This window comes from Sturnira hondurensis, unplaced genomic scaffold (assembly GCF_014824575.4).
Source record: "Sturnira hondurensis isolate 20B ecotype Veracruz unplaced genomic scaffold, ASM1482457v3 Scaffold0015793, whole genome shotgun sequence".
Classification (NCBI taxonomy): Eukaryota; Metazoa; Chordata; class Mammalia; order Chiroptera; family Phyllostomidae; genus Sturnira; species Sturnira hondurensis.
The window spans coordinates 1,517,108-1,576,821 of record NW_028088424.1 but is presented as its reverse complement, the minus strand read 5'-3'; the positions used below and the strand labels follow the sequence as shown (position 1 = coordinate 1,576,821).

The following is a 59,714-nucleotide window of genomic DNA, read 5'->3' as shown; positions in this document are numbered from 1 at the left end:
TTTTAGGTCTGACATCACTGTTCTGACAGACACCTGTCTTATCCAAACTTACCTCTCAAGTAAGCTGCATATCTGAGGGGTATAGTTCATTTACTATCTTCTTTCTTGACAAACTCCTGCCCTTCTACATTCATGATGGAGCTGCCTGTGGGCAAAATCACATACTGCTTTGGAGACAGACATCTCCAAAAAGGACTCCAGACAGGTCTGATATTCCTGAATTGCCACATTTACAATGACTACAAAGGAGGTGTATCTTCAATCCCTAATGCAACTGAGAGATAAACCTACCATATGTGTATTCATAATAACATGCACAACCAACATACATGCCTGTGACTTTAAAAATTATTTGAGACCCCAAATTAAACTGCAGACCATATTTTTCCAGGCCATAGAATTTAACATACAAAACAGATCTTGTTTATAATCACAATGCCCTAATAAAAAAAAACAAAAGATAAAGAGTGTGATCCCTAATGCACCGAAGAATAAACTAATCTGCCAAGGAAATAAAAGATTTCCATGGAAGCTAAGGAGGTGAAATATTTTGCCCGAAGATCACAAACTAGTCCCGGGTAGTGCCAGAACTCCTGGCCCTTAGTCAATCCAGTGCTCTTTCCAGCATGCCATAGGTTTTCTCATAAACCACGACACTATTTATTGAACCTCCGTAGGCCCCGAAGAGAGAATAAAAATGAAGTTCAAAATAAAGAGACTAATTGAGACCTGTGTAGGAGCACTCAAGCCAATACGCACTGAGCATGTCTGAGAGACAGCGGGCAAGATTCCTGCCCTCCGACAGCAGGTAGGAGACAGTTAAGTCAGAGAGTCAGTCACTTGGCAGATACTATTAAGCATCAACGACGTGTCAGGCATTGTATTATGTGCTTAGCATAGAAAGATGAATCAGACACAGTACCTGCTTTTAAGAAATTTGACTGCCAATAAGAAACTAAAACAAATATATCTGAAAAATGTTAAAAGCAAACAGACAAAAATGATGCTGTACACTGGATATCAAACCACAACCATCTGCCCGGTTAGTAAATTTACCTTTTAAAACTGCTTTGTTTGTGGTATTTTTTTAAATTAGCCAGGCAGGTTATTTGGCATCTTGCATTTGAAGAAAGGCAATTGCTTATTTTTTTTACATTTATTAATAATCCTAATAACTATTGCAATTACTCATGACCTTACAGAATTTTAATTATTTATACTGACAATAAGCGTCAGAGCCATAGTATACCAAACACAAAAATGTTTATGTAATAACATAAATACAAATAAATAACAAATAAACATGGTAATAACAGGGGAGTCAAGTCATGTCAGGTTAATCAGGGAACTCTTCCTAGAAAAAGTGACTTTAAATCAGACTTAAGGTAAGAAAATTGTTTTGGTAGAGAAAAAAAGGAAAAAATTACTACATACTGCCAACTTCTCAAAAGTGGCACAATGTGTTTTGTTTGTTTTACAGTAAAAAAAAGAAGACAGTAGAGGAAATTTTGTGTTTGGTGGAAACCTCCAGTGTCTTTTTTAATGGAAGCATAATTGGTAAATATCATATTCATTTCAGGGATAAAACACAGTAATTTGATATTTGTATATTTGCAAAATGATCACCACAATAAGTCTAGTTAATATCACATAGCTACAGAATTTTTTTCTTGTGGTGAGAACTTTTAAGATCTACTCTCTTAGCAACTTTCAAATATAAAATGCAATATTTTAACTATAGTTATCTCTGCTGTACATTACATCCCCATGACTTATTTTATAACTGGAAGTTTATACCTTTTGACCATCTTTACCCATTCCCCTCACTCCTTACCTCTGTCAACCACTAATCTGTTATCTGTGTCCTTGAGGTTGGGTTTGTTTGTTTGTTTAATTCCACATACAGGTAAAGTCATACGGTATTTGTATTTGTCTGACTTATTTCACTTCACACAATGCCCTCCAAGTTCCATCCAACTGTCACAAACAACAAAATTTCATCCCTTTTTATGGCTCAATTTATTGCATTGTATATGCATAATGCATTTCCGTTATCCATTCATCCATTGATGGACCTACAGAGACTTCTCCAGTTATCTGATTCCAAACCTATGATAACTATTTTACCACTCTTTAAGCCACACATAACTGCTAGCAATACAAAATAATTCTTGCCTATAGACATGCAAGTTCTGTCTTGTCCAGAAAAGCAACTGACTTCCCTCCTCCCTTCTGGAGAGCCAGTTTTGTTGCCATTTGTACACTTATTTTAATAATCAGAGCACCATTTATCACACACAGTCCATCCTATATTCACCTGACAAATGGGGTGACTATCTGTGTCAGTTAACTGGGTTTTACATAAAGAAAAAAGTGAACTTCTGTCTTCAAGGCAGGAGGTAGTTTTGCAGCTAGGAACCAGGGGCCTACAGAAGCGAGGCTCCTCCCACCCATCCAAGCTGGGAGATGCCAGCATTGTCTTCCTCTGATGTTTATGTTTCAAAGGGATGACCCCCAGGTCCTTGAGAAAGACACTCCTGAGACCTACAGCGGAAAAAATGGTTATTCAACTTTTAAAAGTTATTTGCATATATTTCAAAGACACTGGGAAAAAACTCACAAGTTTTATAAAGTAAATGCTCTAAGAAAAGGGGGAACATCTCTTCCCTTCTATTTCACAGAAAGAATTAAGGCTCTTATTTTAAATGTTTATTTGCCCTTATATGTGTAAATCATTACTTGTGTAACTATAGTATCCAATCCTAGTTGGAGGCATGAACAGTTCCCTTCTCCCAAAATGTAATGCTCAGCCCCAGAAGTGCAAGTCCAGTGCAGTCTCCTCAGGGTCCTCTGCACACCTCAGGGGTGTGCAGAAAGCCTGTGTGAGCATAGCTTCCAGAGAGGGAGAAGGAGAGGCCCCAGGCTGCTTGATATTTACAGCTGAAGGATGCCCCGTCTCCACCGTATGAGTTGTCCCTGGAAGTGTCCACTCTGGGCACTAGTGTCCCAATCCATTTCCATTTGCTATGTCTAAACTGAAAAGTGCCCTGAGAGAGGATGAGCTCACAATTCACTGTGAATTTCATTTAGGGGTTCTCAAGATGACGCAGCTGCTCCCTCAGGATGTGAGTCTGTCCCAAGAAAGCTGGGTGAAGCCAGGTTCCAGCACTGGCCACCTCACAGATCCAGAGCTGGGCCTTTGTCCTCCTCATCTCACTAGTACAGAAGCCAGTTCACTGGTCCCATCTCCAGCCATCACAGTTATTTTACAGCAAGGAACTGGGACTGCTGGCCTTCCCTGACTTCGGCCACGCAGTTTCCATTCCACTAGGCTCCCTACCCTTGAATGGTGAGACAGGGGGATTGGATCTTAGAGCCTATCCTTTCAAGAGGTTCCTGAGTCCCTTACATAAATTTTCCACCTCTTTCTCAGAGCCATGCACATCAAAGAAATTGAAAGAGGGTAGGGAGGATTCACTTACACTGTCTTCCGTGGGCAATGGAAAATAAGTCACAACTGCAGAGTCAGGAGAGGTCAATCAAGTGATTTATTTGCGTAATTTCTGCTGTGACTTGCTGTCTCTATTTAAAAGTCAAGAGGCAGCATAATCTTGCAGTCTGCCTTACCAGGTGTCCAGCTAAACTGGGAATCAATTAGCCTAGAACTTGAGAAATAGCCTTTCTGTGTTCTGAGTGCAAAAATCCAGGTTTGAAATTAAAGTTTACTTTTCCTTTGCAATGGGAAAATAAAACAGGTAACTTTTATAAATAGTCTTTAAAACCTTGAGATAGAACGTCAGCCTACTGACTAGTCTCACTGATCTTCAGAAGCAGTCACACTGACTGCTTCTGGTGGGACTGCTTTCCCATCCATGAACCTTCTTTTAAAATTAAATTTATTGGGGTAATATTGGTTAAGAAGATCATGTAACTTTCAAGCACACATTTCTATACACATGATCAGTATTGGTTTTTTGAAAACGCCTAAGTGCTTCATTCCCAAACACCAGAATTAGAATTAAAGCAGCAGTTTGTTTTTGCTGTGGTTCTGAGTACTTTCCTTAATCACCTTAACTTTTCATTGGACATTACAGTATTTATAATAACCCATACTTTTTTAAAAAGTACATAAAGAAAAAGTTCAAATTAAAGTACATTAACTACTGTGATTATTCAAATAGCTACAGCTCTCACTACAGAATTGCCAGGGTACTATTGCCTCAGCTCATACTGGCAGCTGCCAAATTGAGCAAGAGTTGTGGGGATTTCCACCCAGTTTCAAGGGAAATGGTCTGAAGAGAAAGTTATATTCGGATTAAGCAGCTCCACTACTCATGTGACTAATCTGGGTTCATAAATTTCATGGGCTCTGCTGACTTACTTCTCTATTTAAGATGTTTACTGCCCAGGAAATAACACTTACACCATCAGAATTCGTTTCCGCTATGAATGATGCCAAAGTTACAGAGAAGCATGGGAAAATGCTCGATACCCCCTGTGTGAGTTACATCATGAACATCAGCAAAGGAAAAAGTGCTGCCCATTACAGGACTCCTTCGTTTATCAGGCACTATTGACCAATGTGGAGAAGAGGGGACAGCTGACAGATCAGATTGGGCTCCCCTGTTTGTCTGAGCCTTGGTGGGTTCACCAGCATCATGGATAGGGCTTCACGTTCAAGAATCAGATCCTTACATTTGTTCAGATACCAGTCAAGATTTAGTGCTGACCCTGCTCTTTAAGAGACTAATTTATAAGCCAAAATAACAACTCATTCAGATTTTATTTCATTTTGTTTTTTATTGATTGATCTTTTTAGAGGGGGAGAGAGAGAAAGAGAAAGAAAGAGAGATTAGTTTTTTCATTAATTTTCACATTCATTGGCTGCTTCTTATATGTCCCCTGACTGGGGATCGAACCCAAAACCGTGGTGTATCAGGACAATGCTCTAACCAACTGAGCTACCCAGCATGCAAAGAACTACCAAAGAGAAAAAAGTCCAGTGTCTATAGTCAATATATTCACTTCCCAGTTTTAAAAAAATTCAGTTAGAAACCAAACCATTATCAGAAATTTACTTTTGTTTATAGTATCCTGTCTATTGTCTCATGTGCCTCCCCACTGAGCCTATGGGCTCCTGCAAATTAGGATCTGTGTCTTTTTCATTTTTATATTCCCAGGTCCCAGCACAGTGCCTAGTCCATAGAAGACACATAAATATTTTTAATAGCATTTTTTCTTAAAGATACAGACTTTAAAAAAAAGATTCTATTCATTTATTTATTCAGAGAGGGGAAGGGAGAGAGAAAAAGAGGGAGGGAAACATCAATGTGTGACTGCCTCTCATGTACCCCCTACTGGGCACCTGGCCTGCAACCCAGGCATGTGCCCTAGACTGGGAATTGAACCAGCGACCCCCTGATTTGTGGGCCAACACTCAACCACTGAGCCACAGCAGCCAGGGCTTAAATATTTTTTTAAGGGAATGAATAATAATGATGTATGTGAAATCTCTGCAAATTCTAAAGTACTATGTAAATAAAAAACTATGATTATGAATAAGGAATAATGCCATTAAGCCATGACAGACTAATGTACTCACCTCCATAGTAGAAACAATGGAAGTATAAAAGCAAATACTTGGGAGCAAATGAAGATGTAAATGTATAAAATCAAGATTAATTTCTTAATGTCAATTAATGTTATTAGATTACATTATAAGAAATATAAGGTACAGAAAGTAGGCTTTTTTAAAAATATTTTTTATTTAATTCTTGTTCAATTACAGCTTTCTGTCTTATATTCCCAACCCTGTCCGCTCCCCACCCCATGCTCCCCACCTCCCTCCCATTTCCACCCCCCACCCTTAGTTATTGTCCATGTGGCCTTTATACTTGTTCAAGTGAGTCCATCCCCTTTTCCCCTATGATTCTCTCCCCTCTCCCCTCTGGACCCTGTCAGCCTGTTCCCTATTTCAGTGTCTTTGGTCATATTTTGCTTGCTTGTTTGTTTTGTTTAGATCCCTGTTAACGGTGATATCATATGGTATTTGTCTTTCACCGCCTGGCTTATTTCACTCAGCATAATGCTTTCCAGTTCCATCCATGATGTTGCAAAGGGTAGGAGCTCCTTCTTCCTTTCTGCAGCATAGAATTCCATTGTGTAAATGTACCATAGTTTTTTGATCCAGTCATTTACCGATGGGCATCTAGGTTGCTTCCAACTCTTGGCTATCGTGAATTGTGCTGCTATGAACATCGGGGTGCATAGGTTCTTTTGGATTGGTGTTTCAGGGTTCTTAGGATATACTCCTAACAGTGGAATTGCTGGGTCAAAAGGCACGTTCATTTTTAGTTTTCTTAGAAAATTCCATACTGTTTTCCATAGTGGTTGTACCAGTCTGCAATCCCACCAACAGTGAACTAGGGTCCCCTTTTCCCCACAACCTCTCCAGCACTTGTTGTTTGTTTCTTTGTTTATGATAGCCATTCTGACTGGTGTTAAGTGGTATCTCATTGTGGTTTTAATTTGCATCTCTCTGATAGCTAGCGATATCGAGCATCTTTTCATGTGTCTCTGGATCCTCTGTATGTCCTCCTTGGAGAAATGTCTGTTCAAGTCCTCTGCCCATTTTTTAATTGGGTTGCTTGTCTTCTTTGAGTGGAGTCGAGTGAGTTCTTTGTATATTTTGGAGATTAAACCTTTGTCTGAGGTATCATTGGCAAATATGTTTTCCCAAACAGTTGCTTCTCTTTGTATCTTGATACTGTTTTCCTTAGCCATGCAGAAGCTTTTAATTTTGATGAGATCCCATTTGTTTATTCTTTCCTTTATGTCCCTTGCTCTAGGGGACGTATCAGTAAAAATATTGCTGCGTGGAATATCTGAGATTTTCTTGCCAATGCTCTCCTCTAGGGCTTTAATGGTTTCACGGCTTATATTTAAGTCTTTTATCCACCTTGAATTTATTTTGGTGTATGGTGTAAGTTGGTGCTCAAGTTTCATTTTTTTGCATGTAGCTGTCCAGTTCTCCCAACACCATTTGTTGAAAAGGCTGTCTTTACTCCATTTTATGTTATTGCCCCCTTTGTCGAATATTAATTGACTGTAGAGAGTTGGGTTTATTTCTGGGCTCTCTGTTCTATTCCATTGGTCTATGTGCCTGTTTTTGTGCCAGTACCAGGCTGTTTTGATTACAGTGGCCTTGTAATACAGTTTGATATCAGGTATTGTGATCCCTCCTACTTTGTTCTTCTTTCTCAAAATTGCAGCAGCTATTCGGGGTCTTTTCTGGTTCCATATAAATTTTTGAAGTGTTTGTTCTATGTCTGTGAAATACGCCATTGGTACTTTAATAGGTATTGCATTGAATCTGTAAATTGCTTTGGGTAGTATGGACATTTTGATGATGTTAATTCTTCCCATCCATAAACACGGTATATGTTACCATTTGTTTCTCCAGTGTTGTGTAGTTTTCTGAATATAGGTCTTTTACCTCCTTAGTTAGGTTTATTCCCAGATATTTTATTTTTGTTGCTGCTATATCAAATGAGATTTTTTTCTTGATTTCTGCTTCTGCTGTTTCATTGTTAGTACACAAATATGCCTTTGATTTCTGGATATCAACTTTGTATCCTGCTGTTTTGCCAAATTCATTTATTAGGTATAGCAGCTTGGGGGTAGAATCTATTAGGATTTTCCATGTACACTGTCATGTCATCTGGAAACAATGACAGTTTAGTTTCCTCCTTTCTGATTTGGATGCCTTTTATTTCCTTTTCTTGTCTGATCACTGTGGCTTAAACTTCCAATACTATATTGAATAGAAGTGGTGAAAGTGGACAGCCTTGTCTTGTTCCTGATCTTAGTGGAAAAGCTTTTAGTTTTTGCCCATTGAGTGTGATGTTGGCTGGAGGTCTCTCATTTATGGCCTTTATTATATTGAGGAATGCTCCCTCTATTCCCACTTTGCTGAGTGTTTTTATCATAAATGGATACTATAACTTATCAAAAGCTTTTTCCAAATGTATTGATATGATTATAAGATTTTTGTCTTTGCTTTTGTTTATGTGATGTATTATATTTACTGATTTGTGAATATTGAACCATCCTTGCATCCCTGGGATGAATCCCACTTGGTCATGGTGTATGATCTTTTTAATGTATTGTTGGATGCAGTTTGCCAATATTTTGTTGAGGATTTTAGCATCTATGTTCATCAGCGATACTGGCCTGAAGTTTTCTTTCTTTGCTGTGTTTTTATCTGGTTTTCAGATTAGGATGATATTACCTTCATAAGAAGAGTTTGGGAGTCTTCCATTATTTTGAATTTTTTGGAATAGTCTGTGAAGAATAAGGGTTAGCTCTTCCTTAAATGCTTTGTACAATTCTCCTGTGAAACCATCTGGTCCAGGGATTTTCTGTGATGGGAGTTTTTTCATTACTGCTTCAATTTCATCTGCTGTTATTGGTCTGTTCAGGCTTTCTGCTTCTTCTTCATTGAGTTTTGAAAGATTATATTTTTCTAGAAATTTTTCCATTTCACTCAGGTTTTCAAATGTCTTGGCATACAGTTCATCATAGTAATTTCTTACAATCCCTTCTATTTCTGTAGTGTCAGTTGTAATCTCTCCTCTTTCATTTGTGATTGTGTTTATTTGGGTCCTCTCTCTTCTTTTCTTGATGAGCCTACTTAATGGCTTGTCGATTTTGCTTATCTTTTTTAAAAAACAGCTCCTGGATTCACTGATCCTTAGAATTGTGTTTTTAGTCTCTATGTCATTTAATTCTTCTCTGATCTTTGTTTTTTCCTTCCTTCTACTAGTTCTGGGCTGTCTTTGTCATTGTTCCTTGAGTTCTTGTAGGAGTAGGGTCAGGTTGTTTGTTTGAAATGTTTTCATCTTTTTAGATAGGCCTGTATTGCTATGAACTTCCCTCTCAGGACTGCCTTCACTGTGTCCCATAAGTTTTGGGTTGTTATGAGTTCATTTTCATTTGTTTCCAGAAACTTTTTTATTTCTTCCCTAATTTCATTCTTGATCCATTCATTGTTTAATAGCATGCCATTCAATATCCATGATTTTGGGGGTTTTGGAGTTTTTTTCCTCGGGGTTGGTTTCCAGTTTCAGTCCCTTGTGATCAGAGAAAATGCTTGGTATGATTTCACTTTTCTTGAATTTGGTGAGGCTCCTTTTGTGTCCTATCATGTGGTCTATCTTTGAAAATGTTCCATGTGCATTTGAAAAGAATGTGTACTTAATTTCTTTGGGATGAAGGGCTCTATAGGTATCAGTTAAGTCCATTTCATCTAAGGCGTTATTCAATGCCACAATATCTTTGTTGATATTTTGTTTGGAAGATCTGTCCATTTCTGACAGTGGGGTGTTAAAATCCCCTACTATAATTGTGTTGCTGTCAATATCTTTCCTGAAGTCCTCTAAGATTTTCTTTATGTATTTGGGTGCTCCTATGTGGGTGCGTATATATTTATGATGTTAATGTCTTCTTGGTGGATTCTTCCCTTGAGTATTATGAAGTGACCATCTGGGTCTCTCTTTATGGAACCTTTTTTGAAGTCTATTTTGTCTGATATGAGTATTGCTACCCTGGCTTTTTTTTTTTTCTTGTCCATTTGCTTGGAAAATTTGTTTCCAGCCGTTCACTTTTAGTCTGTGTAGGTTTTTTGTCCTGAGGTGGGTCTCTTGTAGGCAGCAAATGTGTGGGCCATGCTTTCTTATCCATTCAGCTATTCTATGTTTTTTGATTGGGGCATTTAACCCATTTACATTTAATGTTATTATTGATAGGTACTTATTCATTGCCATTTTTGTACCTATGTTCCTCTGTCTCTCTCTCTTCATTTTTTTCCTTAAAGCAGTCCTTTTAGCATGTCTTGAAGAGCTGGTTTGGTGGAGGCATATTCTTTTAGACTTCTTTTGTCTTGGAAGCTCTTTATTTGGCCTTCTATCTTGATTGAGAGCCTTGCTGGGTAAAGAAGCCTTGGTTGCAAGCCTCTAGTTCTCATTATTTCTTGCCATTCTCTTCTCCTTCTTCTTGTTTCCATTGAGAAGTCAGTAGCTAACCTTATTGGGGCTCCATTGTATGTTACTTTCTTTTATCTCTTGCTGCCTTTATGATTCTCTTTATATCTTGGAATTTTGCCATTGTAATGATGATATGTCTTGAAGTGGGCCTCTTTGGGTTCATCTTGATTTGCTGTGATTTATGGATTTGTGTGACTTTTTCTCTCATCAAATTAGGGAAGTTTCCCCCTCATTACTTTTTCAAATAGATTTTCTATCCCTTGTTCTTCTTCTTCTCCTTCTGATGTCCCTATTATTCAGATATTATTTCATTTCGTCTTATCTTGCATTTCTCTTAATCCCTCTTTCATTCTTTCTGAGCCTCTTTTCCTTTTCTTGCTCTTTCTGAAAGTTTTTTTCTTTTTTCTTATTTTAATGTAGTTTATTGATTTTGTCCTTACACTTTTCCTATTTCCACGCCTTCATTCCCCTCCACCCTGCACATGCCTCCCCCACCATTCCCCCCTTTAGTTTATGTCCACATCTCAAGTTCTATAGATTCTGTATTTCCCATACTATTCTCACCCCCTATCTATTTTCTACCTACCATCTATGCTACTTACTCTCTGTACCTTCTCCCCCCTTCTCCTCCTCCCACTCCCCTGTTGCTAACCCTCCACATGATCTCCATTTCCGTGGTTCCACTCCCAATCTAGCTGTCCTCTTAGTTTTTGTTTTAGGTGTGGTTGTTAATAACTGTGAGTTTGCTGTCCTTTCACTGTTCATATTTTTTATCTTCTTTTTCTTAGATAAGTCCCTTTAACATTTCATATAATAAGGGCTTGGTGATGATGAACTCTTTGAATTTGACTTTATCTGAGAAGCACTTTATCTGTCCCTGCATTCTAAATGAAAGCTTTGCTGGATAGAGCAATCTTGGTTGTAGGTCTTTGGATTTCATGACTTGGAATACTTCTTTCCAGCCCCTTCTTGCCTGTAAGGTCTCTTTTGAGAAATCAGCTGACAGTCTGATGGGAACTTCTTTGTAGGAGACTGTCCCCTTATCTCTTGCTACTCCTAGGATTCTCTCCTTCATTTTAATCTTGGCTAATGTAATGATGATGTGCCTTGGTGTGTTCCTTCTTGGGTCCAACTTCTTTGGGACTCTCTGAGCTTCCTGGATTTCCTGGAAGTCCATTGCCTTTGCCAGACTGGGGAAGTTCTCCTTTATTATTTGTTCAAATAAGTTTTCCACTCGCTGCTCTTCCTCTTCCCCTCCTAGTACCCCTATAATTCAAATGTTGGAATGTTGAAAGATGTCCTGGGGGTTCCTAAGCCTCTCTGCATTGTTTTGAATTCTTGTTTCTTCATACTTTTCTATTTGGTGATGATTTTTTCTTCCTTCTGGTCCACTCCCTTGATTTGAGTCCCAGTTTCCTTTCCATCACATTGGTTTGCTGTGCATTTCCCTTCATTTCAATTAGTTTAGCCTTCATTTGTTCCTCTATTTGTGACTAAAATCAACCACTTCTGTGAGCATCCTTATCACCAGTGTTTGGAACTGTGCATCTGATCGGTTGGCTATCTCTTTGTTCCTTAGAAGAATTGGCTCTGGGGCTTTGATCTGTTTTTCTGTTTGAGCCATAATATTTTGGTCTGTTTGCACCTGTTATGTATGAGGGGTGGAACCTTAGGTGTTCACCAGAGTTGGGCAATCCATGTGGCTGGGTTTTGATGCTGTATGTGGGGGTGGGTCAGAGAGGGAACAATGGTGCTTGTTCTTCTCTCTTTGGATTTTGGTCCCCTCTGCCACTTCCCACAAGCAAATTGAGCCCTTCTGGTGCTGGTTACCAGCTCAGTGGGCTTGTGTATGTTCTAGGACCCTGTGGGGCTCTCCAACGAACTCTCCTGTGAGGTTGGGAGCCTCTGCCAGAACCTCAACCCCCGAAAAATTTTCCAATCGGTGCTTTTAGGCTTTATTTTCTCTTGCTGGGGCCCTCGGTTGTGCAGCCTGTCTCACTGCCCTTTTTTGCCTGGTTTATCTGCACTCGAATGTGTTTCCATGGTGAATCAACTGCCTTGCACATCTCACTGGGTTTGCTAGTATTCTCCCCACATCCAGTTCTGCTAACTACCGCCTCTTCCTGTCAGGACCCCTCTCCGCCAGCCACCAACTCTGCCCCTCTTACCTGTCTGGATGAATGGTTCATTGTTGTCGGGCTTCGGTACAGTTCAATTTTTTTCTGTTCTAGTTGTGCTTTTGTTTCTAAATCTTTGTTGTTCTTAAATTTGGCTGTGTGAGGAGGTACGGTATTTCCACCTATGCCTCCATCTTGGCTGGAAGTCCCTAGATTTTTTAAATGTCTAGTTTGTTTGTTTTTGTGAGAAGCAGGTGATAGTGCCAAAAATATTTATTTACAGTGACACAGTATTGTTGAGTATCTGTTTATTATTCACTAGCTGCACAACATATCAGTTATGTTTATAACTACCTCCTTCCACACAAGCTTGTGCTCCTTCTTTGCTAATAAAAAACAGAGGCTACAGAAGCCACAACTTGTTCACATATTCAACAATTTTCCCTGACTACTCAGCATGTGCTAGACAGTGTGCTGAGTTCAGGAGTGAAAATACATAAGAACTTGAGACATGTTTCCAGCCCCTAAAAATTTCAGAACCCAGCTGGGCAACTAAAACATGATGTGAATTTATCTAATAAGATGAGACAGTTTTTTGATTTTATATCTTTTAAGTTTCTCCTAGAGATCTGTCATAGTCATAATACTGATAATAAGTCCAATTGGTACAATTGCTTATTTATTTTTCCAGAAGAAAAAATGTTTTTAAATGATTAGTAGGTATTATGATATTAAAAGTAGGTATTTTCTGCCCTGGCTGGTGTAGCTCAGTGGATTGAGCATGGGCCTGCAAACCAAAGGACCAAGGTTCGATTCCCAGTCAGGGAACATGCCTGGGTTGCAGGCCAGTTCCCAGCAAGGAATGCACGAGAGGCAACCATACATTGACATTTCTCTCCCTCTCTCCTTCCCTTCCCCTCTAAAGATAAATAAATAAAATCTTTTTAAGTACATATTTTCTGTGAGTAAGTAAAAGAAAACTATACAAGATTCAAAGAGTCAAATCTCAAAACTTGGGGAGACTGGTCTGTTTTGTTACTGTTGATTGGGAATTATGACAGTGCTGTTTCACTTGGCTTCTATGCATAGTTGTGAGGTTTTTTTTTTAAGTAGGCAGCATAGCTGAAAAACCAAAGGAAAAATACAAAACACATACCCCCATTTCTGTCAGATTATATGACAGTAACTAAACTTTTACCCATTAAGGGAGTATATAAATACCATGAGATTCATGTAGCAACAACTTCAGTTTTAGAGCTGGATTAACTTCCTGAAAATAATATGAAACTAGATTAAGTCAAAGAGTAATATAAACCTCTCTAGTCAATTAATTAGGTAAGTAAGAAGAAAGGAAGGAAGGTAGGAAGGAAGGTAGGAAGGAAGGAAGGAAGGAAGGAAGGAAGGAAGGAAGGAAGGAGAAAGAAAAGGAAAAGACACTGATGACAACTTTTTACACACACAAACCCAGAGTTCTAGAGGATGACATACATGAATAAAAACAGGAGGAAGAGCTGACAGAAGATGGGAAAGGTCATTCCAGGTGAGGAGATGCAAGAATATGATAATGTTTCTGCATCACATTCTGATTGCTTATACACCTGTGACCAGGCATCACTGCCCAGTTTTCCTCTTGTGCAGCATCTTAACTTTGATTCACTACAGCAAATCCGAAATCCTTCTGGGATTTTTATGGTATATCCCAGAAGCCTCTCTTAACATTCACTACAAGTATTAAAGCATCTTTCAGTGAGCTTGTCTGGGAGCTTTGCTCTTAATCCTTTCCCACACTATAACTTTGAAACACTATGTAGAAAATTAAATTCTGTGTGACTCCCACACCCTCTTCGCTCTCCTCAGACTTATCTTGTGTACTTGTTCCTATTATAGGCCTTTATAATCTGTATCATAAATTTACTCTTGCCAATGTGTGTCCTCTGCCAGACTAGGAGCTCCTAGAGTATAGGAACCTCTTATTTCTGTGAACATTTACATATGTGTTGAACAAAACCATACAGGATGTTGAATAACTTTTTCTCATAGGATCCTTATCAAGCTGGTTTGTCTTCTTCATCTTTTCTGACTGGTTCACTATAAGTTCACCAATTATATTATTAAGGTTTTTCATCTTTGGTAATCATGTGAGTGCCACAGTATCTAATTATGGTTTTCATTATTATAAGTAGAGATATTATACTTTTCCTATATTTAAAAGCCATTTATCTATACTCTTTGTTCATTTTTCTATAGAGTTGTTTGCATATATCACTGACTTCTTTTTTTTAAGAGAGAGAAATAAAGATCAATTTGTTATCCCACTTATTCATGCATTCATCAGTTGTTTCTTATATGTGCCCTGACCAGGAATCGAGCCCACAACCTTAGCACATTGGAATGACACTCTAATCAATAGAGCTACCGGGTCAAGGCCTGATTTATTTTCTAAGACAACAAATAGTTAATCTGTAAGTTCACTAAAATGATATTTAACTCAATAAAAGGATACTTTTGGAGTCAGGTAGATCTGGGTTTAATTTCTGGCTCTGAGTATTTGCCATCATTTCTAAAATGGGTTTGAAAATAATACCTTCTGTCTCATAGAGATATTCGTAGAGATGACATGAGTATTAAATTAGAAAAGTAGCAGTGTACATAGTATACAAGTATAGATAACCACCTAATGTTCACTATCATCATTATTAGAAATAAAAACAATAGAGTAATGAACTTCGTATAATTTTCAAAGATATTTATTTATTTGTGTATATATTTAGAGAGGAGAGGGGAGGGAGAAAGAGAAACAGAGGAACATCAGTGTGTGGTTGCCTCTCACATGGCCCCGACTGGGAACCTAGCCTACAGCCCAGGCATGTGCCACGACTGGGAATCAAACTAGTGACCCTTTGGTTCACCGCCTGCACTCAATCCACTGACCTACACCAGTCAGGGCATGTTTATATTAACAAAGCATTTTTTAATGTTCTAAGTATTTTTACATCTTTTAAGATCCTTGGCCCTGAGCCCACCCACCCAGAATCTGTACGAGAGAGGTGCAATTCTCTTGTGGGTAGTGGGGACAGTGACTGAAAGTGGAGCAAGCCTTGAGCAAGCAGCATTGTTCACTCCCAGATTCCTCCCCCACAGACAGCACCACAACACAACAATGCGGGTTGCCCAGCCCTGGTGAATACCTAAGGCTCTTCCCCTTACAACATAACAGGTGCACTAAGACAAAGAAATATGGCCCAAATGGAAGAACAGATCAAAACTCCAGAAAAAGAACTAAGAGACCGGGAGATAGCCAACCTATCAGATGCAGAGTTCAAAACACTGGTAATCAGGATGCTCACAGAAATGATTGAGTAAGGTCTCAAAATAGAGGAAAAAGTGAATGTTTATACAAAGTGAAATAAAGAAAAATATACTGGGAACACAGAGTTCCAGCCAACATGGAGGCATAGGCAGAAACACTTCACTTCTTCATATAATCAAAAGAAGGATAACAACCAATTTAAACACAAAGAACAACCAGAACTGCCAGAAAACCAAACTGCATGGAAGTCCAACAACCAAAGAGTTAAAGAAACATTCATCTAGACCAGTAGGAGGGGGCAGAGTTGGGGGCAGAGAGGATGCAGCAAGGCAAGGCAGCAGATCACAGGGAAGAACACACATTCGTATGTGGATAAGCCAGGAGGAACAATGGGGAAGCAGGATAGACCATGAAACACAGGGTTTCAGCATGGGAAACTAGATGCAAAACCTCTGGCTGTAAAAATCTGTGGATGTTGTGGCAGCAGGGGAAATTCCCAGTCCTGTCCCAGGCTCACAGGAGAGTCCGTTGCAGAGACCCACAGGGTCCTGAAAAATATACAAACACACACCTGCGAATTAGCACCTGAAAGGGCACAATCTGCTTTTGGGATATGAGGGAAGTGAAGGAAAATGGGGTGAGAGATGAGCAATTCTGACCCGTACCCCACAGACAGCACCAAAATGTAGTAAAGTGGATTGCCTTGCCCTAGAGAATACCTAAGTCTCTCCCCTTACAATGTAACAGGTGTGCTGAGATAAAGAAATATGGTCTGTGGCAGACTCTGACCAACAGAGTACACCTGTTGTGACTGAAGATGAGAATAAATGCACAGGCTACAGCAATCCTGTGGAGAAAAAGAGGACGGCGCAGCCACTGTCTCAAGAGAAGAGCGCCTCTGAGTGCCTCAACCACTCTCTCAAGAGGACAGCACCCCAACCCTTGCCTAGACAAGCTTTTATTGTTTTTCTTGAGTCTTATATCAAAGAAGGATTTATCATTTATTACATAAAATATTATTGTCTACATTTTAAGTACAATCAAGGAAATGAGAATAATACATGCAGAAGTGAAAGGCAGTGAGCTTATTAGCTCCATCCTTGGGAAAGTTCACACAGGCTTTGGAAATTACCTTGAAGATAGACAAATATATATTTACTGTTTCAGACCAGGGTGAGGGAGTTTTAGCAAGAGCAAACCATAACAGTCTGTATGCATTTTCTAGGCCTGATTCCCCCGGGGAAAACTTGGTTTGAAGGTCTGGCTCCTGCCCACCACCTCACTTCTGTAGGTTTTCCATACAGAGCTGAGTCACATTTGCCAGACTAAAACACACTAGTCCCCTACATGGCCCAAATGAAAGAGCAGATCAAAGCTCCAGAAAAAGAACTAAGCAAGAAGGAGATAGACAACTTATCTGATGCAAAGTTCAACAGGATACTCACAGAACTGATTGAGATAGGTTGCAAACTGAAGAAAGAAATGAATGTTACACAAAGTGAAATAAAGCAAAATATATAGGGAAACAACAGTGAAGAAAAGGAAACTGGGACTCAAATCAACAATTTGGGAAAAAAGGAAGAAATAAACATCCAACTGAAAAAGAATGAAGAAACAAGAATTCAAAAAAAATGAAGAGAGGCTTAGGAACCTCTGGGACAACTTTAAACATTCTTTTTTAAAAAATATTTTATTTATCTTTAGAGGGGAATGGAAGGAGAGAAGGAGAGAAATATCAATGTATGGTTGTCTCTCGTGAGTCCCCTGCAGGGAACTGGCTTGCAACCCAGGCATGTGCCCTGACTGGGAATCGAACCACGATCGTGTGGTTCGCAGGCCCGCGCTCAATCTAAACATTCTAATATTGGAATCATAGGGGTGCCACAAGGAGAAGAGGAAGAATGAGAAATTGAAGACTTACTTGAACAAATAATGAAGGAAAACTTGCCCAATCTGGTAAAGGAAATAGACTTCCAGGGAGCCCAGGAAGCCCAGAGTCCCAAAGAAATTGGAACCAAGGAGGAACACATCAAGGTACATACATCATCATTAAGTTACCCAAGATTAAAGATAAAGAGAGGATCTTAAAAGCAGCAAGAGGAAAAGAGAGTTCCTACAAAGTAGGAAAGAGAGTAACCTATAAAGGAGTTCCCATAAGGCTATCAGCTGATTTTTCAAAAGAAACCTTACTAGCAAGAAGGGGCTGGAAAAAGTATTCAAAGTCATGAAAGGCAAGGACCTACATCCAAGATTAGTCTCTCCAGCAAAGCTATCATTTAGAATGGAAGGACAGATAAAGTGCTTCCCAGATAAGGTAAAGTTAAAGGAGTTCATCATCACCAAGCCCTTTTTATATGAACTGTTAAAGGGACTTAGATCAAAACTATGAACAGTAAAATGACAACTCACAACTATCAGCAACTAAACCTAAAAAAAAAAAACTAAGCAAACACCTAGAACAGGAACAGAATCGTAGAAATAGAGATCATATGGAGGGACAGTGGGCAGGGCAAGAGGGGAGAATAGGGGAAAATATACAGGGAATTAGAAGCATAAATGATAGGTACAAAATAGACAGGGGGAGGTTAAGAATAGAATAGGAAATGGGCCTGGCTGGTGTGGCTCAGTGAATTGAGCACAGGCCTGCAAACCAGATGATCGCAGTTTGATCCCAGTCAGGGCACATGCCTGGGTTGTGGGCCAGTTCCCAGCAAGGGACCCATGAGAAGCAACCATACATTGATATTTCTCTCCCTCCCTCCTTCCCTTCCCCTCTAAAGATAAATAAATAAAATCTTTAAAAAAAAACACAAAAACCTTACTGATATTCCACAGAATAAACCACTTTAAAATATATATAGGCTTAAAAATTATATATATATAATGAAATGTATATATGAAATATATATATATATTTCATGAAATGTATAATGAAATGTATATAATGAAATGTATATTTCATGAAATGTATAATGAAATATATATATATATATATATATATATATATATATATATATATATTATATATTTTAAGCTAAAGTCAAGCCCTGAGTGGTATGGCTCAGTTGTTTTGGCACTGCCCTGCAAAGCAAAAGGTCACTGGTTCAACTCTCAGGCAGAGCATATGCCTGGATTGCTGGTTTGGTCCCCAGCCAGGATATGTGTGAGAGGCAATCCATCAATGTTCCTCTCCCTCTCTCCCTCCCTCCCGCTCTCTAAAATAAAATAAATAAAATCTTGAAAGAAAAAGAAATCCTTGGCCCTGGTCTGGTAGGTCAGTTGATTAGAGAGTTGTCCCGATACTCCAAGTTTGCAGGTTTGATCCCTGGTCAAGGTACATACAAGAATCATCTAAAGAATCAAAAAAAATTTTAACCTATGTGGCTGGCTCAACAAGGGATAAAAATTTTATTCACTTTAATTATAACTCATAATATATATGAAGAAATCCTCACATCAAAGAGCCTTTGAACATAGGATTTGAGTTGACCAAATGCTAACTTTTTTTTTGAGGAGCAAAATATTATGTATTGTCTTTTTTTTTACATTACTTTATGGTTGTTCAATTATAGTTGTCTGCATTTTCTCCCCACCACTACCTCTGACCCCCTCCAAACTGACCTCCCTCCCTTGCTTCCACCCTCCCCCTTGATTTTATGTGTCCTTTATCCTAGTTCCTGAAAACCCTTCTCCCCACAGTCCCTTCCCTTCCTCCCCTCTGGCTATTGTTAGATTGTTCTTAATTTCAATGTCTCTGGTTATATTTTGTTTGCTTTTTTCTTCTGTTGATTATGTTCCTGTTAAAGGTGAGATCATATGGTATTTGTCTTTCACCACCTGGCTTACTTCCCTTTGCATAATGTTCTCCAGTTCCATCCATGCTGTCTCAAAGGGTATAAGTTCCTTCTTTTTCTCTGCTACATAGAATTTCAAAATTATAACTTTTTAAGTACCTTTAAGTATTTGTAACTTTTCTAGTTAGACTGAAATTTTCCCTTACTTCTACATTTTATTCCTAGGTCTAATGATATAGTGATTTCCATTTTAGAAGCTTGTCCTGGTTGGGTGGTTCAGTTGGTTGGAGCGTTGTCTGGTACACCAATAGGTTGTGGGTTCGATCCCTGGTTGGGGTGCATATGGGAGGCAACAGATCTGTTTCTCTTTCACATTAATGTTTCTCTCGCTCTTTCTGTCTTCTTCTTGCTCTCAAACCAATGAAGCCTATACTCAAGTAAAGGATTAAAAAATCCTGAAGTAAGAATTTTTTTCAAAATCTTCATAAGCTCTCCTATGAAACTAGTATAGAAATATCCCATGACACCGGGCTTGACTCATCCTCTAACAGACTTCATCCTTGGTATGTTGCAATTGTTACATTTTTTTTCCAAAAATGAATCTCATATACAGTCTTAGGCCCAACATACAAGCTAGATTTCTGAAAGATGTATCATCAGATATACTGTGTCCCCCACCATAAGCAGTATGATATACAACTGAGAGACTAGATTTATTAGAAGAGACACCAATAAATGTCAGCCTTAGAGCCACACTGGAAGTGACCATTTTGCATACTCGTAATTTCAAATATAGCTCTTAAACTCTATGCTCCAGTATAATGTAACAGTGCTTAGGATCCTATAACCTGGATATCCAGACCCAATGAGAATTGATCCTGGCATTCGTAAGGACTCCAGAAAAATCTAACTCTCCTGAGCAGACATCAACCTCCCAGGAGCCTATGGGTCAAGACAACATCAAGGCTAGCCCACTTTCTCCAAAGACCTTCTGACCCCGGCCAGATCTGACGACTGAAGTTGTATTTAGACTTCCATCTCATTTCATTCACATTTTGTGTCTGGAAATCCTGCCAGAATCTCAATTCTTTGTAGCTATGCCCCTGCTTGTTATTTGTGCTGACTCTTGTTCAGGGTATTCTGTAAGGATGGGATTTATTGCTGAAGGTCACATTCATTGGAACTTGGTGTGGATTTTTGAGGCTTGTGTTGGGCAAACCTTCCTCCAGGGAGAATTTGCTCACTTCTACCAGGCATCTAGTGTAACAGGGTGCAGCCAAGAGGGGGCCCCAAAAAGGGATTTGGAATGGGGTCCAAAGCTCAGGGTGTTCTGGGAATATTAGAAAGACATATAAGATGTCCTCACCCCTTACCCTACCCCCTCCACAGGTATCAGTTGGGGGAAGGGACAAGTGGAGAGGAGCCATTGAGAGCTGTTTTGCATAGCAACAGTTTTGAAGCTAACCTCTAGAATGGTCATTTAACATATCTATAACCTTTAACTGGTTTCATAGATATGTTAAATAGCTGTGGCCATGCTTTCAGCCAGGGAGAAGAGACTGACTTCCATTCAAGATGTAAATGGGAGGCAACTCCCCAGCCCTTGTTACAGTACCTGTGTAAGAGCTTGCAGATGATTGGCTCCACGCCATGGGGCCACGCCTGCCCAGACTCACTATGGCAGCCCAGTAAAGCTGGGAGGATATGGGAGTCCTGACAAGTGTAGCAGATTGTGGGAGGAGTCAGAAATGGGGCTGCAGAGGAAGATTCGCTTGGGGATTTGAATGCAGACGCGGCAGCCATTGAAGAGAGAACCACGCACTTTCGGCCAGAATGGGGATTCCCGCAGCCATGTGAGAGAATCACCATGTAGCCTTGACAGAGAGAGCCATGTGGTTTTGCCAGTGGGGACCCTTGCAACCATGTGAGAAGGAGAGGGAACCACGCAGCTGTGGCAGTGCAGAGAGAGAGCCACATGCTTTTGGACAGAGTGAGGACCTCTGCAGCTTTGGTAGAAGAGGACCACACGGCTTTGGGGTGCTCCCTTTGGCCACGTGGCCTGGGAAGCAGGAGAGACGTTGGGTGGAAAATGGGTACAAAGAACTCTTGCCAGTAGGCCATGAGAAGGTGCCACATGGCTTTGGAATAATTAGAGATCCTGCTTGGACAGTGACACAGCTGACAGTGCCAGTGGTCTGAAACAGATATGTGCTTCTTTTCCAGAGTTATGGTACCCCGAATTAGGGCAAGGGGAGAAGGAAGTGCTGTGGGCATCTGTGGTTATTCTGAAAGACTTTGATATTTTAATGGGGACATTGGGTCACTACTTTAAGTCTGTATAGCTTTAAATAAACCTTTCCTTTCCTTTTCACAAGTCTCTGGCATTGAGAGATGTCTTTCCTCTGGCAGCGGACAAGCGAACCCAATAGGTAGTCAGAACAGTATTAGTATACCATCCTTGCGGGGGGGCCCTGTTGTTCTGTAACAGTTTTTGGCATCCCTGGGTGAGCCAAATATTGCCCTCCTTGGGCCTCTGTTTGGGAACACTAGGGCACTACCAACCTAGACAAATGTTAAATGTGTAGCATGTGGTCTTTACAGACATGCAGATAGTATGAACTCAGGCCATGGACTGGCATGAAGGTGGACCCTTAGTCACATATTCTTACAGGATATTTTCCTTCCTTCTACCAGAACCAAAGTAAGGCAGACAAGTTTCTCTGCTCTTTACTTTTTCAGGTACAAATTTTTTTCTAATTCACCCTTTCTCTGAAGGTAAATTCTCTGCATGTTCTTAGACTCTTCAGTCTAACTCTCATTTGAGCTCAAAGCTTTGCTCCTGGCTCGTGTCACCTTAAAACTAGAACTGTAGGCCACCTGGGATCAGTAAATGCTCCCAGGACCACCTCAGGATTGCTCACCTCCCTGAGTGTATGTTCACTTTGTCCTGGCCTCAGAGGATTTCCCGTCACAAGCTCAGGCTTATGTTTTAAAAGGTTAAATGTTTATAGTTAAAACATTCTTAAGTGTGTAACAGCAAATTTCTAAAATTTAGTCATAGTGTTACCAAACAAGGGTCTGAGGGGGGGGGCAATACTTGGCCCACCCAGGGATGCCAAAAACTGCTTCAGAAAACAGAGGCCCCTCCCAAGGACGGTATACTAATATCTATTGGGCTCTTCTGTCCACCAACAATTGGAAAGATGTCTCTCAGTGCCAGAGATTTGTGAAAAGGAAACAAAATGTTTATTTAATGCTATTCAGGCCTAATGCCTTCATTAAAATATTAAAGTCTTTAAGGGTATACACCTACACACACACACACACAGCGCTCCCTTCTCCCACTGTCCCAACTCCGGGTACCGTAAATCAGGAAAAGAGCACCTGAAAAAGAGCACGTTTTTCAGGTCACTGGCATTTGAGCTGTGTCGCCTGTCCAGGCAAGATCTCCAATTAATCCAAAGTCATGTGGCACCTTTCACTGGCAAGAGTTCTTTGTACCAAGTTCCAGTCTAAGTCTCTCCTGCTTCCCAGGCCACTCGGCCAAAGGGAGCGCCCCAAAGCCGCGTGGGCCTCTTCTACCAAAGCCGCACTCCACCGAAAGCGCGCCTTTCTTCTTCACCTGGCCGCAGGGATCTCCATTCTGGCAAAGCTGCGTGGTCTTCCCTTTCACCTGGCCAAGAGGGGGTCCTAACTCTGCTGAAACCGTGTCTCTCCCCCTAGTGGCTGCCATGTCTGGGTTTAAATGCCCCTGTGCCCATCTTCCTCTGTACCCCTATTTCCAACTCCTCCCACGATCAGTTACACCTGCCAGTATTTCTGTATTATTACAAGTTTACTGGGCTGCCATTGTTAGTCTGGGCAGGTATGGCCCCATTTCCTAGAGCCAATCTCCTCCAAGCTCCCATGCAGGCGCTGTAACTCAGGGGATCTGCCCCCCCATCACATCTTGGGGGGAAGTGATTTCATTCCCCTACCTCCAAGCATGGCCACAGCCATTTAACATATCTGAGTGACCCACCAAAGGCTATAGATATGTTAAATGACCAGGCCATGGATTAGCTGCAGGGCTGTGGCTGTACAAAACAGCCCTGCATGTTCCTGGTCTATGTGTCCCTTCCCCCAACTCACACCTGTGGGGGTAAGGGGTGAGGACATCTTATTCATCTCAATATTCCTATACACTTTGAGTTCTGGACACCATTCCAAATCTTTCCTGGGCCCCGCCCTTTGGCTGCACCCTGTATCAATAGTGCCAAAAATAGAAGTCTATACATTCTATCTCTTCCTGCCTATCTCACAAATACAAATCTTTGGTAGTGATCTAGCTCTCTAATGCCATACCTAATTTTCCTTAAAAAATAAATATTACTTCCCATCCTCCTATTTACAACAGAAAAAATTGAGCACACCTTCCCTCCTCTTTCAATCTTTCACACCCCAATATAATTCTTAGAATCTAAGTTCTAAATATCTCTTGAATTTATTCTTTTGTTCATTCTATCTATTGTCTTCAAATTTCATCATTTCTTTTCTGGATCACTGACATAATCTCCCTGTTTCCATGCTTACCTCCTTCAAATCCATACTTCACACAGCAACCAGGATAACCTATTTAAAATAAACATCTGACCATGTTATTTGCATAATTAACAATCTTCATTGGCTTCTCATTGCCATCAAAAGTCTCAATTACTTATCATGGCTTATAAGATCCCCTACAAACAACCCCTCTCTCTACTGCAGTTATACCAAATTATGCACAATCTTCTACTTAATCTAGTACGTTCCAATCAGCCTCATACCTACCTCAGCTTCCTTGGGCACTAGGCAGCTCCTTATCTTTCAGAACCGGGGTCAAGACTCTTCTTTCAGGAAACTTGCAAGCAAATTCTTACCACACCCTTTGTTACTTTGTTGCTGGACATGCTTAACTATTATTGCACTTGTCACTGTACTCCAATCACTTACCTGTTCCAGCTAGATTACAAATCTCATCCTTTCAAGGGCAAAAAAAATTCTTATTGCTGTCCACAGCACCTGGCAGAATGCCAATTACATGAGGCGCTCTTAGTACCAATCAATAAATGAATGTTTTTGATTTCTACAATACTTTATGAAATTGAGTCGTATCTTTCACTGCCATGATCAGAGTTCAAGCCCTTTTTTCCTTTATCCTCTTGCAAGTCTGTAGGAGACCATTCTTCACAGCATAGGCCCAGCCCCGAGTGGCAAACATTTACTGCAAAGTTAACTTCCTAAAATCCATGCTATACTTTCCTAGGACCAGTATAACTAGTCCAACCACTTTTGCCCTTTTCATTTGCAAATATACCCCTTCTGTGATGTGATTAGCAGCATTGATTCCTGTTTTCTGTAAAAGGTAACCACCTAAAGCAACCTGTGCATAGTAAACGAGGTCCATCATGTAATGTGCAGAGAAACCCAATAAAAGGCCTGTCATAGCAGAGGCCACGGGCTTTTGCTCCCCTTGACAGAAAAGCCATGCTGCCCCTTTTCCTCCACTGGACTCAGTAGTCTGTGTGAATGTCTCATTTCATCCATAATGGTGTGGACACTGCGGGCCGGTGTCCGCATCCCAAGTCCTCTGCCTCTAGTTTTATCAACCTTCCTAATGTCACCTATGTTCTTTCTTCAGAAACACACACAATCCTATGTCCTGCTTAACTTCAGAAACCTATCACTACTGGTTCCTGCCTCATTTTCTCAGCTGCTCTAGCAGCTCACACAATCCACTTTTTCCCGAGTGACAGCTCAGCTCTACCTTAGTTACAAAACCAACCAGGAGGGGCAAACAGTACTCAGCCAGCATCCACTTTAATTTCTCAATCACCATCTAAAGAAGCTTGTTAGTGTTAGACATCCTTCCAAATCCAATCTAGCATCTGATGGTACTGGTGACCACTACAGGATTCCCATATCCAGTTACAGCCTTTCCCATTTTGGCCACATGGAGAACTCCCTTGCACCATTTTACTGCAGTGGTGCACTGGAGGCTGGGGTGAGAGGATGAATACTATCAGGATGGGTGGGGTAGGACAAAATGGCAGCTGAACTACAACCCGGAAAAGACGGCTGACATCAAACCAGGGAGCTGAAAGGGCAGGCTTTGCCAAAATGGATATCCGCATAGCAACCTGAGCCCGAGGAAAGCCACCAATGATATATTGCCGCTTTGTTCAGAGGGGACCAATCCCCAGCTCCCACGGGGAGCCAACGAAAACAAGACCCCACCACATTTCCTGCTTGGGCGGGACTTCCCCAGCGCCACTCTGAGGACCTGGGGACCTGGGAACCTCGCCTGGGTGCGCAAACCCCAATAAAGTGTTATACTGCCTAACTTTGTGGCTGATTGGCATTTTCTTCCTCAGCGTAGCCTAAGAAAACCTTTCAAATACCACCAACGGGGATCAATGTCTACAGAGAATTTTAAAATCACAAAATTGACAAAAGGTCAGTTTGCTTTTAATCACCATCACAAAACGGCAATCCTAAACACTGCCAGTAATAAAACACTCCCTGACCAGGGAGGACAGGCCCGGCAACACCGCTCCTGAGCGAACCACTGCTACTCAAGCATAACTCTTCTGAAATCTTTAACCCACCTGAAAACAGAATTAATCTCATTTTTCTAAACCCTTAATCCACATCTGAATCTCCTACAAGGCCAGAGCTGTTAAAGGCAGCTTATCTTTAACCAGCATAGGCATTCATGAACACACCCTTCTGGCCACCTTCCCATCAACAGTGTGTTGCAGAAGCCCAGTAAGGTCCTCAGAGGGAAATGTGCCAAGTCCCCGTTCCACTATGTTGCTGGGAGAAACAAACCATCACGCCTTAAAATTACCCTAGAGATGAGGCTAACTGCATATAAAATACAATTTGAATTCCAAAGGCTGGCATTCATAAAACACCATAATCTGGACCTAATTCTCATTCCTCCTAAAATTCTCTTCATACCAAACTACTTACACTAAGTCTACTTCTACCTAATACATGTCTTCTTGTACTTTGTGTTCCACTTACCTAACTGCTGAGCCCCGTAAGGAAATTTAAACACTCAATCTTGTTTAAGTGCTATAAAGGCGATACTCCATTCTATTGAATAAAACTGGGGACTACTAATAAATAACAAAGTAGAATACATTATACAGAATTTTATTTAAAAAACCTTTATTTTCATAGAATATATTTCACATTAAAGAGTCTTAGTGGGAAAATAACAATTTATTATTTAAAGCTTTATATTTGTAGACATTTTGAGACAAGTAAAATTAACACATTTGAGGATTAAATTTCAGTTTAGAATCTATAATATTTTGATACAAGGGACCTCTTCCCTACATGGAAGTTCTCTATATTCAGAAGCTCTCTAGCTGTTTTCCAGAATTTAGAAATCAGTAACGTGAAATATCAGCATTTCCAAACTTTAAAGATTCCCAAAGACGTGTAAGCATCAGTGACTGGTATCAACTGAATAAAGGGGAAGTTTCCAAACATCAGGTGCTGCCTAACTTTCTGCTGTCTTTACTTATGAATTAACAGTTTTCCCTTTATCCATCTCTCCCAGGGCAAATATAGCAGTTTGATCAGATATTGACAGCAATAAAGCTGAATTCCCTTCAAGAGTTTGATAAATTAAAATGCAAAAGCTCATATATAATGTTCAGTTGCACTGTGAATCTTGTGGGAAGCTGGGAAGACAACCTTAGTAACTCACCAGAATATGAAATTCAGTCTCACAATTTCTTGGATACAATTCCCTCTCAAACCTTTGCCTCACAGATTAAATTCCAAAACTAATCAGGTGATGAGAAGAGGTTTATCTCACCAATGGACGTATCTGTTATTTCCTCCTGTTTGTGAGGTCAATGGCATAACAGAGCAGAGGCAAAGAGGTGTATAATCGATTCTCAAGGTATTAAGTCAAAAAGGTCAGAGCTTCCACAGCATGGCAACAGCTTTGCAGATGCCTACATCATGATAGTTGAAATAGCAAAGCCCAGCAAAGGTAAAAGCTGAAAGTGCTAAAAGGCCTGCTTTGGCAGCTTTCTGCGATGCATCGCCATGCACATAGTCGGTAACAACTTGTCCAAGGCCCCTAAGGAAAAAAATCACAGTACAAATGAGAAATCACACATGAAGTCAGAAAACATACTATACAGATAACTTGGCTGCAAAAAGATAAACAGATACAAAATGCAACAAGTCATAAACCAAAAAAAGGAGTCAAAGGTTTCCTAACAATATAATAAGGTACCTTCCCATTCTTCAGATTCAATTTTCCAGGCATTATATCAGAGACAGTAATTAATTACTGCTCTATCTACAAAATCTTGGGTTTAAAAAAAATTTTAGACAATGCTCTACAGTTTTTCAATAATTCAAAGAGAATGTATTGAACAGATTATGTGCCAAAATCTGTTAAAGATGTTGGGAGCACAGTAACTAAGACAGCAGCCCTGCCTTTATGGAACATTTGCTCTAGTGAAGGAGAAAAAGAGTACCTATGTGCTATGAAGTAATGTTTCAGAAAGGATGACCTGAATGAAAAGAACAGTTCAAGCAGAAGTGACAATGACCTTGGCATCTTTGAAGAATCATAAAAAAGGTTAGTGTGGTTGAAGAATATGGAGATCAGAAGGCAGGGACAGATTACACAGGGTCATGAAGGTCATGAAAAGAAGTTTGAATTTCATTTGAAATATATGAGAAACCACAGATGTGCTGTAAGAAGAGAGTGACCCAATTTTACTTTTTTAAATATCAGTTTTATTTAGATAAAATCCATATACCATAAAATTAATCCTGTTAAAGTATACAATTGAGTGACTATTAGTAGTCTCACAGTTCTCAACATTATTACCATTTAATTCATCAACCCCAAAAGAAACCCTAGACCTAACAGCCCATTACCCAGCCACTTACTTGTTTTCTATCTCTATTGATTTGCCTACTCTGGACAGTTTATGTAAATGCAATCAGATAACACGTGTTTTTATATCAAGTTTCTTTGACTTAGCACAATGCTGTCAAGGTTCATTCACGTTGTGGCATGTATCAGTACTTCGATCCTTTGTATGGCCAAATAACACAGGCATACCTCATTTTACTGCACTTCTCTTTACTGCATTTTGCCCATATTGTGGTTTGTGGCAACCCTGCATCGAGTAAGTCTATTGGTGCCATTTTTCCACCAGCATTTACTCATTTCATCTCTCTGCCTATTTTAGTAACCCTCAAAATATTTCAAACTTCTTCATTATTATCATTATATTTGTTATGGTGACCTTTGATGTTACCAGGGCAAGACCCTTCACCAGACAGAAGTTATGACTTGCTGAAGGCTCAGATAATAGTTAGCATTTTTTAGCAAAAAGTGTTTTTTAATTAGTGGCATATAAAAAGGTATATAATTAGTTTTTATATACCTTTTTAGACACAATGTTATTGCACATTTAATACACTACAGTACATATAGTGTAAACAACTTTTACATGCACTGGGAAACCAAAAAATTCATGTAATTCACTTCATTGTCATATTCATTTAATTGCAGTGGTCTGGAACTGAACCTGCACTACCTTGGAGGTCTGCCTGTCACATATATCACATTCTGTTTAGCTATTCATCAGCTGACAGACATTTGGAATGTCTCCCCTCTCTGGCCATTATAAATAACACTGCTATGAACATCTGTACAAGTTTTTGTTTGAGGCCATATGTTTTTAATTTGGGGGAGGGATATACATCTAAAAGTGGAATCTTTGGGTGATATGGTAACTATAGCTTTTTGCTGGAACTTCCAAACTGTTTCCCAAAGTGGGTGCAACACTTTACACTTCCAGCAAAGGGCTCCAACTTTCTGACATTCTTGAAACACTTGTTATTGCCCAACTTTCTGACTACAGCCATCCTGGTAGGTATAAAGCAGAATCTCATTTGTGGTTTTCACTTGCATTTCTCTAATAACAAATGATGTTGAGCATTTTTTAAATGTGCTTATTGGCCGTCTGTATATGTTCTTTGGATGAATGTCATCTTACTTTTTAAAAAGGTCACTTTGGCTGTTGTGTGGCAAATGGACAGCGCAGGCAGGAGACTGAGAGCAAGAACAGAAACAGAAAACCACCTAGGAGCCAACTGAAGTACCACAGGGAAGACTGTTGGCTTAACCTGGGCTTTTGACAGGGGAGATGGTGTGAAGGGACAACTCAAGCTATGTTTAAAGGAGAGAGCGAACAGAAAGAGCTGACAGACTTGATGCAGGACAGAAAGAAATATCTAGAATGACTTCTAGGATTTTTGGCCTAAGCAACTACATTTAATTGAGTTGGGAAGAAGAGGAATGAAGGTTTTGAGGGGAAATCAAGAGATGTGAAAGAGTGATTTTGGCAGTTACAATTAGGATAACTATGAAACATAGACGTGACTAAGGTTACACAACTGGAAATAAAAGTCTGCAGCTCTAGAGAAAAATATATTAAGTCTGAGCTAACTCGGGGCAAGTATATTGATAAGAAGGCCAAGAAGTGACCCCAGAGTTCAGACCATTATTATTCAGAGATCAGCTGAGAGGAGAAGGACCTGGCAGAGGAAACTGAGAAGGTACAGCTAGAGGGGAAGAAGAAAACAAGGTATATTGCTTCTAGGAAGCCAAAGAAAAATATTTAAGGAAGAAATATTCAATTAAGTTGAATGCTGTTGAGAATTAAAGTAAGTGGACAGAGAACAAACAACCGGATTTGGAAAAATGAAGGTCTTTGGTGACTTTGGTAAGAACGACTTCAGTTAAATAGTTGGGATAAAACCCCAATTGATGTTAAAAGAGACTGGATGCTGAGGAACTAGTAATCTTTCCACTCATTTCTTTGTGTGTGTGAAAAGTAAAAGAGGATTAGTGATACAGCTGGAGAAGTCAATTGTAATAAAAAACGTATTACTGTAGAATTCTCTCTGATTCTTCATTAATTTTGATTAATCTCCTTCCAAGAAACACGTTAGAGAAAAATTACTGTACTTGTAATCTAGCATTTTATATGCAACTATAACCCTTTATTTTAAAAGGTCCACATAGTTAAAGGGTAATTCTTCTAACAAACTCTAGAAAGCTAGGTAGACAAGGTCCCCTTTCTCAGTAGCTAGAAAATGACCCTGGTAAGTCACTTAACTTCCCTGGGGTTTAGTTTCCATTTCTGTAAAATAACAGAATTAGGTAAGATACTCCTCCAAGTCTTTTCAGTTCTAACAATCCAAAATGCACCCCCTACCCAGGATATCATCTTGTCCTTACAAAACAACATAAAATGAACTCAAGGAACCCAATTGGATAAAATTAACTAGAAATTCGTTCACTCAACAAATATTTACTTAGTGCTATGTGTCAGGTACTGCTAAGGCACTAAAAATATAATAACAAACAAAAATTGTCAAAAACCTCTATCATATATTTTTTTAAAAGGGCAAGACTGAAATACAGTGCAGAGGATGCACATCTGGGTGATAAAATTATGATGAAATGTAAGGAAGCGACTACTATAAAAATCAGGATGATGGTTCCTGATGAGGGACACCAGACAGTTATGACAGAGAGAGGACACAAGGAAAAAACTTTTGGACAAGGAGGCAAATGTCTATTCTTGACCTGGGTGGGATCACCCTTATAATTATTCATTAAGCCACAGATTTGATTCTTGTAATTTTCTGTATCTGTGCTTTTATTCTAGTGGAGGGAAATAAGAAATATGTAAAATAATAAATAGATGATATATCATATTAGAATGTAGTAAGTGCTACTGAGAAAAAATAACAGGAAAGAGGGATAAGGAATGTTGGGAAAGATACTGAAATTTTGACTAAGTGTAGAGATGGCTTCAGTAAGAAGGTGACATTTAGGATCGAAGGAAATGAGGGAATAATCCAAGTATATAACTAGAAAAGGAGTTTCAGGCAGAAGGAACAATAAGAGTAAAGTCTTGAGGCCTGGAGTGTCCCTACTGTGTTCAGGAATTATCAAGGAAGTCAGTGTGAATAAAAGAAGTAATAATTGGAGATAAAGAAACAGGGAACCAGGCAACATGGAGCCTAGACCACTGCAAGAATTCTACTGTTAGTTTGAGTATGATTAGAAGACAACAAATGGCCTTGAGAAGGGGACTATCTTGACCTGACTTAATATTTTCACAGGATCGGTGGGGCAGCTGTGCTGGGAATAGACAGAAGGAGGACCAGTTAAGAGACTGGCATCAAAGACCATGATCAAGTTTGGGGCATGAACAAACAGAATGGAAATTAATTCAAGTGGAAAAGAGTGCTGGAGGAAGCAATCTCGGGGGGCATAAGTTTTATAACATTCTACATTCAAAATGCCTATTAGGGGAGTGAAGACATCAAACAGTTAGGTATATATATAAATCTAGGTATAGAAACATTTTATATGTTTTAAAGTTTTCAACAGGTCTTGAATACCTCAATTAACTTCTTCCTTACATGCAATAGTAAAACAAGCTCACAACAAACAAACTGAACAAACAATATAATATTGAAGGCACTGCTGTACTTGCCAGTGACCATGGAGAGTGAGGACTGCAGCCAGGGAGTAGTCCATCATGGAGGAAGGATTCAAATAAGCAGCTGGAAGCAGACCCAGGAGCAAAACACTGACAACCCTCTCACCAGTCCAGTGGAGAGAGGCAGCCTTAGAACCAGCTATAGAAAGAGAGAACCTGATTTATAAGGATCAAAGGGGTAAACCTATCTCTCAAGTTTACCCATATAAATCTTAACTCTGAGCATAAAGCGGGTAAGATAAAGATGGTAACTGAAAGAGATACTATCTCCCTTTTTTAGTACAAGGTGTCTCAACACCTACATATGTTGATTAGAAGACAGATCCACTTTACTTATAGGCAAAAAGATGGACAAAAGATCTGCAGAATTACCAATCTTGGACTTCAATACAATGGACAGATACTTTATAATTATGTTAGTGACACTTGAGAAATTCCTTCAAAACATTATTTTTACACCTTCTAATCTTTACAAGTAAGGTAATATTAAAAATCCTCCTGTTCTGGCTGGTGTAGCTCAGTGGATTGAGTGCCAGCCTGCGAACCAAAGGGTTGCCAGTTCAGTTCCCAGTCAGGGTGCCTGCCTGGGTTGCAGGCCAGGTCCCCAGTAGGGGGTGCACGAAAGGCAACCACATATTGATGTTTCTCTCCCTCTCTTTCTCCCTCCCTTCCCTTCTCTCTAAAAATAAATAAATAAAAATTTTAAAAATTCTCCTAAGACAAAATTAAACAAGCCGACTCAGAGAAGCAAAGTTCTGATGTCAACTTTTAGGATCATGGTCCTTGTTCTGCCCCATTACTTATAAACAGAAATGGAACGTGAAAACTTATTTTAAACAAATGAGAAACAAAATGGGCTAAAAACATTTCTTTGAGAGCCTCTATTTTTTTGTGGTTACAGATCCCTTCGGGAATCTAATAAAAGGATAGAGTGACTTCCCAGAAAAATGCACACAGGCACATACATTAAAAACTCTATATACAACTTCAAGGGCTTTCCATCGGTCCCATGCACCCCAAGTTAAAAACTACTCTGTTAAATCTAACTAAACTAAGGAAAGAAATGCAGAAAAAATTTTTCAAAGATACAAGTATTCTCAAAAGCAAGAAGACTACACTTGCCTAATTGCTCAAAACTCAGATGCAACTATACCTAAGTGGCTGATGTAAGAATAAAGAGAAGTCTTTTTTTAAAAAAATAGTATTATTATTTATTTATTTTAGAAAGAGAGAAAGGGAGAGAAACAGAGAGAGAGAAACATCAGTTTGTTGTTCCACTTATTTACACATTCACTGGTTGATCCTTCTGTGTGTCCTGATTAGGGACTGAACCTGCAACCCTGGCATATTGGGATGACGCTCTAACCATCTGAGCCACCCAGCCAGTGCTCAAGAGAAGTCTCTATCTCTGTAAAATACTGATTTTTCCAGACTTCAAAACTGGAAATACTGCAGTTAACTCATTATTTACCTAGAGACTTTCTAAGACTGATTTTAATAATATCTAAACAGTATTTTTCCAAGAAATGCCATGATTTTAATATCTACCTATATGAAAATAAACAATTACGACTATAAATATATATGACTTAAAAAAATTGTCCACTATTCTAAATTATTCATATCTGGCTCCTCTCCGTAAGCTAAATAAATAAGAGTGATTAAACTACTGAACAGACTCTTCATACAGAGCTATTTTCTTTTTAAAATTCTTTAAAAATTTAAAACGACTTATACCAGAAGGTTCTCTATACATGTAAATGTCATCATTCAACCATGCTGGCATTGCCTGCCCACAGGTGTAGGCTAAGTATTCATTTGACAGAGTTGGACAGAAGAGTTCCCCCTACAGACAACAAGTCCTCCCAAAGACATGACAATTAGCTCAGATGAAGATGGCCAGAGCCCAGAAAGCAGCAGCAATGGAGAAAACATACAATGGCGGCTGGGTGACAAGTGAATGTGCTGTATTCCACACCATCCTGGCGTATGTTGGTCCTGGAGAAATGCTGAGATTTGAGCAGGTCTGACAACTGGGGTTCGGAGGAAAGCTGAAAAGAGACGTGAAGGTAATCATAAGCACCTCTCTTGAAACAGGACTGACAGACTTTTCAACTGGTCATAGGCAAGCTACTTCAACCCCAAAGTTGATAACATCTCATATGTAAAATAAGGATAACACCTATTTCACTGGGTTGCTGTGAGGTCAGACTAAGTAACCACTGAAAGACTGCAAAATCAAACCACTTATGTAAACGGGCTTCACTTTTACTATTTTTAAAAAGTACATTATAGCCCTGACTGTTGTGACTCAGTGGGTTGGGCATCATCCCACACACTAATAGGTCGCCAGTTGAATCCCAGTCACAGTACATGCCTGGGTTGCAAGCCAGGTCCCTGGTTGGGGGCATGCAAGAGGCAACCAACCTATGTTTCTCTCCTCTTTCTCCCTCTTTCCTCCTCCCTCTAAAAATACATAATTTTTACTTTTTTTTAAAAGTAAATTATAGCTTTCACTTTCCATTTATTCATCTGCTCTGCACTGGATTAAAAGATAAAAGATACAGCCTTTGTCCTCAAGGAATTCAGTATAGTTTGGGAAGTTTATCTACTATTGTCTACCTTTACAAGATCAGTTTCTCCACTTATACTCTTAAACCCATCCATCTGACACTTTTGGGATCCTGTCTTTTGGTTAAAAAATAGGCAGACCTAAGTAATTCAACTCTGCCACTTCATAGCTGTGAGATGATCAGCACTAAAGCTAAATAGACATTCTAACTTCGATATCCTCATCTACAAAATGGAAATAGCAGTACTTACTTCATAATACTGTTGAAAATTAAATAATACAACAAGGCATTCAGTATAATTCCCAGAAAGTTATAAGCACTCAACAAAAGGTACTTTCTCTCCTACATCTTTAACCTCTCCTTCTTACTGGCCATTTCCCCCCCACTGATGTAAAATACCTCCCTTGATTCTAATTCCACTAATGCCCGTGTACTCTTCTTTCTCTACTCTCCTCTTTCTAGTCATGCTTCTATAAAGAGCTATTGAAATCATCTTTAATTCCTCTTATCATTCTGTATCTTACTTATCTTTAACTCACTTTATCTTACTTACTTAAACTAACTTACTTTAACTTACTTATCATTCTTTAACTCAAAAACTTATTTTTATCCCCACCAAAGCTGCTGATGATCTCAAGTGGCCATACGCAAGTGGTGGGGATACATTTCCTCCCTTCTTTTCTCAGGCAGAACCCTCTTCTGGTTCTCTCTTTGATTTTCTGATAATTTTATTATCAGTTTCCTCCTGCATTCACTCTTAAATGTTTTCCCATTATTCTGTCCTCTGCCCACTGCTCTCCTTCATTCCTGCACACTCCCAGCCATTCTGTCCACTCAGCTTCTACTGCCTATAAGCTGATAACATCTAAATTCTGAATTTCCAGCTGGGGTATCATCTGGGTTTTAGAAGTTTAAGTGCCCTGCTGGGCCTCTCCCCAGAGCTATCCTATACAGTGCTCAAATTCACCAGGACAAAAACTAAATCATCCTTCAACTTTCTCATCTAAAACTGTCTCCCATTTGCATGTTCTCCACTTTAATGCCATCCAGCTACTCTTCAAACTAACCCAGAAATCTGGAAGTCACATAGGACTTTCTCCCTAAATTCAGTCAATGGACAAATTGATGCACCTCATCATTTCTTCAGACAATTTTCTCTTTTTTGTATTACTAAGTTCAGGACCTCACCATCTTTGCCTGGACTACTGCAATAGTGCCCTATTTCATCTCCCTAACTTGTGTCTTAGCCTGTCTATCTCCCATGATGGCCATCTACCAAATTGTTACCAAAGAAGTCAATCTAAACTGCAAATCTATGTCAAATCTTTCAATAGCTCCCCTTTATTCCATGTTAAATGCATACTCCTTATCAAGACAAATTTTTGTATGATGTGATTCCAGTTCACTTTCCAGATTCATCTCTCATTTTCATCTTGAGGTTCACACTCTAATGATATCTGATTTATCATTTTCCCTCATAACAGTTTCTACAGCTTCATCATTGCTTTTGCTCATCCTAGTAGCCCTAACTCTAATGCCCTGATTTCCTGTGGACTTCCTTAGCCTCAAGACTCAAATCAGGCACAACTCCTTCAGGACAGGAGACAAAGTAATCCTTTCAAACACAGAGATAAATATATTCTCCCTCTGGACTGGCATAACAGCACAACAGTTTTTGTTGGATATTAAATTATGCTTATAAGTATTTACCCTATAAAAAGGAAAAGTCCTGGAGAACAAGAACTGTTTTATTCACATTTATATCCCAACCTTACTACAGCGTCCAGTTCAGTGCTTACCGAATTGATCCCCTGAATCAACTTCAGGGAACACGCGCAAGACCAAGCACTAGGACTTAGATCCTCTTTCCCGACTCATTCTAAGGACAGTGAATGGGGAAGGGAAAATAAGAGCTCTTCTGAATAGCCTCAGCAGGACTTTAACTTCCAGAAAGAATTCTTTCAGATTTACCGGTTCACCACGTCGACCCAGAACAGGAGAGACACACGCTCGGCTGAATTTCTGGGCCCGTAGGCAACGGTTTTGGCAGGAGCCCGAGTAGCCAAAGGGAAGGAGGAGGGATTCCTTGCTCAAAAGGTCTCACCGCCCTGCAGCCGAATCCTCACCGCACCCGCTTCCCTAGCTGGAAAGCTGTGGTAAGAAACTTAGCCTGACCGGACACCTCACCTCGGCCTCCTTGGGCACCGCAGAGGACACTCAGCCTCCAGATACTCGCCATCTCGCTCCTTAAGGCTCAAGGTCACCCAGCAACCCGGAAATAGTCACATAGTCACACAACAACTCCCACCCCTTGACAAGGAAATAAGGAAAAGGAAAAGGCTAGGTGGACCGGAAGTGGGAATCGGGCGCGCACCCACCGCACATGCGCACACTCGCTGGAGGTCGGGAGCACCACGAGGACAATGGCGGATATGGGTGAGGCGGACCAAGCCGAGTTGCAGCGCCTGGTGGCTGCCGAACAGCAGAAGGCGCAGTTCACTGCACAGGTACGGGGCCAGGCACTAGGGTGAAGAGATGATGGGGTCAACTGCAGGTCCCAGGCACCCACGAAGCTCCGTGCTCTAACCTCTCAGGTCACTCTAGGTCCCTGATAGGCCCGGTTCCTCTCACAAAAGAAATGGGGCGTGGCATTCCTGGCCACTGGTGACCAGTGGTGCTTAGTGCCCGTTAAGCTAACCCGTAGTAGGGGAAACAAGATGTAAAGCAGAAAAGAAAGGCGATGCAAAGGCCCAGGGGCGTAGTTTGGCAGCGAGGGCTGATATTCAAAGATCTAGGTTCTAACCTAATTTCCTGCTACTCACAGGCCATGTGCCCCTAGACTAGACGCTCGTTCAGAACGCGTCTTGGTTTCGCAGTCGCCCGTTGCCTCACTGTACTGTGAGGATCAAATGCGATAATGTATTTGAAAACGCTATAGTGGTAGAACTTTATTGGAAAAGAATGGAAGGGCTCTGAAGTAGGAAGTCTAGACTATTGGTTTACAACAAGAGTTTTGGAGTCCTTTCGACATGGATGGAATCCTGGCAAGGCCCCTTATTAGTTAGCTGCAATTACTTAACCACGCCTTTTAAATGGAGCTAACAAGCCATCTTTCAGGCCTATGGAAAGGGTGACTGAGTGCTTGGTTCCAGCCTGCCAATAATCAACCATTGGTAAATGGCTTTTTCTCCTTCCACCCGACTCCCAAGTGGTTAGAAACCTTTGGGTCCTAAACTTTATCAAAATGTGTACATTTTCTGTACCTGTGTGTACACTTTTTCCCTGGACAGTGGATCCATAAGCTTCAATGGATTCTCACATGAGTTCATGACTCCCAAAAGGTTAAAAACTTAAGAACTACCCTTTAATAAGGGATAGGTTTTAGAATGATTTTGGTGCAGTGGCTTGGGGGAATTAATTGGTAACATACCTTCCCAGCTTAAAATGGTACTCATTTGGGAATACAAAAAAAGGCATCTTGCCTGAAAATTTACATTCTGATTGAGGACATGACACAATTAGAAGATAATAGACAGTAGCCTTCAAGGAGGTAAGAATCTGAACTGTTTGGTGATGGGTAAAATCTTTAGGGAAGGCATTTCCTAAAAGGAGTATAAATAAAATCTTAAAAACCAGTATGAGTTAGTGGGGGTTAAATAAGGGATGAGTGACTAACAGAAATTGATGCATTAAGCAAGTACAGAGATGACTTAAAAAGGTATTTTTTAATTACTAAAGAGAAAAATAGAAAAGGGGGGTGGTAAAAGGATTGTTGCAATGTAGGAATGAGGATCTGAACCTTATTTATTGAAGACAGATTAGGAAGTTAGGAAAGATGAGAGCCAGGGTTTGTTGATTGATGTTTTAGTCAGGTGGCAGAAAATTAAAATGGGAAGAAGAAAATTTAACAGTTGGGCCTATGTACAGATCCAATGGCTAACTATTTTTCTTTTCTCTCAGGTACATCACTTCATGGAGCTGTGCTGGGACAAATGTGTGGATAAGCCAGGAAATCGCCTCGACTCTCGCACTGAAAATTGCCTCTCCAGCTGTGTGGATCGCTTCATTGACACTACTCTTGCTATCACCAATCGGTTTGCCCAGATTGTACAGAAAGGAGGGCAGTAGGCCATTCCCCTGGAGAGTGATGGAGGGCAGTAGGCCATTCCCCTGGAGAGTGATGGAAGCAGCAAAGGACTTAAGCAGATTGAAGAGCTAGTGGGGGTCAATTGTCAACCCACTGTCAGGTCAACTTCAGGCTAATACCAACCAAGCCTGTTGGTGCTAAAAAGTAACAGATCAAACGTTCAAAAGTGAAATTTATTTGGAATTCACAATTCCATATTGTATCACAAAAGTTACTCAATAAATGTGAATTCCCCAATGTTTTTTTAAATCTCATTTTAGGATTTAATAATCTCTGATCAGCAGGAACACTAGAAATGAATATGTTCCATGGCTGGTAGTGCAAGTGGGACATCACTGGTTTTTGAAGAGTCACCCTAAGCCATATTTAAGGGGCTGGAAGAACCATCAAAGCCCTAGCCTAAGGCACAGAAGAAAATTTAGGGTTGAGAAACGTGAAGAAAACAGCTTTATTGCTTATATATGACCAAGAAAAGGTAAACATGACAAAAAACAAAACAGGCAAGATATGTATTTGTTGGGAAAGAGGCCTGATACTATGGGAGGAGGGAAGGTCAAGACTCAACTTCCTGGAGATGCCTTGTTCTACTGGCCCATCCTGAATCTGTGCTTAGAATCAGTACTTTTATAGTACAGAAACATTACTTTAAAAAAACAAAACAAAAAAACCCACACCGTGAACACTCCCTCCAACAAAGATTCACTTGCTCCAAGAACAAAACAACTGCTTTAGGTTAAGAGGTAGTAATTATAAACTGTTCTTCCCTCCTTGGGCCCCTACTGATCCCAAAGGTAAAAATGTATACCATTGAACATTGACAATTGAGTACCAAAGTATTAATAATTAAAATAAATATCCCCAAAGGTAGCACCTGCTTATTGGGATGGGGAACCTCTGGCCAACCATGTACTTTATGACTAAGCATTTTATTAGAAATCTCTGTAAAGAGAACAGACTTAGCAGTTAGAACTACAAAATCTTACTACCATGGAAGGTTGTCATAATTCTATTGCTGGTGTCTTACACTGTCATGTCACCATGGAGTATTTTTGTGTATTAACATGGGGTTGAAAGGAAGGCTAGGGAGGTTCATTTACCTACTCCAGACTTCATAACCCGAGTCGAGTTTTCAGGTTTTTTACTCCACTCAAAGTGACAACCAGGAAGAATGTCACTTGATCTTCTGCCATAATGAAAAAAAAATCTGTCAGCCACCTTTCAGTGTTTTGGTTTCTTATTAATTAACATAGTATGAATTATAGTATGTGGCAAAGGGAAATATTGTGGCCTCTGCTTGGTGCTTTAATCCAAAGGCAGGACGGAAAGGAGCTATGTCCCTGAGAAATCTATTTCATTTCAGATTTGATTCAACCTAGTTTCAGGGAAAAATCTAATTAATAGATTTAGAAATGAGTAAGGAAGAAAACATTTACATGGCGGAGCAGCCCTGAAGCCTGTTCAGAGCACCATTAGCGTAACTAATTCTTAGTTTTTTAGCATTTGTTGAGGACTTACCTAAAAAAATTTTTGAAACCAAGTCCATTTAAGCAATATACAGCAATGGAACTAGAAGACCATTTACTATCCAATTACCATGTTTATGGGCATACTGAGAATAGCCACAGTCCCTGTCCAGCAGGAAAATTTGACAGAAAACCCTAGTTTCTTCTAATAGCTGTTTATGGATGTTATAAAGGGAAAGTGTTCTTATGCTCATTTCCCCAATGAATAAACGACCATACACATGGGGCCAAAATACAGGAAGATCAAAGCACCAAAGCTAAGACAATGTCAACTGGCACCTGCTATATAAACCAAATGAGAGCAACATGATGTTCTCTTATACATCGTGCACAGCACAGGTTCCAATCCACCTCTTGATCCCAGCCCTTGATTTCCCCAAACTCATTCTAATTGGTGTACCCAGGTCATTATTGGATTCCGCTTTCTGGGTCCTTCAATTTGCTGTATATGTACTCTATGCCTAGTGTAATTAACTGCAAAAAATAATCTCTTCCAGAAACCTTTGTAACAAAATACCAGATTCCCTATTAACCATAAGGATCAAGTTTAACAGGCCAAAATAGAAGACAAGTCTGTCAGAATGTGTATAAATGACACAGGACTGTTCTGACCTCAGGCCCTGTGCTGAGTAAGAGTCACTGGCAAAGCCCCAAGGTGCAACAGTTGTAAATATCGGAGTCACAAGGAAACTGAAGAATGTTTCTCATTTAGTCATCCTCTGAGCTCTCAGCAGACCTCTCATCTGTAGCCACTTTCCAATTTGTGCGTTTGTTTGTCCTCTCCTGTTTTTCATTGCTAACTACTGGGATATTGACTTTATCTCTCTTTCTCCTTTTGGTTTTTTTAGTGTCTCTTTCCTCACTTTCCTCAGAACTGCTGGATGCACAATCACCTGACGGAGAAGTGTCACTTTCTGCCTCTAAAACTAAAGTAGGTTTTTTGAGAGACTTTTTCCTTGATTTTTTCTTACGCTTGTGTGGTTGTTTCCTGGTACCGGAAGCCCCAGTTTCTTCTGAGAACTCGTTTGAGGAATCTGCCATTATATCTGTAGCTTCCTTTTTGCTTTTCTTCTGTTTTTTGCGTGACTTTTTTTTCTGCTTTTTTTTGTGAGATTTCTTTGACTTCTTGTGTTTGTGAGACTCATGGGTAGATGATTTTACCTGGGGAGATCTTTTCTTTCCATTGGTAATATCTTGCTGATCACTAATAATAAAAAAGAAAAACTGCTTTACTATAGAAAGCAAAGTACACTAATATTTTAATACTCTGCACTATAAGTAGGAAGTTGGAATAAGTATGAATTTTAAAACAGCTTTGACATAGGGTTACTATAAATTTAATCACTCTGAGTTTTTGTTTCATCTTTAAGATGAACATAAAAACTCTAATCTGTAAAACAACACTAAAACCATTGAATATCATTGGACTCAGAAAAAAAAGTATATTGAGATTGGCTTACCACTAGTATACACGACACTAGGCATTATCCAAAAGAATTTTTTTGCCATTCTGATAGGAAGAGAGCTGTTTTGTTTAAAATTATTTTTAAAGAATTTTTAATATGAAATAAATCTAATCCGCCATACTGAACTACTGTATGGGACATTATAATGAAAAACTAAGTGCTATAGATATGTCAAACATCAATCAGGGAAAGGCAAAATACCAATCACCTTCCATCTAAATTGCCTATTATTTCTTGGTTATATTTTTAATGGAAAATGTTACATGCTTTGTAAAAACTAGGCACTCTATTTACAGTTCAGACTGTGTATTGAGCTTGGTTTCTAACTTTTTCCCCCACTGCACCTATTTGTCTTACCTGTCTGTTTCAAATTCTTCAGGGTATAATTCTTTATATCCACTGTGACCCCATCTGTAAAATGACATTTTATCACACATATTGTTAAAGCAATGCATGTTTTGGAAAATTAAATTAGACAGACTTTGGAGTGCATGCACACACAGAACAAAGAAAACAGATATGGTAGAGCCAACTCCGCATTACAGCTCAGTAACTTAGTTGGCTACATTTTTCTGTAGTGCACACTACTATTTCAGACACACAGGATTCCTTTTCTAATTTGTAAGAGAACTTACCATTCTCTTCCTTAAGAAACAGAAGCAAGTCTTATAATCTGCTCTTTAGCTATGAAGTACTTCTTCAAAATCACTTCATAATTCTGTCTACACTGGTACAGTTTTAAAATAGTAACTATTGAGTATAATTCAAATACCGTAAAAGTCACCCTTTTAAAGTGTACAAGTCAGTGGCTCTTAGTATATTCAGTGATGTGCAACCATCACCACTATCTAATTTCAGAACATTTTCATCACCCCAAAAAGAAACTCGGCATCTGTTAGGCAGTCACTCTCCATTCCTCCTCCTCCTGTAGCTCACAGCAACCACTAATCTTTCTGTCTCCATAGATTTGCCTATTCTGGATATAGCATATAAACAGAATCACATAGTAAGTGGCCTTTTCTGTCTGGCTTTTTCATCTACCAGAATATTTTCACAGTTCATCCACGTTGGAGCATATTATCAGTACTTTATTCCTTTTACTGCCAGATGATGTTATATTTGGTTGGCCAAAATGTTCATTTGTTTTTTTCTGTAAGATGGCTCCAGTAGGGCTTAGTTGTCTTTAACATCGTTTGAAACAATTATGTTAAACTGTATTGTGACAGCTGTCACACCAGCGTGCATTTTTTAAAAATTACCAAAATTGGTTAATTTTTGTGTAGTCATTTTAATATTGAAGATGGAAGAAAATACTCAATATTTTCAGCATATTATGCTTTATTCTTTCAAGAAAAGTAAAAACACAATTATTTACAACCACACCTGAAACAAAAACAAAAACAAACTAAGCAAACAGAACCACAGAAATGGAGATCACATGGAGGGTTATCAACAGGGGAGTGTGTGTGTGGGGAAGGTACAGAGAATAAATAGCATAGACGGTAGGTAGAAAACAGACAAGGGGAGGGTAAGAACAGTATGGGAAAAGTAGAAGCCAAAGAACTTATATGTATGACATATGCACATGAACTAAAGGGGGGAATGTGGGTGGGAGGGGGTGCACTGGGTGGGAGTGAAGGGGGGAAAGGGGGACAACTTTAATAGCATAATCAATAAAATATATTTTTAAAAAAGTAAAAACACTGGAACACAAAAAACAATTTGTGCAGTATATGGAAAAGGTGTTGTGTCAAAAGTGGTTTGCGAAGTTTCTTGGTAGTACTGACATTTTGGCCATATAGACTTTGCTATGGGGCTGTCTTATGCATTGGAAGATGTTTAGCGGCACCCCTGGCCTCTACCCAGTAGAAGCCAATAATGGGACATAGCCAACATACTCAAAACATCCAAATCAATAAAGTTATTGGTGAAAATGAAAAATGTGACTTTTACTTTACAGAAAAAAACATACGGACTTTTATACTGCATTTGTTTATCCATTCATCAGCTAATAGACATTTGGGTTTCCAATTTTTTGGCCATAATGAATAATTATGCTGTGAACATTTGTATACAAGTTTTTGTAGAAAAAATTGATTTTTTAAAGTATACATTCTCAGGCCAATATCATTAATGGTCACAAGAATTTAGTCACAAACCTGTCTGGCATGTTAGCTTCATAATCATATAACTTCTTGTTCCAGGATTTAGCCTTAAGAAAATCGTCTTCTAGTGCCCCAGAAATTTCATTCCTTGGCCTCCAATTGTCTCTTTGACTTTCTTCATCAAAACCATCACTACGCATTCGGCTATATGAGGAAACAGAAGAACTTTCATATGTGAAGCAATTTGTGAGGTTACTTTATGGAACATCATGCACAAAACTTACTGAACAAGCTAAGAGGGAAAACAAAACAACCTGATACTTTTTTAAAATCATGTAAAAAGACATGACCTGTTCCTGTACAGTTATCCAGTGAAAATCTGACCATTATTATCCATCCTATTGCAGAATATAAATGAAACAACTTCTGGACTGTGGCACACTGTAGCTCACTCATTAATTCTCAACTAGGAGGATATGCAAAGTGGGAAGCAGAGCACAATCACAGCTGGGGACATTTCAAACTACCCCAGAGATTCTAAATGTACTTCCTTCCTTTTAACCAGAAACTTGTTGTGATGAGGTCCTAGTAACAATGGGATCAGGGCCTAACCCAGGGGTGTCAAAATCATTTTCACCAAGGACCACATCAGCCTCACGGTTGCCTTCAAAGGGCCTAATGTAGTACACTTGGGTTGTGGGTTTGGTCCCTGGATAGGGTACATACAAGAGGCAACCAATCAATTCTCTCTTATACTCATGTTTCTCTCCTCCTCTTTCCCTCCCTTCCCCTCTCTCTAAAAGTAAGTAAATAAAAATCTTTATTAAAAAAACAAGTTTAAGGCTTCTTCTGTGCCTGGTACTATTGTAATGGGAATATAATGCAAATGAGACTATCAGAATCCCCATTCCTAAAGAGATTACGTTTAGCCCTTGCTGGTGTGGCTCGGTGTATGGAGTGCCAGCCTTCGAACCAAAAGGTCGCTGGCTGATTCCCCCTCAGGGCACATGAGCTGGGTTGCAGGCCAGGTCTCCAGTTGGGGACATACAAGAGGCAAGGAATCTATGTATATCTCCCTCTCTTTCTTCCTCCCTTCCCCTTTCTAAAAATAAAGAAATAAAATCTTTTAAAAAAAGAGATTATGTTTGAAGATTTATTCACCATGAGGGCATTACAGTCCACTCAAAAAGAATAGCATTTTCTTTTTTAAGAATAATATTTTGTTCCTGAAGTGCCACTTAGAATTAAATGACCAACACAAAACAAATCATTATCTGCACTAACAGTAATTCTAAATTCTCAAAAAACCACCTTCAGAGAGAAACAGACTGAAAAGACATTTATGTTGTGACTCTGCTTTCTTTACCACGGATACCCTGCATACTTTCTTTTCTAAAGCCATTTGCACACATCTAGTCACACTCCAAAGTCCACATATTCTGCAGGCACACTCATTCTTTTTAAATATCCTACTATTAACTATTTCCCTGGGTGACTTTAGAAATCTGATTACTTTTAGTCATTTTTCATACACACAGCTGAACACTAACAGGCATATGAGGCCCAATAAATGTTCCTAACAGACATTCCTATACTGCTACAAGTAAGACAACTAAGCCAGCATAATACTTCATATTTACACTAAAATTAATAAGGTAATGTAAAAGGCTGTGTGATTTGGCAAAAATAGTGAGTAGATAGGGTAGGAAAAGGGGAGGGAGGGAAAGGAAAGGAAAGGAAAGGAAGGAAGGGAGGGAGGGAGGGAGGAAAAGGAATGGAAAGGAAAGGGGGAAAGAAGGAAAGAAAAGGAGCTGGAAGAGACTGAAAAACTAACAGGGGAATGGAGTAAATGATCAGCTAAGTGACCATATGATACAAATAGAAAATCTAAGGTTAAAAACCATCAGGTATAATCAGAATCCACAGAATACTCAATGTTTAGAGTTGTTCGAGGTAGACACTTAAGTACAAAGAACGGAACCATGTGCATCATAGCCACTATCTTTATGCTTGGGTCTAGGTTTGTGAAAGAAAGAAGGCTTAAGGACTCACAGAACTGAATTCATATATCTTTGGCACACCAAAATGTTTTTAAACAAAAGTTGATCATTCTGAATAAAATGAAAATGATTTTGGTTCTCATAGCTCCAACCTCACCTTGAACTGCTAGGTAACATTTTCCTTTTGGTTCCCCGGTAAGCATCTTCCATCTGTTTCTCCAGTTCTCTTATTTTCCACATATCTGATTCCTCCTGAATCTACATTTTTTCAATAGGGAAGAAATGAAAGTAAGTTACTAAAAATAACACTTTACATAACAAAAAAGCAACTAAAAATACAGTCTGCTCTATTTATTGGATTTTAGATTGGGTTATGATCAAGAACCTGAGAAACTGCCCTAGCTGGTACGGTTCAGTAGATTGAGTGTTGGCCTGCAAATCAAAGAGTCTCCAGTTCAATTCCCAGTCAGGGCACATGCCTGGGTCGCCGGCCAGGTCTCCAGCAGGGGTTGCATGAGAGGCAACCACACAAGGTACATTTCTGTCTCCCTTCTCCTCTCTCTAAAAATAAATAATAAAATATTTTTTTTAAAAAAGGACCTGAGAAATTAATTCTGGCTTCTCTAATATGATTAAACAATCCAACGCAGTAAATCTCAAATATGTAGAATTCTGCAGCAACAGAACTTTTTAACCCCTGCATAGACAGACACACTTTCAACTTTATTAATTTTGCAATTATACTGTAATTATCAAATGATAATCCCCTATGTTTCTAAAATGCTTTGTGATTTAAACTGTATCATCTCAATCGAACCTGAAGCAATCTTATGAGGAAAGCCAAGCAGATACCATTATTATATTTTACTGAGAAGAAACAAAAGTTCAGAGGTTTTACCAAAGTCAAAAGGCTTACTTAGTAAAGACAGGTCTTTAAACTTTTCAGGCTAAGTTTCTTTTTACAACATTATAATTTTTATTGAAAATAAAGCAAAACAAAATAAAACGTAAGAATTGCTAGAGAATTTCCAGAGAAGCAGATTACAAATGACCAAAAAACAAGAATATGTTTTATTTCTAAGTCATCTTCTAAAATTATTAGAAGGGGGATTATTATTAATCCCCATCTTCTAAAAATTATTATTAGGGGATTATTATTAATCCCCTACCCAGATGAAAAATCATCTTCTAAAATTACAAATACAATCAAGTCACACTTGGCTTAAAAACATTTCTAAGTCCTCCTATCATATCATGTTAAATCTGTGCTAGATTTATCTTTTTTTAGCCATCACTTTCAAACCTAAGCTCACCATTCAACTAGGGGTGATTTAATGCAACTATCAGAGGCTGATATTTTATACACTCATAAAATATCAGATAATATGATAGTAATACCATTTATGATCAAACTAGAGTTGTACAGTTCACGAAAAAAAACTAAACAAGGGTCCTTGGCCCTCTTTTCATTATATGTATTCTCCTAGGTGACTTCATCCACTCTCATGACTTTTTGGGTATTTCGATAATACCCAAACTTCTATGTCTAGCCTCAGTATTTCTCCTTTCCTCCAAGTCTGAATTTCCAACTGTCTGGACTTCCTATAAGCACCTCACTATCAACATGTTCAAAACCAAATTAATTACAGTTCAAATAATATTTGTCTCTTTTCTTTTGTTCCCTATCTCAATAAATAGCATCATCCAGCCATCATTTACCCAGCCACACAGGTAGTTTTATGTTTGATTCCATAATTATAACCATCATCCAATCAGTCACTCGGTTCTTTGGATTCTGCCTCCTAAATTCCTCATTTTCATCCCTGCGTTCATGTGAACCCTCCTCAACATCTCTCACCTGTAACATTGCAACTGCTTCCTAATTAGTCTGTTCATGGTTTCACCCTACTTCATCTATCCCCTACCCAGATGAAAAATCATCTTCTAAAATTACAAATACAATCAAGTCACACTTGGCTTAAAAACATTTGATAGTTTATCTATCACCTAGAGGAAAAAAATTTAGTCTCCAAGCATCATAATCCACTCAGGCCCCATCTTCTATCACTATACCCTACATTCCTTATTTTCTGGATGCACACAATTTCTTGCCATGCCCCAAGTGCTTCGTGCATTTTCTTATTGCCACAGTAGTACCTGATTTTCTCTGTTCATCAACTAGTTCAAATATCAGCACCTCAAATACCACCCATTCTCTGAAGCCTTTCCTAATTCCCCAAGGCAGATTTCATTATTCCCTCCTTAGTGCACTATCTCTACTACAGTAATTATGAAACTATACTGTAATTACCTATTTCATTCATCTTGTATCACCCAACAGTGACAAAATAATGTTTGGCACACTGTAAGCCCTCACTTAGTACTGAGAAATAACTAGGTTGTACCTCTTACCTTATTGTGAGCATCGGTGTGCCGGATGACATTCCTCAGGAGGACTTTTCCCAGTGGCACCCGGGACATTCTTCAATCTGAAATGAATCAATAAGTAACATTTAAAAATAATTTCCTTTACTACCTTATCTTTTATTATAACGTTATTTAACAAAGCATGAGGTAAGGGAAAGATCATTTAAAATTCATAGGTCCTGAGTAATGGTTTTTCCTTCACCATTAAAAGGGAAAATGCCTGACCACAGAAATGTGAAGGTAAAAGAATAGTGTACATTGGAGTTCTTTGAAGTGACACTATTTTATTTACTCCTCAAAATTATTGTAAGTTTTATATGAGGCAAGTGTTTTCATTCCTAGCTAGTAAATAAAATTCCCTTAAAGCCATTGTAGCAGGCCAAAGGGTCAAAGACAAACACAGTCCAGATTAAAAATCAATTCTTGAGTCCTAATTACTGGAGCAAATATCAGGACTTGAGAGTGTTGGGGACCACAAATATCAACAATAACAAAAACTGACCCCTAAAATCATCAAATACAGAAATATCCTAAATTTCTCCATTCAAGGGAATTTCTTCTATTTTGTATAGAAGCCTCCAAAAAACATAACAGGGATATTCATGTGTGTTGCTAGCAGGGGCTTTGTGCAACCACCCCACCGCTCACTCACCCCTCGATCCTGAGGAAATCAGGCATCTTGTTACTGTGAGACGAAGAACCACTCCATTACAAGATCTCCTCCGACCCAGGAAGCCAAGGAGTCAGTGCTCAAAGGCAGCTCTGCAGCTTCACCCGAGTCCTTCGTGAAAATGCAGCCTTCCCACCGGTTATTCTGCCCTCACCCGTGCCCCAGGCCACCGCTGCCTTTCCCTCAGCCCAGACCCACCCGCAAGATATCTGTCGGGACAGAAGTCGGAGGCTGCGCCGGCGAGGAGTCCGGACGCCCGGGTTGGCCGGGGCATTACCGGCTCAGGCTCCTCTGGGACGGACCCCGCGATTAACTTTCGTTCCCAATGGGGACGCTTTGGACGGGTACGGCCGTCGACTGGGCCCCAAGAGCATCTAAAGTGCCTGAAGGGGGGGCTGAGGCTTCCAAGTGGAAGACAGAGAAAATACCCTCATCTCTGTCATCGGAATCCCTGCCCCCCAGCGACTAAGAAGCTCTCGGTAGCCTTCCCTCCAAACACCCTCCCCACAGAAACGCACACAAACACACCCATACCGTGCACCGCTGCCTCGCGTGGCGGAGGTGGGGGCAGGAAGCGGTTTAGGAGAAAGAGGACACGCTTCCGTTTCAGGCCGGAAGTCGTGCTGCTGAGAAATTCTTCCCACCATCAGGAGACTCAGACTTTCAGAGGGAGGGTTTCCAGGTCACTCGAGAGGTCAACAGGTGCAGAAGGGAGGCGGACGCCTTCCTGGAAAAGAGGTGGGTGGGGCTCAGCCGAGAAGTGAGGCCCAGGAGGGGGGGATTCCGGAACTGAATGTAAAAACCTTTCTGCTGGGAGCTTGCCGGACCCAGTTATGTGCGTACCTAGCCTGGTTACCCTGGTAACAGGCGTCACGGTTTGTAAAGAAGCCGAGGAAAGAGGTGGGTTCTCAGGCCTCTAGAATGATTGTCCGTTAGTTAAGTTTCCCCTTTAGTCTAACCCTAATATAGTATTTGAAGAACTGAAACTTCCTCTTTTCCTCATTCTATGGATGCTCTGGAACAACGTTCAGTAGAGGAGTGGTGGGTGCGAGGGAACTTATGTCAAAATGTAGAGAAGATATTATTTTCTCATACAGTGTTGACCAATTATTCCAGCCTCACTGCATTAGCCTACTTAATCCTCATAATAACCCCATGAGATAGGTAATGTCTTCATTTTGAGGATAATTAAATGAAGCGCATATATAACTCAGTTGCTCAAGATCACGCAGCTAGTAAATGATAGTACTAAGGTTAGAATCCAGGCATTCTGGCTCCAGGGTCCATGCTTTTAACTACTAAGCTATGCAGAGGACCGAGGAAATCTCATGTAGCCCTCATCACATACACACCTCTGGCAATTTCCAGACCGCACAGGGCACCAGTCAGCCAAAACCCAGGCGCTGGAAAAAGGAAACTATCGGGAAATCCAGAGTCAAATGGGTACTCGCTCCCCTCACAGCTTGTGAGGGTCTAGGTAGAGGTAAGGCCGTATTATCTGGAGAACAACTTGAGAATTTAACAAGGGGTAGTAGATAATTCAAGAATAAGGAAAAGATAAAGTGGTTCTGATCCGCAATCTTTAGACATGTGTTAGGGATAACAGCTAACTTCACCAAAACAATTCCTGACCTGTTCTCCCCAAAAGAAATGAATCAATAGTTACACAGTTATTTTTCCTTAAGTCATGTCTTTCCACAATAGACTCAAGAGGGCTATTCACCTCAATTATGGAATCATCCTCAAAGGGTCTGCTCACCCAAGTTAATCAGTTGTGGAACCTCTTAGATGATCTTGCTGAAAGTAACCCTGAGAGCTACAAGAAGTTCATTCAACAGCAGCTGAAAGAGGGCAAACAGCTCTGTGCTGGCCCAGAACCACAGCTCTGTCTACAAACAAGAATCCTGGTAGGTAGATGTGGTGCCCCGGGGGATTTTCCCTTTTTCCAGCCACCTGGGTTTTGGCTGACTGGTGTCTCCTGTAGTCTGGAAATTGCCAAAGGTGTGTGTGTGATGAGGGCTTCCATGAGACTTCCTCAGTCCTCAAGTCCTGAATGAAAAGACCCTGCAATAACCACAGAATAGCTTACCCTTCGCTATTGCTACTTCAACACAAGAAAACTTGAGGGAAACTGCCACTCTTAAGTGGAAAATGAAGTGCAATGTGGAAGATTGCATTGAAAGAGTAAAAATGGGATTCATACTGATATACATTGGAGATCTCAAAATGAGATATTTTTTCTTGTTAGAATGAAATAAAAAGTAACAATGTAATAATTTAATAGAGAATCATAGACTAGGAGATTTTTCAAACAAAGAGAAGTTATTTAGTTGGGGACATAAGGAAGTGGGTACAAGAGTGTCAAACAAATTTACCTGAAACAACTGCTTAGCTCAATTCCCCCTTTCTCCTCCCAGTTACTCTGAGAGTAGCAACTGAATTCTTGATGAAAAGCTTTGGGGAAATCAGGTAACAGTATTTCTCAAACACAGTTTTAATGCATTTAATGACTTACTTGAAGCCTAAAGTTCTAACTCTTCAAATTCTGTGATGTATTACTTTTAGGATATTATTTAAACATAAAAACTGGGCTTTAAGATATGCAAAATTATTTGATTTCTAGAAACCAAAAGAAAAAATACTTTTTATCAACTTATGTCAGTGGAAAAGAATTCCAGTTCCACAATCAACCACTCATCCAATACCTCTAAGTGTTGGCAGACCAGAAGATATGTCTGAAACATCAGGTACATAGAAATAGGGGACCCAAAGCATATTTTAAAAATTGTATCGGGAATACCATGAACCAGATTTTACTTGGTAAAAGACATTACATGTCAACTATTTTATTTGGTTACAATGTAGGGATTGACTAAGTAAATGTACCTTTATGCAAATTGAATACTGTGTCTAATAATATGAGCTGTTTTAAACCTGTATAAAATGCCTACTTGAAATTTTGTGTACATAGCATCATTATGGTTGCCTCTGAAAATATAGCAATAAAATGTATACATTCTAGCTTTATCAGGATGATGACCTAATATATTACTTGACAATATCATTAGTGAAACAAGCTGTCTTCATTTCACACTCTCTGAATCTCACACGCAGATGTTTACACTGTCATCGATGTTGCCTACAACCCTGATGTTCTCCAGGCAGCAGAGAAGGACCAAGTGAAAAAAGACCAATTAATACGGATGGCCATGAAATGCATTGAGGAACAATTCCAGTTCACTCTCTCACACTTTTACCATATTACTAAATTTAAAATAAAAGGAAGCATTCAAAGAATGAAACAAAATCTGGTGAGAATCCAAACTGACCACATGGATTTAAGAGAGAACATGAGAAAGGGTAAGTTAATGAATATAAATGAAAAATTAAACTGACTTAAAATTTTTGTATCCTGTGTACATTTTACAAACTAGAAATCTCAATTTTAGAAGATGAGAAACTTAAAAAAGAAAAATGTTAGATATTAGAAATATTAGCATGTCCTTAAAGATTTTTAAAACCTACAAACTTTTCAATATTTTTGGTTTAAGATTCTGATTTAAGTTTCCCAATTTTTAAGTTTCCCAGCTAATTTAGCTGCAGTTTTATCTGCCATCTTGGCTAACACTGTATATATATTGCAGCTGATAGCTTGGTAGTAATTTATGTTGTTGATTAATTTTGTGGTTTTTATCCCCCCTTTATTTCATAAAGAACTAACCCTTGAACAGATAAGTAGTAGTGTGAGCAATCCAGATCACTTCCCTCAACTTTTACTACAAAGAGACCAAGTTTCAGACAAAAAAGGGTGCCTGATAGAAGAGATTTCCAGTACAGAGATCCAGGTGGACATGGAGCGACCAGCCTATGAGTTAAAAATCGTGGCGGATCAGAATAAGAAACCACTGAAAATTGAATTAAAGGTTGAATTACCCGGTATTAATTCAGTGTCTCTCTGTGACCTTAGTGTTTCTCAGGTAGGTTGAATAGTTTATACTATAAATTTGTATTGGTCAATATTCCCTATATTATGCTATAGTAACAAACTCCACAATCTCAGTGGTTTAATAATTTGCTCAGGTTACATGTCAGCTAGGCCTGCTCTGATTGACAAATCTTACACATTTCAAGATACAGGTAAAGAAGCAATTCCCATCTGACACATGTCATTTTCCTGGCAGGGAGAAAATAGAAATGGCCAAGCCATGCAATGGATCTTAAAATTTCCTCTCAGACATGGCATGTATCACTTTTACTCACTTTCTATTAGCCAAAGTAAGTCACTAGACCAAGTGCTACATCGATAGGGCAGGGACAAATACTCTTCTCAAGAGTCATCACAGGAAGTTGCACGGCAGGGATATATGTGTGATCCTCTTATAGAAGATCAAATAATTGGCAATAATCCTCACTCTACCACAGTCCATCCACACTTGGTCACAAATACTTGCACCTTTTCTCAAGAAAGACACTTCCAATTCCATTATCACACTCCAAAGTACAGGATTTTGCCATGATAGCCTGCATTCTGCTCCTGTCAAACCAGACCTGTGAACTGCAAACACAAGAGACGATAACCACAATTAATAATCTCGATTCAGAAATGGTAAAAATACAAGGTACATAGCAGTTCTGAAATCCTGGGCAACAGTGTTTTGAGAGTACTATTCCCTAAATAGGGTTGACTACGTTCTCAGTTAGGCCATGACAGATTTCTTTATTACCTAGCTCCCTTGTTCCCGCTGTTTCCCATTACTTTCCGTTCCATTCTTTGGGAGGTTGCTGCCCCCTCCTCCCCAGCCCTGCCCCAACTTTCACTATCTACTTTGGCCACCTGTAAAGAGAGCAGGGGGGGAAGATTATTCCATCCTTAGATGCTGAGCAGTTTATTCAGCCTGTTTCATACCCACAATGTTGGGGTTCGAAGATTATTTTAAATTAGTTTTAGTCCAGGCTGGCAACATTTGTACTTCATTCCAATCAGTGCTATACCTAACAGTTTATTTTTAGACATGTCCATTTTTCAGTGACCTGTGTTTTTGACTGAATAGCTATCATCTGAACCAAATGTAGAGATTTACTGAGGTCTACCTTAACCCAGGTAGAAATTTTAACAAAAGTATAAACTTGTGATTTAGTTTTTGCCTCCAGGCTGTCTTAATCAGTCTATGTTGATATTTGAAAATCTAAATTTTATTCTTTACTGCTTGAAAATAAAAATTAGTTGCACTTTTGTCAAGTCTTCGAATTTCTGATCTCTGCATATTCCAACTTTGCTTGCAAACTGGTAAATTCTAGTCTAAGTTCATCTTTTTGTTGTACCTTGTTAGATGTAGACAATAAAACCAATGCATGCTACCAACATTTTATTTTCTCACTTCTTTACCTAAAGCTACAAATTAACTAGGTACACAATTTGTCTTCCAAATTATTTATAGTTTTCCTAAGGGATTTATCATTATGAAACATGCATCACCATCTTTTCAGCGTCCAATAAGTTTCCTTGCTATTTGCTAGTCTGCCCCAAAGTCAATTCACACAATTTGGGATCACAACACCCATCTTCTGGTACTGCTACCAATAAACTTCTGATGTATTAAGTGGCAATGACAAATAATCTCAAAAGCTCGGGAATTTACAGCAGCAACTTTATTGCTCATTGCAGGTCACATGGCAGTAAATTGAGATCTTTTTCTTACGAGAAAGGAGTAACTTGGGAACAGTAATTTAATAGCACTAATTTTAACCAGGAAATATTTTTGTATTTTCATCCTTTAAAATCTTCCATGTTTTATTATTCTTAGGATGATTTATTGATTGAGGTTTCTGAGAAGTACAGATTACATCTGAATCTTCCAGAATCTGTGAATACTGAAATGACTACAGCAAAATTTATCAAAGAGAAAGCTACATTAATCGTCACAATGCCATTGGTGTAAGTCAAGAGCACTATGTTTTTCAGGTTTTCAGTGATAATGTTATGTGAATTATAGGACCTTCATTATGGGTGAAGAGATAAATTGGTTTCCTTAAACACTAGTTTCATATTTTCTAAGAATTCCTTTTGATGGAATGAGATTTTCTCATAAGCTGTTACCTTAAAAAAAATAAACTCTCCTCAAATAAATTTGACACCAAGCAAAAACTACTAAAAATAGTATTGCCTTGATATATTTGTTTTGAAGATATTTGTAATGGTCTTAAGTAACAAACACCACTTGGAAAAATTCTATTTGTTTCCAAGTAACGTGAGAATTCTCAGTTTGCTGCTTGAAAAAAAATTTTGTCTCTGGTTATTTTTGAATCAGAAATAAATCCCAGAATGCAAGAAGTTTTTTTATTATCAATATGGGCCATAGCAGGAAAAGTTTCCTCCAGCAATAAAGATACAAAGCCAATGTAATAATGCAAACATATTGCTTCTGTGAACCTATGTACTTCTATAGAACAGCTCTGGAGTGCAAGCTGACCAGGTAGGCCTTTTAATATTAGATGTAGACTTTTCTGTGGATTGGATACAATGAAGCAGTAATAGTACTTGAATATTATTGCACATATGATGCAAAATACATCCAACTCTAATTTAAGAAAAAGAAGTTGACTTGGGGACAAGTGCCTTTCTCCTAGGAAAGTAATTTTTAAAAATACAGAGGTGAAATACTTTTCAATTCCCATTCATCAAGTTGTCAGATAGTTGTTTAATACAAAGGTATCAACTTCCCTATTTATATCCCAGGTAAGCAATGCTTACATCAAACTATAAACATCCCTTAATTATCTTTTCTACATACAAAACGACTTCCTTGTGATTGGTTTCTAGTTCAACAGTCTTTAAATAAAGTTCTTACTAATTTTAAAACTTTTTAACTTTAGAAACTGTTATATGTGTAATAGGTATAATTGATACATGACTTTAAAAACATTTTTTATTTAATATTTTATTTTTAGAGAGAAGGGAAGGGAAGGAGAGACATCAGTGTGTGAAACATTGATTGGTGGTGATTGGTTGCCTCTCACACGCCCCCAACTGGGGACCCTGTCCTTAACCCAGGCTGACTGGGTTAAAGGACAGGGTCAAACTGACTGCCCCTCAGTTTTGCAGGACAATGCCCATAGTCCAGGGCTAAAAACATAATTTTCTTAAACTTCACCTGGATTTGAATCCTTCAAGCAAATAGGATAATTTATCATCTGAAAATGGTCTACAATTGTATAAAGTCCTAAAATTAACAAACCTATTATATTCTCATCTCTCCAAACACTTGGAGTGCTTTCACGTTTTCTTCTGCAAAATCAATCAAAACTGATTTCCTGACTGAACCTCTCTACTCTTGTACTCTCATCATTTACTTATGTCCGCATCTGTGTATCTGTGTACACATTGATGAAATGCATTTCAAGGTCCAACACACTTAATGATTAAATGTTAAATTAATATCCTAATTATTTCCCAAAATATTTTCACTGATACTATCTTAGTGGATCTTATATTCATATAACCATCTGTCCTTACCCCTCCCTACAAAAAGCAAAACTGCCCAGGAGGAGTATTAACTAATAATGAACTGTGGTTTGAATCTTACAGACATCTTTTGGTTTCAAAACTGGAATTTGAAGTTGACATAAATTGTTCTTGATTTAAAGACCAGTTTTCCATAAACTTGGTTTTAGATCAGATTGTCAGTAGTGAGGGCTTGATTTTTAAGGCTAGAACCACGGGAGCGCTTGTCCCTGGACTGGTGAGCCAGAAGAGAAAAGCAAGGAAATCTAGGTGCCTAGACAGCTTCCTAGGAAGGCTTTTGGGAATCTAGGAGATGGACCTGGTGAGTACTTTTAAGTCAAGATGTCGAGTCCAAAAGCTGTTCTAGCTTAAGTGGGAAGACCAGACACTAGACCCTGTAAAAAAATTTGAAGAGTCACAGGAAGCACAGGCAGTGGGAAGCACTCTTGGAAGCAAGTCTCATAAACTGAGAAGTCTGTGAGATAAACTGAGGGCTGAAGTGAAACAATGTCAAGCCAGAGTGAGTAGAAGGGTGATTGTTGGCCAGCTTTCCTAGGGTGTAAAAGACGTAATTTGGGAACTGGCAAATTTGTATGTTCTACCTGTGATCTTACTGGATCGATTACAGTCCTTGATCCTTCATCAAACCTGTAGCGATTCTTTGTGCTTCCTCCCACACTCTATTGGAATAGCTCAGCTATTATCCACATCTCAAGTTCAGTAGTAGTGAATGCAAAAGCCAAGGATATTACTGTACTGATAAATATTTATCAGGTGATTTGGATGCCAGGATTGTTCCAATAGTCTGCTCATTGGTTCTCTCCTGCTATTTGTACTTCTCCAGTAAATCCTGCATAGCCAATAAAATGCTTTCATAAAACACTGCATCATTCTCTTGCTCAAAAACCTTCAATAACCTTTCATTGCCCATAGGATATGATCAGCCTTCCTTTTTTTTTCCCCCTCACCTTCCCAGCTCTCTTCCATTTCCCTCTTCACTCCCTTTCTTCCCTCCTTCCCTTCACTTTAAGTAAAATATATGTAAATATATATATGAAGTGCAGAACCTTTTACAAAGTAAACCCACCCTGTACCACACAAATCAAAGCAGAGATTACCAGTGCCCTGGAAGTCTCCCTCTTGTATCCTCCTGGTCATTTCCCTTAAGGTCACCAGTCTTTTGACTTGTCATCATACATTTGTTTTTACCTGTTTTTGAACTTCCTATGGATGTTAAAAGTATAAAACTCTTGTCTGGCTTCTTTGACTGAATGTTACCTCTGAGATTTCATCCGTGTTTTGCATGTAGTGGTCATTCTTTTTTATTGCTGTATAGTAATACGATCTTATGAATATTCCACAATTTATTTACTTATTGGACTGTTGGTGACATTTGGGTTATTGGAGCTGTTTCACTTTCCGGACATTAAGAATGATGCTGCTATGAACATTCTTGTTCCTATGTTTTTGGTATAAAAATATACAATTTTCTATTAGGTGTGAATTTGGTAGAATTGCTACAGCACAGAGTATGCATATTAGCTTTAGTAAATAATGCTGAACAGTTTTTGAAAGTGACTGAGCCAATTTTATGTTCCCAGCAAGTATACATGATTTCCATTGTTTTGCATCTTTATTGCCAGTTAAAAAAATCTGACATACTGGTGGGAGTGTAATAGTATCTTATTGTGGATTAATTTTGCATTTGCCTAATAAGGGATGATGTTAAGTACCTGTATTGGACTCTTCAAAGTCTTAGGTTATAAAGTATGCTTCTCAAGGCTTTTGCAAAAATTGTATTGGGTTGTCTATCTCTTATTAAACTGTAGAATTCTCACATATTGTGGATATTAGTTCTTTGTTGGGTGTATCTTTTATTTTATAAATATTATACTCTGCCTTGCCTTTTCACTCTCTGATGGTGTCTTGTGATGAAAACAAGGCTTTGTTTTAATGAAGTTTGATTTAGGAATCTAATTTTATACTTACCACTCTTGTTTCAATTTAATAAATCTTTCCCTAACTTAAAAAAAAAAAAAAAACAGCTCTGGCTGGTGTAGCTCAGTGGATGGAATTCCGGCCTGCAAACCAAAGAGTCACTACTGGTTCAATCCCATCAGGGCACATGCCTGGGTTGCAGGCCAGGTCCCCAGTTGGGGGCACTCGAGAGGCAACCAATTGATGTTTCTCTTGCACATGAAAGTTTCTCCCTCTCTTTCTCCCTCCTTCCCATTCTCTCTAAAAACAAATATTTTTAAAAGATTTTTTTTAATTAATTTATCTTTAGAGGGGAAAGGGAGAGGGAGAGAAATATCAATGTACGGTTGCCTCTCACGAGAGAAATATCAGTGTACGGTTGCCTCTCACGTGTCCCCTGCTGGGAACTGGCCTGCAACACAGGCATGTGCCCTGACTGTGAATCGAGCTACGATCCTTTGATTCACAGGCCCGCGCTCAATCCACTGAGCTACACCAGCCAGGGCACAAATAAATATTTTTTAAAAATTATCAGTGTTTATTTTTCCATGTATTCCAGAGTTTCTGCATTACTGGGTGATGCGTATTCCCTTGCAACATGTTTCCTATCATGCCTTGCACTGGTCAACCCTCTTGTAGACCACGACTTGAGATACTATATAACTACATTCACAAACCTCAGGACTGGAGTAAAATACCTAACACATCCAGATCACACTTTCATCTTGCTATGTACCATATTCCAACATTAGGTGCTTCAGTAACTCTTTGAATTTTAAGTGTTTAAATTATATCATTGAGAACTCAGTCCTGATTTTATCAATTCTATAAACTCAAAATGTTTCTGTATTAAGAGTTTATACAGATTAATGAGCTATTCCTGCTCTTAATCATTTAATATGAAAATTAATTACTGACAGGTCAACAATTAGACCAGACACATAAAACAATCTAATTTGAACCAAACCATCATTTCTAGGTTTTACTCTCAATTCTGGTAAGATAAATAGACTGAATCCAGATTTAGATTGTAGGTCAGGTTAATTTTTAACTTGGAACAATTTTGATTAGAAGGTAACTTTTTATTTTTCTTTCAAGGGAACTAATGTTTAAAGCCATAAACATTAGTAAAGACTGAATTATCTCTGAAGTTTCATGTATTTGAACCAGATGCAGCTCCTAGTGATGATGGTCCCTTGTGATAAGCTTGTTCCTTCTGCATAATCTTCAGTTCGAGCTATAATTATGAATAACTGTATTGATGTTTTCATAACAGTACAAGAGAAATATCTGTGGAATATATGGAGTGTCACTTGTATACCATGTAATAATAAATATTTAGAAATCAATTCAGGCCAAACTTCTGGCCAACATGTAGGCGTATGTGGAAACACTACACCTCCTCGCACAACCAAATTTAAGGACAACAAAGATTTAGAGACAAAAATAACCAAAAGAGACAGAAAACTGA

The 59,714-nt window shown here is 39.2% G+C and overlaps 4 protein-coding genes across 9 annotated transcripts; 2 read left to right on the top strand and 2 right to left on the bottom strand.

Annotated features, from left to right (window-relative positions):
* Positions 1-26,446: 26,446 nt before the first annotated feature.
* SDHD (succinate dehydrogenase complex subunit D) lies at positions 26,447-36,724 on the bottom strand. The gene is made up of 4 exons (XM_037065588.1): positions 36,615-36,724; positions 33,792-33,905; positions 31,849-31,993; positions 26,447-27,386 (listed from the first exon to the last, which is right to left on the bottom strand). The coding sequence occupies exons 1-4, from the start codon at positions 36,664-36,666 to the stop codon at positions 27,221-27,223; spliced, it is 477 nt and encodes a 158-aa protein (XP_036921483.1). The 5' UTR covers positions 36,667-36,724; the 3' UTR covers positions 26,447-27,220.
* A 72-nt stretch (positions 36,725-36,796) lies between these two features.
* Positions 36,797-39,048, top strand: TIMM8B (translocase of inner mitochondrial membrane 8 homolog B). The gene is made up of 3 exons (XM_037065589.1): positions 36,797-36,934; positions 38,388-38,555; positions 38,589-39,048. The coding sequence occupies exons 1-2, from the start codon at positions 36,851-36,853 to the stop codon at positions 38,553-38,555; spliced, it is 252 nt and encodes an 83-aa protein (XP_036921484.1). The 5' UTR covers positions 36,797-36,850; the 3' UTR covers positions 38,589-39,048.
* Positions 39,049-39,484: 436 nt separating this feature from the next.
* On the bottom strand, positions 39,485-49,361 carry NKAPD1 (NKAP domain containing 1). Of its 5 annotated transcripts, none has more exons than XM_037065584.1 (7): positions 49,300-49,353; positions 48,748-48,780; positions 48,081-48,157; positions 45,826-45,926; positions 43,723-43,872; positions 41,921-41,974; positions 39,485-41,301 (listed from the first exon to the last, which is right to left on the bottom strand). In XM_037065584.1, exons 3-7 carry the CDS (start codon positions 48,147-48,149, stop codon positions 40,806-40,808), a joined length of 870 nt encoding a protein of 289 aa, XP_036921479.1. In that variant the 5' UTR covers positions 48,150-48,157; positions 48,748-48,780; positions 49,300-49,353; the 3' UTR covers positions 39,485-40,805. The 5 variants fall into 5 exon arrangements, with proteins under 5 accessions (XP_036921479.1, XP_036921478.1, XP_036921480.1 ...); XM_037065583.1 differs by having other exon boundaries at positions 48,748-48,876; positions 49,300-49,327; XM_037065585.1 differs by lacking the exon at positions 48,748-48,780 and having other exon boundaries at positions 49,300-49,361.
* A 20-nt stretch (positions 49,362-49,381) lies between these two features.
* PIH1D2 (PIH1 domain containing 2) lies at positions 49,382-57,902 on the top strand. 2 transcript variants are annotated; one of them, XM_037065580.1, is made up of 7 exons: positions 49,382-49,665; positions 50,470-50,672; positions 51,389-51,512; positions 51,880-52,125; positions 52,480-52,742; positions 54,570-54,700; positions 55,714-57,902. In XM_037065580.1, the coding sequence occupies exons 1-7, from the start codon at positions 49,599-49,601 to the stop codon at positions 55,898-55,900; spliced, it is 1,221 nt and encodes a 406-aa protein (XP_036921475.1). In that variant the 5' UTR covers positions 49,382-49,598; the 3' UTR covers positions 55,901-57,902. The 2 variants fall into 2 exon arrangements, with proteins under 2 accessions (XP_036921475.1, XP_036921476.1); XM_037065581.1 differs by having other exon boundaries at positions 49,578-49,665; positions 50,451-50,672.
* The last annotated feature ends 1,812 nt before the right edge of the window (positions 57,903-59,714 follow it).

Coding starts and splice junctions, on each gene's coding strand:
- NKAPD1 (XM_037065585.1), bottom strand. CDS start 48,149: ATGTCCCGGGTGCCACTGGGAAAAGTCCTCCTGAGGAATGTCATCCGG. Junction 43,873..45,825: donor ATGTTACCTAGCAGTTCAAG/GTGAGGTTGGAG, acceptor TTCCTCATATAG/CCGAATGCGTAGTGATGGTT. Junction 41,302..41,920: donor GAAGAATTTGAAACAGACAG/GTAAGACAAATA, acceptor TTTTATTATTAG/TGATCAGCAAGATATTACCA.
- PIH1D2 (XM_037065580.1), top strand. CDS start 49,599: ATGTGCGTACCTAGCCTGGTTACCCTGGTAACAGGCGTCACGGTTTGT. Junction 51,513..51,879: donor AGATATGTCTGAAACATCAG/GTACATAGAAAT, acceptor TCTCACACGCAG/ATGTTTACACTGTCATCGAT. Junction 54,701..55,713: donor ATCGTCACAATGCCATTGGT/GTAAGTCAAGAG, acceptor TTTTATTTTTAG/AGAGAAGGGAAGGGAAGGAG.
- TIMM8B (XM_037065589.1), top strand. CDS start 36,851: ATGGCGGATATGGGTGAGGCGGACCAAGCCGAGTTGCAGCGCCTGGTG. Junction 36,935..38,387: donor AGGCGCAGTTCACTGCACAG/GTACGGGGCCAG, acceptor CTTTTCTCTCAG/GTACATCACTTCATGGAGCT.
- SDHD (XM_037065588.1), bottom strand. CDS start 36,666: ATGGCGAGTATCTGGAGGCTGAGTGTCCTCTGCGGTGCCCAAGGAGGC. Junction 31,994..33,791: donor CTTGTCACCCAGCCGCCATT/GTATGTTTTCTC, acceptor CTCTTTCTATAG/CTGGTTCTAAGGCTGCCTCT. Junction 27,387..31,848: donor CTCACTCTCCATGGTCACTG/GCAAGTACAGCA, acceptor TTTTTTCCTTAG/GGGCCTTGGACAAGTTGTTA.